This window comes from Saccopteryx bilineata, chromosome 1 (assembly GCF_036850765.1).
Source record: "Saccopteryx bilineata isolate mSacBil1 chromosome 1, mSacBil1_pri_phased_curated, whole genome shotgun sequence".
Lineage (NCBI taxonomy): Eukaryota > Metazoa > Chordata > Mammalia > Chiroptera > Emballonuridae > Saccopteryx > Saccopteryx bilineata.
This window is the reverse complement of record NC_089490.1, coordinates 302662931-302735019: the sequence shown is the minus strand read 5'-3', so window position 1 is coordinate 302735019 and position 72089 is coordinate 302662931.

The following is a 72089-nucleotide window of genomic DNA, read 5'->3' as shown; positions in this document are numbered from 1 at the left end:
TCTTTCATCCTTTAATTTTGAGTCTGTGCGTATCTTTCCTTCTGAGATGGGTCTCTTGTAGACAGCATATATGTGGGTCTTGCTTTCTTATCCATTCAATTATCCTATGTCTTTTGTTAAATAAGATTTTATTAACTGATTTTACAGAGAGAGGATAGTGGGGGAAGTGAGAAGTATCAACTCATAGTTGCTTCACTTTCAGTTTTCATTGTTTGGTGTTTGGAGCAGTCTTGATGTGGCTTCTTCACTAAATTTTTTATTATAAGACCTCTCTTCAACTAGTCTTCAGTTGGTTATTCAAGATAATTGTTATATAATTTAGTTTTAATTTCAGTTTGTTCCTGAGAGGTGGTTAGTTTACACCTACTTTGCCATCATATTGGATCTGTGGGTAGCTGATCTTATCCCATTAATATCTGATTCTGAAGCAGAGGGGACACATCACTTTATGAGACCACACACAGGGAAGCATCCATAAGGAGGCAGGGCAATTCAAAGCATTTTTATAGGTATAATCTTACTCCCAGTAAGCCTAGGATATGAGAAGAGCAGCTTATCTCACTGGACAGCTGAGTAAAGTGAGGTGTGAAGATATTCTATGACTCACCCAGAGTCACACAACATGTAAGTGATAAGGATGGACTTGAACATAGGTCCTTCTGGACCCAGAGCTGATGATCTTTTTATTTGGGACACTTTGAGCTAATGGGAGTCTAAGGCATCATCAACAATACCATTAAATGCCTACCCTTTCCGAAAGGAGGATTTCAAAACCAGAGAGGAGAAGTGACTTAGCTGAGGTTCTACAGTCAGTAGATTGGGACACCAGGTTCAGGACCAGAGGTTCCTGATTTCCAACCAGGTAGAAATGATGTGTCCACAAAGTTCTAGTGAAGACCCTGAATCCTGCTGTGGGATTCCCAGGAGAAGTGGCTGAGACTGCAATTGGTGGGTGCCAGATGGCACTTTTGTCTCCTGGGCTTTGTCTGTGGACATGGTACTTATTTGTTTACTACACCAGGCCTGAGTCAACCATAGGGTAATGGAAATCTCAGAGCAATGGTGATTGACTCTTAGATAATAATGTGTGAAGCAAGTTTGTTCTGTCTCCTCAGGAAACTACATTTTTCCTTCCCTTCTCCTCATCTTGCAGTCATATAACTTCTCTCCATGTTGCTCATCCAGTGTCCCTGACCTGTCTCCATATGCTCAGGACTCCGTAAGGCCTTCGCCTAGGTTTTATCTGGCCAAGGAGTAGCAGATACTGTGGATACCCCAACTCCTCTCTGCCCACCAGCAGACTGACCTCTTCTATGACCCATTTCCCTAGAACCTGCCCTCTGTAAGAAAATCCAGCTTATATGACAGGCTCAGTGAAGGTGGACTGCAAGGTTCAAATCCAGGTTCTACCACACATTTGCCCTGCTTACTTGGGCAAGTTAAGTAACTTCTCTCAGCTTTAGTTTTCTTATTTGAGAAATAAGAATAATAACATTTACTTCGCAGGGTTATTAGGAGTTGTAAGTGAATTTATGTAAGAAACTTACCACAATGCCTGAAGCATAAGACACATTCAACAGACATAAGTTATTTTTAGTTTTTAAACCTATTCATGCTCCTGTCTTGATGGAGGCTAATGACTCACTGCAAAGTTAAAGTAGACGTGTTTTTACAGAGATCTAATTGAAGAACAGCCTTATTAGAAGGGCACAGAGATTTTATTTTGAGGAGGGAGAGTCCCTTTGAATAGTGAGGTCTCCAGCTAACCCCTCAGAGTACATTGCAGGCCCCAGACATAGATCATGACTTGGGCATTTAGGTCTCTCTGCCTAGACTCTCATTTAAACTAGAACTCACATCCCTCAAGCAACCTATGGGGCAAGAGGTTTTAGAACTATGGCCAGGTGACGAAGGGAACACAGGTGGGAAGTAAAGTGTAAAAGGGTTGAAGGACTCTGTGGCCTGGCACCATCTTAGCAGGGTGGTGGGACACATCTGGGCTGGGCAGTCCAGTGAGTGAAATTCCAGTACCGCACCCCATCCCAGCCCCACCACATACACATACCTATTAATGGTGTGCTCTTGGAGAAGGTATTTAAATTTCTCTAGAGTTCTGTCTTCTCACTGGGATAAGACTGATATAGATAATGTAGATAATAAAAAACCACTTTATAAATAATATACTAATGTATTATTTTCTTTGTTTGCATAGTTTTCACTTGAAGTCAAATAACCTCAGATTTGGTAAATCTGAACTTTAATACCCATGAATCTTGTGGCCTTGTTCTTTCCAGAGTCGTGGTTGTATGGGGCAGAGATCCTTTAGGGACACTCGAGTGTGTATGGAGAAAAGGGGAGAGGTTGCTGAGGAAACAGGCATCTCACAGGTGCCCTAGAGCAAGGGTTGTGGAGCTGCAAGGCTGCGCTGGAAACGAAAGAGAAGTGGGGAGGCAAGTCCATGGTAGCCTTTGACAACTGCTCCTTTATCTCTCCAGCAGCCTGGTTTTTTTCTCTTTCAGCATTTTGGCCTTTCTCTGCCTCTGCGCTGCCCTCACTCCATTCAGTCAGCATATACTGCTTACTCATCACCTCTACTCACCTATAATTTCAAGTTCTTTGTGCCCATGGCCTCCCGAGCCCCGTCTCTGCAGAGACTTTCTGTTCCAGAAAGTCACAAACCCCAATGGCAGTTTTCCTCTCAATGTTTGTGCTCAAGCCCCAGAAAGAACCTGATCTTTTTTCACCGTTGGCCCATAGATCATAATGGGTCATTTTCTCTTAAGTCCGTAGCTCACCCCTTATTGTGTCATCTGAGGCTGGAAGAGCCACGCCCTGTGCTCCTTAGGCTGGGGGATTTGAGGGTGAGGTATGTTTCCTTAGAGCTAGCTGTAGCAGCGGTGAGATTCAAATAATTTAACAACTGGTTCTCTGCCCTAATGACTGTTTTAAGTATAAAAAAACATATACTAAAAGGTAGTTTATTACTTCATGCATTTAATAAATAAGAACAATAAAAGAGGTACATAAAATTACATTATGTTATAAGAAAGAGTTTCAAAGTATTAACAAAAAAATATTAAATACAAAGAGCAATAAAACTGTTATTTAAGACATTTCCATATTGCTTCTTGATTGGTGTCCTCACTTGCAATTTTTTCACCTATGGACAGAATGAACATTACTATGGGCACTTAGAATATGCTGTTGTGCTGAAGAACATTAAAAAAGAGTAAAGAATGTAAATTTGTGATTTCCACATTGGGTGGCTGTCCAGGCGCCCATCTTAGAGAGAACCCTGCTTACAAGTGCCATTTAAAAAAAATGTTTATTAATTTTAATTTATTGTGTTAACATGGATTCAAGTGTCCCACTGAATATAACACCCTCACCACCCAACCCCATGTCCTTATTTATACCCCCTTTGCCCAGCTCCCCTTATTTCCCTCCTCCCTTTCCCTCTGGGATTTGCCGTCCTGTTATCTGTATCTCTGTGTTATGTACATATAATTTCACTAATACCTTCACCTTCTCTGATCCCATCCCCTTATCCCTATTCCCTCTGAATGCTGTCCCTCTGGTCCCCATGATCCCATCTCTGCTTCTATTCTGTTCCTCAGTTCACTTTGTTTATTAGATGCCACATATATGTAAGATTATATGATATTTATCTTTCTCTGTTTGGCTTATTTCACTTAGCTTAATAATCTCCAGGTCCACCCATGCCTTCACATAAGGTAAGATTTTCTTCTTTTTCACAGCCACATACAATAATATTCCATTTTGTATATTTATCACAGCTTTCTAATCCACTTATCCACTGATGGACACCTGGGCTGTTTCCAGATCTTGGCTATTGTAAACAATGCTGCAATGAACATGGGGGTACATATCTTCTTTTGAATTAGTGATTTGATATTCTGTTGATATATTCCTACAAGTGGGATAGCTGTGTCAAAGGGCAGTTCCATTTTTAATTTTTTGAGGAAACACCATTCTATTTTCCACAGTGGCTGCACAAGTCTGCATTCCCACCAGCAGTGCAGGAAAGTTTCCTTTTCTCCACACCCTCACCAGCACTTATTATGTGTTGATTGTTAATGAGCACCATTCTGACAGGAGTGAGGTGGTATCTCATTGTGGTTTTAATTTGCATTTCTCTGATGATTAATGACGTTGAACATTTTTTCATATGCCTATTGACCATCAGTATGTCCTCTTTGGAGAAGTGTCTATTTAGTTCTATTGCCCATTTTTAATTGGATTATTTACCTTCTTGGTTTTGAGTTTTAGAAGTTCTTTATAAGTTTTGGTTATTAACCCCTTATCAGACATATTGGCGAATACGTTCTCACATTGTGTGGGTTGTCTTTTTATTTTGTTAATGGTGTCTTTTGCTGTGCAAAAGCTTTTTAGTTTGACGTAGTCTCATTTATTTATCTTTTCCTTTATTTCACTTGCCTGTGGAGATAAATCGGCAAAAATATTGCTACGAGAGATATCGGAGAGTTTACTGCCCATGTTTTCTTCCAAGATGTTTTCAGTTTCGTGAATTACATTTGTCTTTTATCCATTTTGAGTTTATTTTTGTGAATGGTGTAAGTTGGTGGTCTAGTTTCATTTTTTTGCAGGTACCTAATTTTCTCAACACCATTTATTAAAGAGACTGTCTTTACTCCATTGTATGCTCTTTCCTCCTTTGTCAAATATCAATTGACCATAAAGGCGTGGGTTTATTTCTGGGTTCTCTGTTCTGTCCCATTGATCTGTATGCCTGTTCTTTTGCCAGTACCAAGCTGTTTTGAGTACAAAGACCTTATAGTATAACTTGGTATCAGGAAGTGTGATACTTCCCACTTTATTCTTTATTTTCAAGATTGCTGAGGCTACTCGTGTTCTTTTTTGGTTCCATATAAATTTTTGGAATATTTGTTTTATTTCTTTGAAATATGCCATTGGTATTTTAATAGGAATTGCATTGAATTTATAGATTGTTTTGGTTAATATAGACATTTAATGATATTTATTCTTCCTATCCATGAACACGGTATATGATTCCAATTGTTTGTATATTTCTTGATTTCTTTCTTCAATATGTTATAATTTTCTGAGTACAAGTCTCTTAACTCTTGGTTAAATTTACTCCTAGGTACTTTTGTTGTTGTTGTTGCAATGTGAAGGGGGGATTGTTTCCTTAATTTCTCTTTCTAACTGTTCATTGTTGGTGTATAAAAATGCCACTGATTTCTGAATATTAATTTTATATCCTGCCACTTTGCTAAATTCGTTTATCAGGTCTAGTAGTTTTTGATTGATACTTTTGGGTTTCTATATACAGTATCACGTCATCAGCAAATAATGATAGTTTTACTTCTTCTCTTCCAATGTTGATGCTTTTTATTTCTTCTTCTTGTCTGATTGCTGTGGTTAGGACTTCCAGAACTATGTTGAATAAGAGTGGTGAAAGGGGGCACCCTGCCTTGTTCCTGATCTTAAGGGGATTGCTTTTAATTTTTGTACATGGAATATGATGTTGGCTGTGGGTTTGTCATAGATGGCCTTTATCAGGTTGAGGTATTTCCCTGTATTCCCACTTTGCTGAGAGTTTTGATCATGAATGGGTGCTGGATTTTATCAAATGCTTTTCTGCATCTATTGATATAATAATGCGAATTTTATCCTTCCTTCTGTTTATGTGATGATTCAGATTTATTGATTTGTGAATATTGTACCAGCCTTGACTCCCAGGGATAAATGTCACTTGATCATGATGTATGATTTTTTTAAAGTATTGCTGGATCCAGTTTGCTAGTATTTTTTTTGAGAACTTTAGCATCTATGTTCATCATGGATATTGGCCTATAGTTTTCTTTCTTTGTAATGTCTTTACCTAGTTTTGGAATGAGGATAATGCTTGCCTCATAAATGGAGCTTGGAAGCCTTCCCTCCCCTTGAATTTTTTTGAAATGGTTTGAGCAGGATAGGTGTTAGTTCTTTGAATGTTTGATAAAATTTGCCTGTGAAGCCATCTACTCCAGGACTTTTGTTTGCTGGGAGTTTTTTGATAACTGTTCCAATTTTATTTGTTGTAATCAGTCAGTTTAGGTTTTCTGATTCTTCCAGATTGAGTTTTAGAAGCTTGTATGTTTCTAGGAATTTATCCATTTTACTTAGGTTGTCCAATTTTTTGTTATATAGATCTTCATAATATTTTCTCATAGTCCTTTGTATTTCTGGGGTGTTAGTTGTTACTTCACTTTCATTTCTAATTTTAATTATTTCAGTTCTCTCTCTCTCTCTCTCTCTCTCTCTCTCTTTTTGATGAGTCTGGTTAAAGGTTCATCAATCTTGTTGAACTTTCCAAATAAGCAGCTCCTGGATTCATTGATCTTTTGTATTGTTTTTTTTTAACCCCTATGTCATTTATTTCCTCTCTGATCTTTATTATTTTCTTCCTTCTACTTCCTCTGGGCTATATTTGTTGTTATTTTTCTAGTTCCTTTAGATGCAGGATTAAGTTGTTTATTTAAGCTTTTTCTTCCTTCTTAAGGTATGCCTGTAATGCTATGAACTTTTCTCTCAGTACTGCTTTTGCTGTGTTCTCTAAATTTTGAGTTGTTGTATGTTCATTTTCATTTGTTTCAAGGAAATTTTTGATTTCTTCCTTGATCTCATTGTTAACCCATTCATTATTTAATAACATGCTAATTAGCTTCCAAGTGTTTGAATGTTTTTCAGTTTTCCTATGATAGTTGATTTTTAGTTTCATGCCATTGTGATCAGAGAAGATGTTTGATATGATTTCAATCTTCTTAAATTTATTGAGATTTGGTTTGTATTCTAACATGTGGTCTATCCTAGAGAATGTACCATGAGCATCTGAAAAGAATGTATATTCTGCTGCTTTGGGGTGAAAGGTCCTGAAGATATCAATTAAATCCAGTTGATCTAGTGTGTCATTTAAGGCCCCCGTTTCTTGTTAATATTTTGTCTGGAGGATCTATCCATTAATGTTAGTGGGTTATTAGAATCCCCTACTATTATAGTATTGCTGTTTATCTTGCCCTTTATGTCCATCAAAATGTGGTTTATGTATTTAGGTGCTTCTATATTAGGCCCCATAAATATTTACAATGGTTATATCCTCCTGTTGGATTGTCCCTTTATCATTATGTGGTGACCTTCTTAATCCCTTACAAAACCCTTTGTTTTAAAGTTTATTTTGTCAGATATAAGTATTGCTATCTCAACTTTTCTTTCATTTCCATTTGCATAAAATACTTTTTTCCATCCCTTCACTTTCAGTCTATGTGTATCTTTTTTTCTGAGTTGGGTCTCTTGTTGACAGCATATGTACAGGTTCTGTTTTCTTATCCATGCAGCTACCCTATGTCTTTTGATTGAAGTATTTAACTCATTTACATTTAAGGTTATTATTTACATATACTTATTTATTGCCATTTTATTCTTTAAATCTACAATCCTCTTTCTCTCTATTTTTTTTTTCCTTTGCTCTTTTTATAGCAAGCCCCTTAGCACTTCTTGCATTCCTGGTTTGGTTGTAATATATTCCTTTAGTCTTTTTTTTTTTCTTTTTTGGTCTGGAAAGCTTTTCATCTCTCCATCAATTTTAAAAGATGCTGGATATAGTACTCTTAGTTGTAGGTTCTTGTTTTGCCTTACTTTGGATATTCCTTGCTAATCCATTGTTAGGCTCAAGTGTTTCTGTTGAGAAGTCAGATGTTGTCCTTATGGGAGCTCCTCTGTAGGCAATTAACTGTTTTTCTCTTGCAGCTTTTAGTATTCTCTGTTTGGCTCTTAACTTTAGCATTTTAATTATAATGTGTCTTGATGTAGGCCTCCTTGGGTTCCTTTTTTATGGGATTCCCTGTGCATCCTGAACTTGTGTAACTTTTCTTTCATCAATTAAGAGAAGTTTTCTGCTATGATTTCTTTGAACAGGTTTTCTACCCCTTGTTCATTCTCTTCCCCTTCAGAAACCCCTACGATGTGCATGTTGTTTCTCTTCATGTTGTCACAGAGCTCTCTTAGAGCTTTCTCAGTCTTTTTGAGCCTCTTTTCCTTTTGCTGCTTGGCTTCTGTGCTTTCATTCATCTTGTCCTCTAAATCACTGATTCAGTATTCTGCTTCATCCATCCCACTGTTGATTACTTCTAGTGCAGTCTTCATTTCTGATATTGTATTTGTTATTTCTGACTGGTTCTTTTTTATGATTTCAATGTCTTTTTTGATGCTTGCGAGTTCTTTGTTTAAGTTCTCATTGTGACCATCTATTATTGCTCTAAGATCCTTGAGCATACTAAAAATCACTATTATTATTTTTTAATTTTTACTTTATTTATTCATTTCAGAGAGGAGAGAGAGAGAGAGAGAGAGAGAAAGAAAGAGAGAGAAAAGGTGGGAGGAGCAGGAAGCATCAACTTCCATATGTGCCTTGACCATGCAAGCCCAGGGTTTCAAACTGGCAACCTCAGCATTCCAGGTCGACACTTTATCCACTCGCCACCACAGGTCAGGCTAAAAATCATTATTTTAAACTCTGTCTCTGGTAGTTTGGTTACTTCCATTTCAGTTAGTTCTTTTTCTGGGGCTTTCTCTTATTGATTCATTTTGGTTACATTTCTTTGTCTGCCCATTTTGTCTGTGTATTAGGTAGTACTGTCTGACTTTGAAATTTGTTGTGGTGTTTTTATGAGGAAGATAGGTTTGGTAGTACTGACCTCAAGGCCACCTGACATTCTTGCTCTAGGAATGCTTCTTGAGGGTACTATTTTCCCTCCTGTTATATGTGAGCATTGAATTCAGTTGACCCTTTCATGGGAATGGTTATCCCTTCAGGCTGGCTGGCTCTAAGGGTCAACCTTGATCATGTGTATTACACACTGTGCAGTGCCTGTCCTGTTGGGTGTATTTATTCTTCACAGTGTCTTGTGCCTGCTGGACTCCTCCTTAGGGCATACTGCTTGTGTAGTTAGATGAGTCTAGTGTTGGTGCTGTCTGCCAACCACTACTGGTTGTGTTGGTTCTAGGTATTATTGGGTTGGTGTCTGCCATTATTTGTAACCTGCTGTGGGCTACCTGTCTGGAACTACTGCTCAGTTTGCTGTCTGTGTCTGTGTTTCCTGTGCCTGGGTAGTGTAGGAGGGGTCTACCTGTGTATAAGGATCAGTTTCCTCCTGCTTAGAGATGACAGCAACTCCGTAAAACCAAGCTCCATGAGATTTTCCTCTACCTTTTAGCTGTTCTATCTCCTCTTGTAGCTTCTACAGGGTCTTCTATAGAAAGACTATAGTGTGGGCTCAGACTGGTTTCTCCCAATCAACCCCTCTATAGGTTGCAAGCTTGGTGGGTTAGGGCAGCTGAGGTTGGGAATACAACATTAATAGGACCCTCTATTTCAGTGATCTCTTGGTCAGAGCTCAGTACAGGGAAAGTGGCCTCTACTCCAGAGCCTAATCCCTCAGCCACTGCTGTATAACTCAAATTTTATTTCTCATGAGCAGGTTAGCAACAGGTTTAAATTGAGTGGAGCCAACAGCCCCCTCTCCAGAAGTTCTTACAGCTGGTGTGATGCTGGTCTCAGGAAACTGAGAGTCCTCTCCTGGGCTGACTGTACCCCCCAACAGAAAGTGGCTAGGATCTTCGACCAGACCCAACAATAGGCTTATGAGGACCCACACTTTTAATGTCCATGCTCCAAGCCTCTCTCTACCTTTCCCCTGTGAAATCTAGCCCAACAGGTCAGGATATTCAGCTCCCAGGTCCGCTGACTGTGAAGCTCCACCCTATTTAATACACATGAGCTTCTGTGCCAGATGCTGATCACAGGGAGCAGAACTTGCCTCAGCTGGGCCAGGTGTGAGGAATCCTTCCTTAGAATACCATTCTAGAAGGGTTGTTAGGCCTTGAACTTATGCTTTCCACAACTGGCCCCTAGATGTGCCTGCCCTGGGCCTCCCTGGCAGGAACCCGGTATAGATCAGTGGGAGACACTGCCTGTGACTGGCCCTCAGCAACCTTTTTGGAACTACAAGAAATCCAGAGTTTATGGCTGCCTCTGCTGGGCCTAGGTGCACATGGAGATACCAGCTGCATACCTAGGTTGGCTTTTACCCACACTGGACCTGGGAGAAGGTCCACTTAAAAGGCCAAGTTTCCCTGAGTCTTGCCTCTTGCAGTCTCTGTCTGTTGGCTACTTGTTGGGCTCAACTGCTGAAAAAATGTCTGCTAGAGTCTAGCACCTGCAGCAATTCAGGGATTAGGAAGGGTGGTGGGTGTGGCTCCACCCACCGGCCCCATGTGTCAGTCTTTCCAGACTTTTTTCACAGACCTCAGTAAGGTATGGCCCCAGGAGACTGGTGAGTGTGACCTCTGAGACCCAGAGGTGTGATCTGACTGCAGTTCTGACTGTTTCTACTGAGTCTCCTGTGAGGTGGAAGCACCCATCTTAGACTCAGGAGTGTGTGAGGGGGAGCTACAGCCCCAACACCAGAAAACTGAGTCAGTGATGTGCTCCCTGATTCCTGGCCTCTCAGAACGACCCATCACCATGACTAGGGTAGGCGAGACTCCTGAAGGTGGAGCAGTTGCTTTTCCCCAGGCTGATGCTGCACAAAGGGGATGCTCTGCCCAATAAAGATGGTGACAATAGTACTGGAGAATGATTCAGCACAGGGGTTCTGGTTGCTTTCCCCCACAGTGTCTCTACCTGGGCCTCCAACTTTACACTCTCCTCACGCAACTACAGTCCTCTCAGCTCTCCTTTCCCCTGAGCCCCAGGTTAGTGGCTGTGAACAAGATTTTCTGTGCATGCCCTTTAAAACAGAGCCTGTGTCTCTGAGAGTTTTATCTCTTTCTTGCAGACAGAAACTCTGCTCTTTTCACCACCAAATGCTGTCTAGGCAACTCTTCTGGGCTCTCGGGCTCTAGGATGGGGCTCCAGGCTGGGGCTCCAGGCCTGCAGCTGAGCATCCATACCTCTTAGGGCAAACCACCCCACTGTGAGAGTCCCTCTGGGCCACCACTCACTCCTGGGAGCGGGGCAGCCCTTTCCACGTCTCTGCCCTTCCTACCCGTCTTGGTGTGGCTTCTTCTGTGATCCTTGGTTATAGACTTCCTTTTCATTTAGTCCAAAGTTAGTTTTTCAAGATGATTGTTCCTAAATTAAGTTGTAATTCAATTTGGTTCTGGAAGGTGGCAGTTGGAATGTCTGCTTACTCTGTCACCATCTTGGAATCTTACAAGTACCATTTTAACAACCAGTTTGCTGAACTCAACAAAAAATTTCATACTGGTTCTGCTGAATCTTTCATTGCAAATTGGCTGAAACCCCCGCTGGGCTATAGATGGGTTTAGAAGTGATTGGTGCCCTGGCCGGTGGGCTCAGTGGTAGAGCATCGGCCTGGCGTGCAGAAGTCCCGGGTTCGATTCCCAGCCAGGGCACACAGGAGAGGCGCCCATCTGCTTCTCCACCCCTCCCCCTCTCCTTCCTCTCTGTCTCTTTTTTCCTCTCCTGCAGTCAAAGCTCCATTAGAGCAAAGATGGCCCGGGCGCTGGGGATGGCTCCTTGGCCTCTGCCCCAGGCACTAGAGTGACTCTGGTCACAACAGAGCGACGCCCCGGAGGGGCAGAGCATTGCCCCCTGGTGGGCAGAGCGTCGCCCCTGGTGGGCGTGCCGGGTGGATCCCAGTTGGGTGCATGTGGGAGTCTGTCTGACTGTCTCTCTCCGTTTCCAGCTTCAGAAAAAATACAAAAAAAAGAAAAAAGAAAAAAAAAGAAGTGATTGGCAACCCTAGGACATCCAGGCGAGTGGTGGCATCTTAATAGCAAACTCTCTAGGTTCTTTATCTGGAGAGCAAATTAACATGTAGATTAAATGAGTCAGTTGGTGAAAGTGATCTGACCCCCACCGCCATTGACTTAATCCAGGCCTTATCACGTCTCACCTGAACCAATGCAAATGTTGCCCACTGGACTCTGAGCCTTCAATCTTGCCCCTCCCCCTATTGAACCAAACCAAGTTTTCACAGAATTGCCATAGTGAGCTTTCTAAAACATAAACTTGAAGAGCTACAAGATCAAGTGCTGGTGAGGATATGATAAAACAGTCATCTTACATTTTACTGATGGGTCTGTAATATTGTGACAATTTTAGTTACTAGTAAGCTAGCATTATCTAGTAACATTACAAATACCATCCGCTTTGATTTCGCATTTTCACTTTTGACACATTAGCCTGTGAAAATAAAGCACCTGTGTGGCACACTTACCTGTGTGGGTAATGCGATTTAGTGTAGTATTATTTTAGGTGTCAACCTAATTAAATAAATAAATTTATTTAAATAATATCCTGAATATTCATCAGTAAGTGGTTGAATAAATTTTACTACACTCATGCACTGAAAACTGCACACATTTAACAAATGAGTTAGTTTCACATCTATTGACTATGAGGTACATCATCATATGAGATAATCTGCTAGCTTAGTAAAGGGTATGATGTATTTTTCTGAGAAAGAAAACAATGAGTGCAAACAGTGGCATATTTATGTGTGTGTAGGTTTCCATTTGCTGGATGAGCATGGAAACGTGTGGGCATTATTGGATGTGGAGGTGTGATTCTTAGCCTTAGTAAGCACCAGGGTCTCTGGCAGGGCTTGTAGTAGATAGCATCCCCCCCCCCGATATTTTTATTGAGCTACAATTGACATGTAACGTGACAGTAGTTTCAGGTATACAACATAATGATTCAATATTTGTATATATCACAAAATGATAAGTCTAGGTAACCATAAGTCTAGGTAGCAGCCATCACCACATACAGTCACTTTTTTTTTTCTTGTGACGAGGACTTTTATGCTCTACTCTCTTGGCAACTGTCAAATGCATGGTACACTGTTAACTGTAACCAGATGGCAGTTCTAACATGCTCCCAGCTGATGCTAATGCTTCTGTTTCAGAAGCACACACAGAGGACTGTGGAGGGGAATAGATACGGGATGGAAGAAATTATGAAAGTGTTCTTTCTATAGTTTGACACTCTCTCACCAGGTTTAGTACACTTGTGGAAGAGTTACTAATTTTGAAGAAGAATAAAGTAAAAGAGAGGGAAAGATCTAAAAAAAGAAAAGGAAATCTGTGAGCCCACATCACTCCCTTTTCCAACCTCGTCAGGGGCTCATGTCGCACTCTGGATAAAGTCTAAACTCATCAGCGTGGGGGTCAAGGCCTGTTGGGCCGCTGCCTTTGACTGCTTCACCCTCATTTTGTACAGCAGCGCTTGGTCAATCTGCCTTGCAGCTGCCTGCCACTCCCAGATGTGCTCCTGGTCTCACACAGCCTGGCCTTGCTCACGTAGCTGCCTGTGTGAGTTCCTCAGAGTCGCTTGTTTCCCAGCAGCACCATGTGTGGTTCTGTACAGATATAGTAGGTGCTCAATGAATCTTGGTGGATGGAGGAACAGTGGCACCCAAAGGGAGCTGCTGACTTTAAACCTCTTATCCAGCTTCAGTCTTGTTCTACCAAGCATTTTCTGCAAGGGGTGTGGGTTGCTGCTAATGTTCCCAGGTGCCTGTGTGTCAAGGAATGCAAAGAGACCCAAGTGCCAGGCAGGACGGGCAGGTGTGGTTTGAGGAGTCTGCTCCAGATCCACCTGCTTCTCCTCAAAGCTCTTCAGCCCCTCCTCAATATTTCTGAACCCACTCAGTCTAAGTGGGTAATGGCATAGGGAGGATGGAGGACGCAGGGAGGTCCCAGCATGTGATTTCGCAGAGGGCTGCCTCATTATGCTAATTTCTCCTTGGAGCAAGAGATTTTTATGAATGAATGGGTGCCTATGGATATGGATGTGTGGGCATGTGCATGCTCATCTATAATTAATGATAAAGCCTCATCTGTGTGGACTTCACAGTTTATAAAGCATTTCATATCCATTATCCCATTAAGTCCTCATGAAACCCCGTAATTTATACAGAGTGAGTATTGTCATTTCCATTTTCTGATTTAAAAAAATAAGGCATGGAGAGTTTAAGTGACTTGCTCAGGATTACACTCTGGGGGCACCCACCTAGATAAGAAACAATGGCATTACCTGGTTGTGTTTCCAGGTGTGAGGATGTCAGCAATCTTCAGGGACCCATTTCAGGTGGTCTTCCTTCCTTAGGACCCAGTCACCCCTCCTGAGGATGGCATGCCTCACATCCTCATGCCCAATTAGCCAGCTCTTCACTCATCAGACAGCTATTAAATTCTGTGATAAGAAATATATATTGCTCTTTGATTCTTGTTCTAGAACGGAGCTTTTAAGTCCTCTGGAATTACCTGGGTGATAAGAGTGTATTTTTGTATGCTAATGAGATGACTGGGGGCAAGGAGTCCCTACATAGCTTCAGCATGGGGACTGGTCACTGGAAAGATCAAGACATGATTAGAAGCTTGGCATTTTCAACAAAACAACAACAGCAATACTAATTATTCTAGGTGACCACAGCGTGGGAGAGGTCACAGAAAAGGGGCCTCTTTCACTGAGTCTCACTGGATCTGACTGAGCCTCAGGGACCCCAGTAGCTCATTCAGATGTTTGGAGATGTTCATAAAACTGACCAGTCCAGCCTACTTTTCTTTGGAGATTAGTCCCTGATGTGTATACGTCCACCCTTCATAGCACCTTGAGCATGGAGGACAGGACAACCCTCTGAGAAGAACAGCCTCCTACGGGAACTGGGGTAACTGGGGAGGAGGATGGAAGATGAGCTCAGAGGACAGGTGCAGAGTGATGTAGTCAGGTGGGAAGTGCAGGACTCAGCCCAGCTGCTGTTGTTGAAGAGGATGAGTGGGAGAGGTTTAGCTGGGAGTGGCAGTCCTCTTCAAAGCTGGAGAATAGGGCCTACCATGAATGTCCCCCCCCATATCTACTCATCAATCTTTCATACTCTGACACTTTTTTGTTAGTACCTACTATGGTCTGAATATGTCCTCACAAAATTTTTATATTGAATTCTAACCCCCATGGTGATGATGGTGTTAGGAGGTGGAGTCTTTGGGAAGGAATCAGATCATGAGGGTGGAGCCCTCATGAATGTAATTGATGCCATTATAAAAGGGGCCCAAGAAAGCTCCCCTGTCCTTTCCACCATGTGAGAATACAGCAAAAAAGATACCATTTATGAACCAGGAAGAGGACTGTAACCAGTCACTAAATCTTTTGTTGCCTTGATATTGGACTTGCTAGACTCCAAAACTGTGAGAAATACATTTCTTCTTTTTTTTTTTTTTCTTTTCATTTTTCCGAAGCTGGAAACGGGGAGGCAGTCAGACAGACTCCCTCATGCGCCCGACCGGGATCCACCCAGCATGCCCACCAGGGGGCAATGTTCTGCCCTTCTGGGGCGTCGCTCTGTTGCATCCAGAGCCATTCTAGCGCCTGAGGCAGAGGCCACAGAACCATCCCCAGCGCCCAGGCCATCTTTGCTCCAATGGAGCCTCGGCTGGCTGTGGGAAGGGAAGAGAGAGACAGAGAGGAAGGTGAGGGGGAGGGGTGGAGAAGCAGATGGGCGCTTCTTCTGTGTGCCCTGGCTGGGAATCGAACCCGGGACTCCTGCACACCAGGCCGACGCTCTACCGCTGAGCCAGGGCGAGAAATACATTTCTGTTGTTTATCAGCCATTCAGTATATGTTATTTTGTTATAGCAGCCCCAATAAACTAAGACACTGTTATTTCCCTTTGTCTTACAATCTCTAGTTCTTTAGACGTGGCACTGGAAAAAGCAAGGGATTTAAATCCAGGTCATCTGATTGGACCATGCCTTCACTATTTACTAGCTGTGTAATCTTAGACAAGTCCTTTAACTTCTCTGGATTCCGTTTGCCTCTTTCAGTGAAATGTGGATGGTAGTAACAGTACCAAACTCACAAGTTCATTGTGAGGACTAAGTGAAATAATGCAACTGGAAGCTAGCTCCTTTCCCTATTGCTCATGGCTTTCCTTTCCCCTCTTCTCACCCGATATTAGAATGGCTGTCCACCCACAGAATGCCAAAGTACTGCACCTGTGAGAATATACACTGCTCACAAAAATTAGGAGATATTTCAAAATGAATACAAAGTGATAAAAAAGGAGCATTTGATTTTTTTAAATTTATTTTTTAATTTTTATTGGGTTTTTTTTTTTTTTCAGTGACAGAGAGAGTCAGAGAGAAGAACAGATAGGGACAGATAGGCAGGAACAAAGAGAGATGCGAAGCATCAATCATCAGTTTTTCGTTGCGACACCTTAGTTGTTCATTGATTGCTTTCTCATATGTGCCTTGACCGGGGGCCTTCAGCAGACCGAGTAACCCCTTGCTCAAGCCAGCGACCTTGGGTCCAAGCTGTTGAGCTCTGCTCAAACCAGATGAGCCCACGCTCAAACTGGCGACCTTGGGGTCTCGAACCTGGGTCCTCTGCATCCCAGTTCGATGCTCTATCCACTGCGCTACCGCCTGTTCAGGCTGGTTTTTTTTATTAAACAAGAACATTAGGAAAGCAAATGACAAATCAAAGAAAGTTGATTATGCAAATGAGATGCAAAACCAACTTTTATTTCATTGGTGAAAATGCACTATGCAAAAGGCTGAAAGTACTGGAGTATCTGCACATTCCCTAGTCACCTAATTTTTGTGAGCAGTGTATATTTTTCTTTCCTTTTAAAAATATGTACTAAATCTAGGTCAGAGCAGCACTCTCCCAGGGAAAAGTCTGGTTGCGGTGGCAGGGGTGAGACCACCTTCGGGATGTGCTAGAATTGGTGGTGGAAGTCAGGGAACAGAAGCAACAGACAACTTGCCTATTGCCAATGGCCAGCTAAGAGATTATTCTAGATCCTTTAAAATCATCTTTGACTCCTTTTTCTCCCAGATTCAATTTGTTATTCTTCCTACAAATACTTTTTGAGTGCCTACTATGTACTAGACATTAGTCTACACCCTTCACTTCTACTTTATTTTTTAAATTAAATTTATCGGGGTGACAGTGGTTAACAGAATTAATCAAGTTTCAGCTGTCCAATTCTCCAATGCATCTCTGTACATTATATTGTGTGTTTACCACCCCCAAGCTAAGTCTCTGTGCAGCATCATTTATTTCGTGTCACTCACTTCTCCTTTAAACACATCCCACCTATGATTTTGCCTGAAGGTAGACCACTGTTTGTTGAATGTCTACCACACAAAACATTGGTAGACACTGGTAGACACCCATATGTATTGGGTGGTTGATAATGCTCTCAGTTATTCCTCATCACAACCATGAGGGAGGTGTTATCTAGTATCCTCATTTTACAAACAGGGGTCCTGGGGTCACTGAGGCTAAAGACTTGCCCAACATCCCATGGTGAGGGGGAGGCAGGATTCATACCCAGGTTATCTGATTCCAGAAGTCTGGTTCTGCTGCTCTATCTCAGCTTTGTTTCTTGCCATGGTATCCCCACGCTTCCCAGCCCCAAGCCTTCCTCCAGGCCACCATGAAGATGACTAAAGTTCCAGCAGCCTAGTGACCTTTCCGAGCCCTTCTCATGCCTTCCTCGAATACCTGTACACCTGGTCCTCCAGTGCTCTCCTTCTGGGCCCCCAACTGGAGCCACCGCCTTGAGCTGGCACATGTCCCCGCCGCTCTGCTTCACCCTTGCCATTCTCATGTCCTTCTCTGAACAGCCTGACCAACACTCACCACCCCCTTGAAGCATCTCTTGATCCTCCACGGAGAATCAATGGTTCTACCCTGTGTTCCCACACCACTCGCCTCAGATCACCATAGAGCTCCTACTTATGGTGTATTATAATTTTTTTTGTATTCCTGGCTGAGTCTTATTATTCTTGTATTCCTAGCATCTGTACGGCTGGTGCACGGCACATAAACATATTCTAGATGCTTTTGTTGAGCTGAGTTAAAGTCAGATTGGTCGAGCTATCTATGCACACTCACTTGAGGCTGCTGCCTGCACTCTATCCGTGCCCACCAATGCCCCTCAAAACTTCTCCTGGGTCTCATTCTTTCAGGAGCTTTTGACAGAGAGTCAAACGCCATGCCCAAAGCCCAGGCACCACTATTGCTTCACTGTGCCATGGGACTGGGTCTCTGGCCTCCTGGAGTCCTTGCTGCCTGGCCACACCTCCCTTCCAGCACCTCACTACCAGTACAAGAAAGTATACTGATCCCCAGGAATCCCTGTGTAGTGAGACAAGATGGGAATTGTTCAAGTGGATTAATGCTGGCACATGTGGAGAGAAGAATTAGCACCGTCCCATGGGTGAGAAGTAAGTCCCAAGGAACAGGACAAAGCCCCACAAAGCGAGCAAGGCTTTGTGTCTCCTCCAGGAAGACTGCAGGCCTTCTCCAGACTCTGGGGTGGGAAGAAGAACCCTTGCTCATGTGGTCCTGCAGAGAGGAAGGGGGGCTTCTCCTGACCTTATAAACACCATTATGATGAACCTTCACAAACCCCAAGGTGGTCACATTACCCTCATTATCTTGAAGAGGAAACATCCACACTCAGCAGAGAGCAAACCGGGGAAGGTGAGACTTGAATCTCTCTCTGAGGAAAGGCCTAGGGCAGAACAGTCTCTTGCATGTCTGACGTGACTTCCAATAGTGCTGGCCACTAAGATCCCGGAGTCCAGCCTAAACCCAATGCAGGAAACCTTGATAGATTCACTCAGCCTCAGAGATTTGCTCTACAGTCATGAAGTACTTCCTAGCTGGTTGTCTGTTGAGTGCTGCCTGATTTTGCCCCCAAACACATACCTCTTCCCATTCAGCCCTCACCTCTGCTCTGCTGTTGGAGGAGAAAACAGCACCAGGTGTCAGACCTGGGGAGTCAGACTGGCCTCCATTCAGCATCCTCGGAACTTGAGTTATGGCCAAGAAAGAATTCTGATCCAAGACTCAGACTATAAGAGAAAGCTTATTTAGAGAGTCACAGAGGTTGAAGAGTTACCAAAGAAGAAATGGGCTCAGGAAACAAGTTACAGAGGCAAAAGAAGGGCCATTGGAGCTCAAGAGAAAGAGAGGCAAGGAGAACATGCATGGTGGGGTGAGAGTGAAGGGGAGGCTCTGGTGTGCTACATAGAGAGAGCCCTTCAGCTTGAGGGTATTTATCTGAGGTCTCTGTGTGTATGGGGTCCTAATAGAATATTCATCAGCTTTCCTGGTGTGACCTTTCAGGGTCCTGTTCTCTACTGATTGGTCAGCACCAGGGCAGGGGGTCCTTAGTGCAGCTGGTCCTGAGATCAGCCATGGGTCACTTGTCTGGTTTTGCTGTTTTTCTAGGCCTGGCGCTGAGACACAACTGAGGCCCAGATGTTATCTCTGAGGGTTGATGCTTAAGAGCTATTTTCTGGCCCCCTTATTTGTTCCTCATCTAAGGGGCTCTGATCCACATGACTGGCAGCATACCAGGGAAGAAAAGGTCACGGGAGAATCTGAACCACATGACCAGCCATGTGAAATTAGAGGGTCTAATATGCATGACCAGCAACATGCTAGGCACCTTCTATGCCTGACCTCATCATTCTGGCTCTGCTCCTGTCTGTCTAACTGCCTCCCACCCTCCTACCTACAGTCTCCAGCTCCTTTCCAGTGATTGCTGAGAAACCTCTCCTAACCAAACTGTAGTCTGGCTCCTCTGAGCCCTCTTCTCTACTGGGCCATGGTCTTGGGCTTCCTAGTCTGTCCTTGCAGAGTCCAACTTTAGCAAGGATCTTGCTAAGCCAGTTTAGAGAGAATCCCTCCGTGTGTGTATTAGAGAGAGAGAGAGAGAGAGAGAGAGAGAGGGAGAGACAGACAGATAGACAGGAGAGGAAAGAGATGAGAAGCATCAACTCATAGCTGCATCACTTTAGTTCATTAATTGTTTCTCATACTTGCCTTGATCAGGGGTCTCCAGCTGAGCCAGTGACTCCTTGCTCAAGCCAGCAAGCTTGGGCTCAAGTCAGTGACCATGGGACCCAACCGTCAAGCCAGTGACCCTGTACTCAAGCCTATGAGCCCGTGCTCAAGTCAGCAACCTCAGGGTTTTGAACCTGGGACCTCAGCATCCCAGGTTGGCGCTCTACCCACTGTGCCACTACCAGTGAGGCGTCCACTCTTATTATGTGATCATCATGCCTGCCCTCAGCAACAATCCTCATCCCCTTGATGTCTTCTATTGGTAAAATTTCATCCACTGGCCCCCTTGCTCTACTTCTAGGCCATAAATCTCCACTTGTTTTTGCTGGATTCAAGGTTGAGCCCCATCTCTGTTCCATAATGTAAGAGTCCCGAATAAAGTCCTTCTCCCTGTTTCAATAAGTGTCAGGACAGTTTTTCCTTTAGCACTGCGTCCACTTCCTGAGCTTGGACAGAGACTGAGACAAGCAAGAGCAAGTGAGTCATCTGATACCCTTACATCAGGGGTCCCCAAACTACAGCCTGTGGGCCACATGTGGCCCCCTGAGGCCATTAATCCGGCCCCACCGCACTTCTGGAAGGGGCACCTCTTTCATTGGTGGTCAGTGAGAGGAGCATAGTTCCCATTGAGATACTGGTTTGTTTGTTGATTTAAATTTTACTTGTTCTTTATTTTAAATATTGTATTTGTTCCCGTTTTGGTGTTTTTACTTTAAAATAAGATATGTGCAGTGTGCATAGGGATTTGTTCATAGTTTTTTTTTTATAGTCCGGCCCTCCAATGGTCTGAGGGATGGTGAACTGGCCCCCTGTGTAAAAAGTTTGGGGACCCCTGGTTTACACCCTCGCACTCCCATCAGCCTTCAGTCTGACTGGCACCATGAGTGGCAGCTGCTGCAGGAACCAGAGTGGGGCCTCTGTACTCCAGATTCAGCAGGCAGGACAAGGGTTGGCTGACCCTGAAGGATGGGCTGCCTCATGTTTCTCTGGTAACTGGAGCTGCCAGTCTGGATTTTTACCAGGTACTCTGGTGCACAGGACTGTCATGTAGTTTACTTTTTATTTTATTTATTTATTTATTTATAGGGACAGAGAGCGAGCAGAGAGAGGGACAGATAAGGACAGACAGACAGGAACAGAGAGAGATGAGAAGCATCAATCATCAGTTTTTCTTTGCGACACCTTAATTGTTCATTGATTGCTTTCTCATATGTGCCTTGACTGTGAGCCTTCAACAGACCGAGGAACCCCTTGCTCAAGCCAGGAACCTTGGGTCCAAGCTGGTGAGCTTTTGCTCAAACCAGATGAGCCCGCACTCAAACTGGTGACCTGGGGTCTCGAATCTGGGTCCTCCGCATCTCTGTCCGACAGTCTATCCCAGGGATCAGGAAACTTTTTGGCTGAGAGAGCCATGAACACCACATATTTTAAAATGTAATTCTGTGAGAGCCATACAACGACCGTGTACATTACACATTATCCAATAAAAATTTGGTGTTGTCCCAGAGGACAGCTGTGATTGGCTCCAGCCGCCCGCAACCATGAACATGAACAGTAGGAAATAAATGGATTGTAATACATGAGAATGTTTTATATTTTTAACGTTATTATTTTTTTATTAAAATTTTGTCTGCGAGCCAGATGCAGCCATCAAAAGAGCCACATCTGGCTTGCTAACCATAGGTTCCCAACCCCTGCTCTATCCACTGCACCACTGCCCAGTCAGGCTCGGTTTACTTTTTAAAGTGAATGAAATCTGATGTGGGGCTCCCATCCCCCAGGTCATCGGAGACTTTTCCCTCTGCTTCCCCTTGGGCCAGGGTGTGCCCCCACTGATGTACTTCCTTCCTGCACAGACCTGGCTCTGCTGCTTTCCTACCAGCTTTGGAAAGAAGGAACTCTTGCTGAGGCTCCTTGGATGCACCAATAAGACATTCGCTCCAGGACCCTCTCCTTGACTAACCTCGGAAGTCCTCTATACATCAGAATGCACTTGGCATTCTCCCTTCCCTCTCTGGATGGCAGACATAGCCCATCCAAGAGACACCTAGGACAGGACAGAAGCTGTCTTCCTGTGACCCCTGCTTCAGGAAATGGTACACTTCCTTCTTGGAGAGGGAGAGACAGCTACTTTCAGAATAAAACAATAAATAATCCTGCCTGTGCTTGGCTTCACCAGGAGGAAGTGGAGGTTGGGAAGAGCAGGTAGGGATTGGCCGGGAGCAAGCCTAGGAGGGGACCTGGGAATTTTCATAAAAGGCGAGCGCTGCGTATGACCCCTCGTACCCCAGTGCCCAGAACCACTAACTCCCACACTTCCTGGAAAGGGAACAGGGTGGCTTACCACTCCTCAGAACTTGGCCTAGTCTAACGACAAGTGTTTGTTGATAGAATTTGAAATGGAGGAAGGAAGGGTCCAGGGAGAAGAGTGAGAATAATAAAACTCCTTCTGAAAGGACCGGCTAGAGCTGAGAGAAGGCTTCTGTTCCTGTGCTGGTCCTGGAGTCCAGGCGTGCACCTTCCTGCAGTGAGCTGTGGAGCGGGCCCAGACCTCTGGACGATGGGGGTGGTGGTGGTGGTGGGTGTGTGGGTGTGTGTGCGTGTACGTGTGTGCGTGTGCGTGTGCGCGCGGGCCCGCTCTTGGGCTGTGATAGGAGCCAAGGGCCAGAGGGAGCAGCTGCGTGCCCGCCCACCTGGAACGCACTCTGCTCCTGAGGAGGCATCACAATGCCGCTCCCCCAGGGCCCGAGGCTGGGATCACAGCTCCATTAACGCACTCCTGGAGTGCATTGTGATTGGCATCGCTACAATAAACAATAAATGAGTGAATAATAATTGGCCATCTATTTGAAAGTGTTGCTGGTGTTGCCATGGCAACCACACCTTTTATTAAGCTTTATTAAGCGGCAGCTGCGGGGAAGGAGGTGGTGGGAGCCCGGCCTCCCTGGGCACCCCGTACCACAGCGGGTCTGACTGGCCCACCGACCTTTCCCAAGAGCTCTGGAGGTGGAGGCCTGGTGGGGGCAGGCTGCTTTCGTTATTTTCTTTCCTTTTCTTTTCTTTTTCTTTTTCTTTTTTCTTTTCTCTTTTCTCTTCTCTTCTCTTCTCTTCTCTTCTCTTCTCTTCTCTTCTCTTCTCTTCTCTTCTCTTCTCTTCTCTTCTCTCTCTTCTCTTTCCTTTCCTTCTCTTTCCTTTCCTTTCCTTTCCTTTCCTTTCCTTTCCTTTCCTTTCCTTTTCTTTTCTTTTCTTGTCTTCTCTTTCTCTGTCTTGTCTTCTTTTCTCTTTTCTTTTTTTTAACCATTCACTTTCTCTGGGGCACTTGAGAGGTGTTGTTAAAATCCTAACTAGAAAAGGTTTCTCTCTGGTTTTCCCCCTTCCTCAAGCTCGTGAGGAACGGGAATGAGGAACAATGTTCTTTTATTTCTCAATGAGTATTCCCCTGATCAATGGTAAAAATTAACATTAGAAAAATTCTGAAAAATAAAATTCACTTTAGGATAAAAAAATATACACATTTTAATTTAGAATGATGACTAAAATCTGTCAAATAGGATTCTATGATCTTGTCTTTATCGGTCCCCTCCCTCCCCATCATCTACCAATGAATTCTAAATCCTCTATGCAAGAAGAAAAGGATTTTAATGTGAAACTACCTAGAATACCAGATCATTGTAATTCCTGTCCACCAGGAACAAGCAGTATACAGTACCATTCTCTCTGGCAGGAGAATGACACACATTACACCCCTCCACACACACACACATGCACACACACATGCACACGCAGAACAGAGATTAGGAACTACTTTATCTGCTTGTGGGTCTGCTCTTGCTGAATGCTGATCTCAGGGTCAGTGGATATGTTCACAGGCATTGAAGAATTGTCAGTGAAGGACCACAGAGAGAAGCAGAACAGCCCATTGCTTCTGTGGGTTTTAAAACAAGTACCTTATTGTTGTACTTGCTTAGAACTGCCTGTCTTCAGCTGCATGAAGAGTCAAACTTGAAAATGTTCACCATCAAATCAGGGAAACATTAACTTAAAATATTTTTTCCTACAAAGGAATAATTTATTTGATGTGTAGTTTATTTCAAAATACTTCAGTACAGTGTAGTGTGTGAGTGGAGTTGCCAAATATAGCAAATTAAAATACAGAACACATTTAAATGTGAATTGTAGATAAATACCAAATAATTTATTAGTACAGGTATATCCCAAATATTATGTATATTTTACCTGGCAACCCTACTGTGAAATACTCTTTTAATCCAAATTCTAGGGGGCAATTAGTTAACATGTGAAGAATCCTAATTGGGAATACTGCGGCCTCTCATCAGCATCTGTGGTAATTGGCTCAGGACCCTTAAGGATACTTCACTCCTCGATGTTCAAGTCTCTTATATAAAATAGTGTAGTATTTGCATATAACCTATGCAACCCTCCAGTATACTTTACTTTAAAAAATGTTTTTAACTGATTTTAGAGAGAGGGAGAGGGGGGAGAGAGAGAGAGGAAAAAAAAAATCTATGTTTCTGTATGTGCCCTGATCAGGGATCAAACCAGCAACCTTTGTGTATCAGAACAACACTCTAACCAACCGAACTATACAGCCAGGATTCTCCAATATACTTTAAATCAAATACAATGTAAATGATAAGTATATAGCTGCTATACTGTATTGTTTAGGGAATAATAAAGACAAGAAAAAAAGAAGTCTATATATATTCAGTCTAGACACACCCATTGTAGGCCTCCCCACATAGGACACATCTGCAGCAACGCAGAAGTTTTCCCAAATATTTTTGATACATGGTTAGTTGAATCGTGGAAGTGGTTAGTTGAATCGTGGATGTGAAACCCACAGAGAAGGAGGGTTGTTGTGAGTAAAAATCTGAAAGGCTCTAAGCAGAAGCCTCCCACATTCCCTGGGCAAGACTTTCAGCTATTATTATCTCCTGTCAACACAGGAGGCTTTGCTAATTAGCATAACAGAACGGATGTAGGAGATGGATTTCTTTGGTGAGACAAATAGAGTTTAAGATGAACATTGGGCCTGACCAGGAGGTGGCTCAGTGGATAGAGCATCACACTGGGATGCAGAGGACCCAGGTTCGAGATCCCGAGGTTGCCAGCTTGAGCGCGGGCTCATCTGGTTTGAGCAAAAGCTTACCATCTTGGACCCAAGGTCGCACCCTTGAGCAAGGGGTTACTCGGTCTGCTGTAGCCTCACGGTCAAGGCACATATGAGAAAGCAATGAATGAACAACTAAGGTGTTGTAACAAAAAACTGATGTTTGATGCTTAAAAAAAAAGAACATTGGCCAGAGGTATCATGCAGGAGGGAGCTCTCCCCACCCTGTATGGGAGAGATGTATACATTTCTCAGTCCCTTGGCAACATATGCTTTTTAGATGGCACCCTAAGATTATAATAGTTCTATTTATAGCCACTAATAAGATAATGTCAAAGCCTGACCCCTAACTCACTGCTAAAACATTGCCACATCTTCATGCCCTGTGTTGTCGCATGATCTCAAAAGTCAGAAGATAGGGCTTCCTTAAATTTACTGGTATGAATCCATCTTGCTAATATGCATTTGTATGCATGGGGTAATCCAGCCTGTGTCTTGTTTTTCTTGTCATTGACCACCTAGGAGTGAGAGTATGCCCTCAAATCTATGCAGAAAGATCCAAATTGATTTAGGTTGGCTTACAACAGAAGAGAAGCTCACAGTAACCAAGGCAAAGCTGTAATCCTCAGAAGTGTGTGAACAAAAAAAGATGGAGGATTGAGAAGAAGCAAAATATGCCAAAGAACTATATTCTTTGAATAATTATATTCAAGAAATCATTTCTTTTAAACAAAATGACATTTTAATCACTTTTTAAAGTGTACAGTGCAGTGGCATCAAGCACATTCACAATGTTGTGCAACCATCACCAATATTATTTTCAGAACTTTTTTAAATCACCCCAGACTGGAATCCTACACCATTAAACAAAATCTGCACATTGCCTCTTCCCTAGCACCTGGCAAACACCAATTACCTTCATTCTTGAGAATTTGCCTTCTATGTATTTACTTCATACGAACGGAATCATACAATACTGTATTTGACCTTTGCTGTCTGGCTTATTTCAGGTGTTTTCAGGTTTCACATGTGTTACAACATGTATTAGAATTTTATTTGCTCTCAACGCTGAACAATATTGCTTTGTATGTATACCCACATCTCGTCAATCCATTCATCTGCTGATGGACATTGGTCAGTGACATTCTGACAGGGAGTGAGCATGGGGTTTGGGGCCGGAAGACTAGCCTATGCCATGCCGTTCCTGTGTGACCTTGAGCAAGTCACTTGCTTCCATTTTTTAAAAATTGTTTTTAAATCCACACACCTTTCTTTTTCTACTTAGGCTATTGTAAAAATCAAATAAGGTAATCTATATAAAGAAGCCTTATAAAGAATCGTATCACGTGTTATTTTGTTTTTGTCTCTATTACGAGCACTAGAAAACACCATCAAATAAAACCTTTTTTCCTCTCATTTCAATCTAAAGCTGGTGATTTCTTCTGTTCTCTCTCTCTGCCTATTTCTCAAATGCCATTGACTATAGACACCTCAAGGCTTAGTATCTTGTGGTTCTATTTACTACAAAAACTTTGAAATATTTAAAGGTAAATGCAATTAGTAAAAGTGGGATTACTGCCTACATAAATTATACTTTATATTTTATTATGCCAAAGAGGATCTTTTCGATGAGCAGAACAAGCTCCATGTTATCCATTTTTTAATTCTCCTAAAGTTACAAAGTGATGTGTGGTCCGTAAAAGACACAAGATCATCATTGCACTCATTCTCACAGCCCTCAGCCAGGGTGAACCCATTGGGTTTGAGGGCTTCAATGTTCCCCACATTTCGCACGTTTAATCACTGCCATTTTCTTCTAGGTTAACAATTGTGACTTAGCTAGCTGGGAGAGAGGAGTTGCGAGGGGCCAGACCCCAGAGTTCAACGGGGAAGGAAAAGGAAGACGTTTGCAAAGAAGCTGCACTTTAGTGCCGAGTCATTGCCCCGCAACACAGGTGGAATGCCTCTGCTGAGCCTTGGGGCCCAGCCCGGCCTGTGTCAGGTTGGTCCTGGGTTTGGAGTCTCGTAAGCATCTGCCTCCCTCAGAGTGCTCAAGGGTTCAGCTCTGCGGGACGAAGCAGGTGGGGCGGGGTGGACTCTGCAGCAGCCTCTATTTCCCAGCCATACCCAGGCCTCGGGCACTGCTGACACCCTTGAACCTGTGCCAAAAGGAGACAGAAAGGCAAAAGGGGAAGGAAAAGATGAAGTGCGTGTTCATAAAGCAGCCTCACCCTGACCCATCCACACTGTCTAATTTCCCGCTGGGCTTCCAGCTCACGGCAGACGTGAGGCCTCACGTTGGCCAAGTGCTCTCACCCACCGCTTCCCAGACACTTGGAAGGCCAGTAATTACCCAGCAATTACCCTGCTTATTGCCTCGTTATGGATGACCACCTTTTGGCAGGCATTTCCCTGGGAAGGTCTCTTCCCAGCACAGGTTTCTCAGCGCTAGGAAGGGAGCAGGCAGGCCTGCTGGGCCCTGTTGCTGCCACCATGCTGAACTGTGCTCCCTGTGCGTCCCTCACCCCACCATGCGCCCCTCACCCCACCATGCGCCCCTCACCCCACCACCACGTGCCACCCTTGGCTCTGCACCAAGCCCTCCTCCTCTGCAGGCCTTGATGACTAGCTGGGCCTGTGGGTCACACTAGAGCTGTTCCCTCCCATTTAACACCGGTCTATCCACATCTCCTGCCTCTGTCACAATGAAGCAGGCCCCACCCGGAGTCTCCTTACCATCTGACTCTTCCCTGGGACCGTCCCTGATCCCCTACTTTGCGCACACATGCTGTGGCTGCAAGTGCTGGGTTCAAAGGGCCCATCCAGGGTTCTTTAGACCCAGACACCTTGACATTGCCTCATCTAACAGCTTCACCTCCTCTTCCTAGGACCTGGAGAAGCAACTTGGAACACATGTCACACCCCAGTGAGCAGCCTGCATGAGCTTGCAGGGTGAGGTGTGGGCAGTTAGGATGGAGGCTGCTGTCTTCTAAGCAAGTTACATGTAATATTGAGCTGGTCGGAAAAGAATGGAGCCGAAGAAAAGAACTTGTGCTTCATTTATTGGCTCCCCCACCCCAGAATACAAACAAATAAATCCTTTTTATGAGCTGGTATGGGAATTTTGCTGGCATTCATGGCCAAGAGCTCTGAAAGAAGTTTGGAGATCACCTTGTCCATTCCCTAATTTTATAGAAAAGAATAAATAAAGCCTGGGGCCAAGTGGCAACAGTGTACACCAGACAATCCCCAGGACCCCATTTTGTACTTCCCAGTTAATTGTGTATTTGTCTTGGCCTTCCTTACTATGGTCATTCTGAGTTCATCTATTTGTTTAATTATGGTGTGGAAGGACCCTAGAGCTCTCCTTTGACCACTAGCCTGGGCCTCACCCAATGATTGAAATAGGGCTTTTCTTGGATGCTTCCAGGACCTTCCCACTCTCAGCTTTCCCCTCGCTGCTGAGCCTGGGGCTCCAAAGGCCTCCCATTCTCACACAGTCCCTCTGGGCTGGTCGGACATCAGGAGCATCCTGCCGGTCCACCTCTTCGAGCACATGGTGCTTGTCACACTTCCAGGAAGACCACCCTTGCCTACTAAACATACTCCTTATTCCCAGACAGAGCTACTTTGAGCCAGGCCTGCTCCTGGGGGTGTGACAAAGCCAGAAGGGGCCCAGGTACAGAAGGGGATTCCTGCATGCCCACATTCTGCTCTCAAATGCAGAGAGCAGGGCAGCGCCTAATCTGCTTGTCTGCAGCTTCGTTGCTATAGAAGCACTCGTTGCTAAGTTACCGTAGCCCCTTGCACACAGTCTTTATTGCTGAGGAAAGGGAGAAGCATACATGGCACCAGACTCCCATGCAAGTGGCACTTCAGGCCTGTGGCCAACAGCCTTTGTTTAGGAGGAGGACTTTCTACCACCCATCTATCTACCCATCTGTCCATCCATCCCACAGATATTTACTAAACACTTCCTCTGTGCTAGGCCCCATGCCAGGCTCCAGTCTTGCCTGGCAACCCACCCTACTCTTCATCCCTGAGCTCCTGCTACCCAGCCCCCTGAGACAATGACGACACGGGGCACCATTTGGTGGTTGATCCTCACAATTATCTCATGACCCGGTGCTTCTATTAGTTGCTTCATTTTGCTAAAGAAACTGAGGCACAGGGAAGGTGCCAACAATTTACTTATCAATAGTTTGTCATGGCAGAGCTGGGAATAAACCCAGTACATGTTTTTTGTTTTTTTAGAGAGAGGGACAGACAGACAGGAAGGGAGAGATATGAGAAGCATCAACTCATAGTTATGGCACCTTAGTTGTTCATTGATTGCTTCTCATATGTGCCTTGACGGGGGGACTCCAGCTGAGCCAATGACCCCTTGTTCAAGCCAGCGACTTTGGGGTCATTTCTATGATCCCATGCTCAAGCTGGAGACCCCATGTTCAAGCTGGTGAGCCCATGCTCAAGCTGGATGAACCAGTGCTCAAACCAGCGACCTCTGGGTTTTGAACCTGGCTCCTCAGTGTTCCAGGCTGACACTCTATCCACTGCTAGCATATGTAGTTCTCGGCTATGTCCTTTATACCATACTGCTGAGATTAGTCTTTATCCAGAGCAGTAGGAATGAATAGAAGATTTTAATCAGGAGGTTAACATGATCAGAAGACTTAGAAGACCTGGCTATCATATAGGAAGTAGCTTGGAGCAGCACAAGAGTAAATGAAGATGGGTCTGTAAGGAGGTTTTTTTCAGGGGTCTGGTGAGTGATGCTGGAGTGAACCATAGTGAGGTAGTGGGGTCAGGATGAGTTGGACCAACACACAAGTGCTGTCAGTGTTTATAAACACGGTATAAACTCGTAGTTTCTGGTGTCTGCTTTCAACTATATGTCTTTGCTGCCCTTTGACAACTTGGGCAGAGACTCTTTACTTTTTATGGTCACCTTTGCTATTAGAAAAACACAGTTCACTCAAGTTTAAAATTCAAATCCCAAATCAGACTCAAACTTCATCTGATCCACTCTTCCCAGCCCTAACCAGGCTTTGGATTTGGAGCAGAAATGATGTATGGTCTTATCTTTCATACTCTTCCCACTTCAGTGACTCTTTCAAAGTGGAGCTGGTAAGCTTGGTCTGGGTCAGGCTCCATTTCCTCCTCCTCCCCCCTTCTGAGTTTGTTCCATCCGTGTTACAGCTGGGAGGGAAGACAGAGCCACTGTTAGACCAGAAGATGCCTTGCTGATAATAGTCCCCAGCCACAGAAGGCGCTCACAAATATGTAGACTAAATGGATGAATAAGGGAGCTTAAAATGAACAAATGAATTTATGACCCTGTAGGTAATGTGATAATGTCTGCTCTGAAATAAGAATTCACAAGGGACAGGTATTGTGTGTGTGTGTGTGTGTGTGTGTAGATAGATAGATAGATAGATAGATAGATAGATAGATAGATAGATAGAAGATAGATAGACACATACTTTCTCTATGCTTTGCTCCATTTGGTGTCTGGGACCACAGTAGACTTTAAAGTGATTTTTGATAATGACGACTTTGGAGCTCTGTGCCCTATTGTCCAAACCACCTTTCCAATTTTAACTCCCTTGCACAATTTTTTTTCTGCCTCAGTAACAGTTACTGCTTCCTAGTTATGTTTGATATCCTTTTTGATGTTTGCTTGTGTGTGGAGGCCGAAGTGAGGCATCTCCCAGGCATCTGTAGATAAGGGGACAGGAATTGTCTGCCCAGAAGTAAGCTTGGAGATCTGTACAGAGCAGAGATATGCAAAGTCACCTTCAGGAGACAGAATGGCTCCCTGGGCAGCAGGACTGGACAGTAACCTGATTGAATGTATTAACACACCTACAGGAAGCATGTGTTAAGCAGAAGTGACACTGCTCAGTCATACTGCATAAAGAAGAGAGAGTCACCAAAGCAATGAGCACACCAAGGAGATGGAATTTGGGCCAACAGACTTGCAGTCTTACGGCTGGCCCTGTTATTGTGGTGGAAGCAGGCATTGTGACCTTTGTACTTCAGGTGTTTCCATCTCACCAGCCAGGCCATCTTTGCTGGGGAGACGGACACCTCAGCTCATTTTGGGGTGAAACCGTTATATACTCAATTGTTCAGATAATGCTTCGCATGTGCACTGCAGAGTCAGAGCTCAATGAACACACACCATTATTGTTGTTGTTGTTATTATTATTATTATTATTTTGGGTTGGCTTTCTACATAAGGAGAGGATGCATCAGTCGATTCAACAGAACTATTCTGTCTTGGGATAATATAGTTCTTGGTTAAAAAAAAAAGAATAAAATAGCATTCCAAGTTTATATATGCTAAATGTAAATATTAGATAACCTTTAAAATATGACTCTTTTCTTGGTGAGCTAAGAAAATCAAGTGCTCCAGCCTGCAAGATTGACAGCCAAACCCCAGAGGGGTGAATTCTTGAAGCACATGAAAGCCGGCTGGAGCAGCTTTTGGGAGACCACTGGCTGGGAGGGGAGCTGGCCTGCGTCAGACTCCATGGCCCAGCTTCTTCCTCCATCTGAAGCCAGCTATGTTTAGAAAGCTCGGCTTGGCCACACTCCATGCTGAGGCTGACAGTGTGTGCTCCCTCATCGAAGTCCTTAGCACATGCTCTGCACCCCATGGAGCATGCTTATATGGGAAGAAGGAAACTATGGGAGTCTAACTTATGGGCTTATGAGTGATGGGCTCTGCACTTAACCTAGCTGTGTCATTTTGGACAAGCAACTTGCCTCTCTGTACTTTAGTTTCCTTCTATGTGAGATGGGTATAGAAACCATGTTGGCTTCAGAGGAGTATTGCAAAGCTACGTGAACTAAGGCATGTAGAGCCCTTAGCCGCTCTGCCTGTTACATAGTACATGCTCAATAAATGTTAGTCCTTGTGAGTTGTTGCTTATCTTTCTAAGAACATGTCTCCTCTCTGCAACTCATTTGTGAATTCCTGAAGGTGGAGACTGTGTCTACGATCTTTAGTCCCTCCATTTACAAAACAGGTAATACGTGAGATAACAAGCAGATAGAGGCCATTGGTACTTGGACATAATATGTGTTCAGTAAACTCTTTTTGTTGTCATTGTTACTTAGAATAAATTACACTTGGACTTATTCATAGGCCCTCTGGTTAGTGTAGGCCTTGAGCGGAGTTGGTTCAGAGGTATCTGTGGTTGTGCGGCGGCGACAGAGGTCCTCTCACATGGAAACAGAACGAGGTGGTTAGAGCTGATAGGCACACGTGCTGACTACTTGATTCCCACAGAATCTGAACACTGCTATGGGGGAAATGATGCATGCTGTCCACTGACGTGGGCCAAGTTCTTGTCCACTGCTCTGCTTTTGACTGTGCCTCTCCCTCTATCTGAGATGCCCCCCTCCTCATCCTCAAGCCCAATCAAAGGGTATTTCCTTTGCCATTCCTGACATGACCCCTCCAGGGCACATCCCCTTACCTCTAACGGTTCCTTCTTTCTGGTGCTTAGTGCTTGTGTCATATGGCATGAATCAGAACTCATCACTCATTTATTTATTGATCTATTCATATCCATACACACACACATGCATATTCAAGACAGGGGTGGGCAAAAGTTGGTTTACAGTTGGTCATGTTGAAAAAGACATCAAGATTAGGATTATGACAATAGCTTTATTAACTCAAAAAGTCGCAACGGCACAGTGCGCTTTGTAAACCTTCTTTTGCCCACCGCTGTATATGGTATTCTTACATCTATACATCTGTCCTAGTGAGTGAGCAGAGCCTGTGTCTCATCATTTGGTCTTAGGCAGGTGGCGGCTGCTGACTGGATGCTTTACAGGAGGCTAAACTGGCTACTGTGCTTGGTGCTCCGTGTGCCCTGAGCTCCTTTTCCAACGTTGGGGTCGGGGGTTGTTCCAGTCCCACTGTGCTCCTCTCCGGATCCCTGCTGTGATCTTGGGACAAACATGTGACTTTGGAGCAAAGAAAGAACATACATAAAACCTCAGGCTCTTCACACAGAGCCAACCCAGAGTGGACACAGAGCTGCTCATACTATTCTAAGAGGTGGCAGGGTGGCGAGGACCCACCCAGCTGAGGACAGAAGGAAAGGTGGTCTGGGCCCCAGACCACTACATATTACCTCTGGGAGAGGAAGCGTCCTGTCCTTTGTTTCCTGGAACCCCTGGAGAAGTCATGGGGAGCTGTTTTTGTTTTTCTCTTCAATTCTGGCTGGGCGGGAGTCCAGCGTGCCCTTGACCTCCTGGACCCTCTGGGTTGCAGATGTTGTGAGTGATCAGAGAGGAGATGGAGGTTTTAGGACTACAGGGAAACCACATATTCAAGAATCTTAAGGAGAGGATCATTACAGGTAAATAAACAGAGGAACTGTTCTAAAGTAGAGCCTGTGTTTTTCTCTCAAGGGCCCCAGGAAATCAGCAGGCAGCCCAGGTGGCTAGAACAGCCAGGCACCCCCTCCTGACCTTAGATTACTGCTAATGATAAGAGCGGGAGACCAGCTTCCCTTATGTGGAGGAGGGTAGCTCGACCCCCTGAGGTTAGAGATGCCTTCTTCTTTTGGGATTTTCCACTACAGGTTTATTTTTAACAAGAGAAGGACTTTAAGTCCCAGTCACTCGTTACAGCTGTTTGCTTAAAACAAGTTGCTTCTCAGAAGAGAATCAAGGGAGGAAGCTTAAAAACTGTCCCCTCTGGCCAGAGGAGGTAATGTCACCTCGGCAGAAGCTGCCAAGAGTCCCGAGCCCAGCAGGTAAGCCAAGGAGGACCCCTCTGAACAGTGAGGAATGGCGTGCTCCTATGAGCCCCTTGCTAAAATGAGACTGCCTCTTGCTAAAATAAGACTGGCTAGGGCTGCGCTTCCCAGGGGGTTCCATGGTCAGCAGTGCCAGGAATGTTGTTCCCGGAGAAAACACCATGTAGGAAGCATTACCTACTGGGTACTTCTGCCTCAGGCTCTGGGCACTTGTGTTTTCTCTGGTTGGTATGCTCTCCTTCCAGATCCCTGTAAGGCTATCTCCTTCCTTCATCTTCAACTCTGTTACTCAAAATTACCTTCCCAGTGAGGTCTTCACAAGACACACTCATATCCCATTTCTCTGCTCCAGTGAATTACGTGGCTTGTGCTGTTCTATCAGTTATGGTGGCTGAGTTTCATCTTAAGGGTCACCATGGCAGGGAAAAATAAATACGGCAAATTGTCTGCTAATGCTTCCACAGAAAGTAACACACACAGTTGCCCCTAATGCTTCCACAGAAAGTAACACACACAGTTGGCCTCATATTTTACCAGGCAGAACAAGTCCATGACCACATCTAACTTGAAAAGGGTGAGGAATGTGCAGTGCTAAGCGGTGCCTACCAGGAGAACCGGGTTCTGTCAACCATTCTAACCATGCCTGTACCTGTTTAATAGCCTTCCGAGGCTTTCTGCAGCTCATAGGACAAAATACAGATTTCCGTACAGGACTCAAAAATCTCTGCGTGATCTGGTTCTGGCTTATCTCTTTTAGACTCACATCTTAGCTTAGAGGTCATTTCTTTCTTCCGGAAGCACTCCCTGATCCCTCTTTATTCCACGTGCTTCCATGAACCTGAAACTTCTTAGCACGTTACCACTTCTTAACTGGATCTCTTGCTACAAATTTTTCCAGTGATCAATTAGTCTTACGGTCAATTCAGTTATCGATGACCAGTATTTAAAAAACTGAAACAGAGCATGACAGAACAAGCAAGTGCTGGTGAGAGCATGGAGAAAAGGGAGCCCACCTGCACTGCTGGGGGAATGCGGACTGGTGCAGCCACTGTGGGAAGCAATATGAAGTTTCCTCAAAAAATTAAAGCTAGCCCTGGCCGGTTGGCTCAGTGGTAGAGCGTCGGCCTGGCGTGCAGAAGTCCCAGGTTCAATTCTCTGCCAGGGCACACAGGAGAAGCGCCCATCTGCTTCTCCACCCCTCCCCCTCTCCTTCCTCTCTGTATCTCTCTTCTCCTCTCGCAGCCGAGGCTCCATTGGAGCAAAGATGGCCCGGGCGCTGGGGATGGCTCTGTGGCCTCTGTCTCAGGCGCTAGAATTGGTCTGGATGCAACAGAGCGACACCTCAGACGGGCAGAGCATCGCCCTCTGGTGGGCATGCCGGGTGGATCCTGGTCAGGCGCATGCGGGAGTCTGTCTGACTGCCTCCCCATTTCCAGCTTCGGAAAAATGCAAAAAAAAAAAAAATAAATAAATAAATGAAAAAAAATAAAACTAGAACTGCCTTATGATATCCACTTCTAGCAATATATCCAAAGAAATCCAAAACACTAATTCAAAAAGAATACATGCACTTCCATGTTCACTGCAGCGTTATTTATATTAGTCAAGATCTGAAAGCAACCCTAGTGCCCATCAGTGGAGGAGTGGATAAAAAAAGCTGTGGGACATTCACACAATGGGATACCACTGAGCAGTAAAAAAGACGCAAATCATACCTTTTGCAACAGCATGAATGGACCTTGAGAGTGTTATGCTATTGAAATAAGCCAGTCAGAGAACAACAAATGCCCTGTGATATAACTTATATGTGGAATCTAAAGAACAGAATAAACTAACAAAACAGAAACAGACTCATAGATACAGAGAACAGCTGTCAGATGGAGGGGGTTTGAGTGGCTGGATGAAAAAGGTAAAGGATTAAGCAAAACAAAAAATTAAAAAGAAGAATACAATAATATACATAATAGTATATCATTTGTGGTAAGGGTCAGTAATGCTCGGTGAAATTTTTGTTTCAGTATGTGTGGGTGTGGATTGGTTTTATGTATTGGGTTGACTTGTAAAATGCATTTCTTAATTGGGCTTGTAGTCAAAAATGTTTGAAGTGATTAGGCTTGTAGTCAAAAATGTTTGAAGTGACCGTTGTACCAGGACTGAATTGCATGGGGCCTGAGGCCATGTCTGTCTCATTTATCCTGACACATCAGTGCCTACCACAGTGTCTTTTACAAAATAAGCCTTTAAAATAAAATAAAAAAAATTGATTTATGGATTAATTCTCGGTGACCTGAGCTACCAGCTCCTTTAACTAGACGCCGTGTGGATGGTTCAGGCTGACTGTTTCTCAGTCTCGTTTCCCTTGGTGAGCAGATGGCAGCTTAGGTGTCCGATGCCAAGAGTACCCTCACTTTCTGAGCTGGGCTGAAGAGACATGGGCAGCCGTCTACTGACCCCAGCAGCCCTCTGAGCCCAGTGGGGAAGCCTGGGGGACCATTTCTTTTCATCAAAGACCTCTTGACGTCCTTTTAAATTCTTGGACCATCCTTCTGCATGGGGGCAGTGGATACTATACATTCAACAAAATTACTATCAGGAGTTAGAAAAATGTGAGTTCAAATCCCATCTTCTTAATTTATTGGTTGTACAACTGTAGGTAAGGTGCCTCTCTGAGCCTAAGTTTCTCCTCTGTAACACAGAAGTAACATTATCTTTTTTTTAGAGTTGATGTAAGCGTTAAAGAGAATGTAAAGGAAGGACAAAGCTGCTTCTCTTTTCTTTCCCTGAATGTTACAGTGTTTTTTATTTGCTATTTAGTGTGTGCTCATGTAGGCTTGAGATACTGGGGGGCAAGTCCAGGCCTTCACAGGCACCTGGAGTGCAGCCCTGTGGGGAACGCTAGCGGGACCCCTGCAGCCTTGGTGGGAGGCAGGTGCTGCTGAGAACTGTCCCAGGGAAGCAGGGGGAGGGAGTCGGAACCAACCTCCAGCTGAAGCTCCAAGCCCCAGTGCATGCTCCAAGGTCTCAATAGACCTTACTTGCAAAACCCAAGTTCAAAGATAAAATTATTAAGAATTTCGAGATGATAACTACAGAGCATTAGGCCCCAGGCACAGGGCTCCCTTCTGAGCAAGCACAAGTCCCCATGTGACTGCAGGGGTCACATGTCTGTCCATGAAAGTGGACCTCCTCTCAGCTCTGAGTGCTGCTTCCAGAATCCCCTGTGGCTTAGCTTTTGTCTTCATCTGGCCTCCTACAAACCTTCTGTGTTTATCCAGGACACTGCTGGGCCCTGGGCAGAAGCCAGAGGGGCTGAAGCTGCAGCTGTCATGCCTCTGCCTGGCACTGCCTTGCGGGTCACCAGGGGAGCTGCCTGCTGGTGGTCTTTCTCTCCTCCTGCAGCCTCGCTGTGGGTGCTGCTGGGAGAAGCAGGGCAGCGTTCTCCCCTCCCGCGTGCCTGCGACTCCGGCTCCCAGTTCTCCTCAAGAGGTCTCCCAGGGTGAAAAACGACTATTTGTGTACATTACTGATCGATCATCTTACCCTTTCACAGGAAAACGACTGTGACCTTCCCATCCTGGCAACAACAGAGCCCTCCCTCTGGAGTGGCTGGAAGTGACCTGGAGGTTTAGAATGCCAGCCAGGGCAGGGAATGTTTGCACAGGGAGCCTCCCAGCTTGGCTGGCAGCTGGGCTTGCTTCCCGTTTCTGCCCGGAGAGGAAGAGCTCCTGGGGCACGTTGAGGAACAGAATTAGTGCCTGGGGGTGGGGTGGGGGCTCACACAGGCTCAGTCCCCTGCCGGGAGAAAGCTCGCCTAGAATACCACCCCTCCCAGGAAACAGGCTTAAAGCTTGGGGTCTGGGATTCTGAAACCTGGGTCCACCCTGGCTCATTTCTAAAATGACATTGAGACTGTTTTCTTATCTGCAGAATGTGTATAAAAGTAATTTCTGCTTCCTCTTGTTGACGTGAGTGAGGTGCAAGAAGTTAGTGTGTAAAGAAAGTGCTTCAGAAGCTATACAAATATTTGCTGGTTTCGGGGGAGGTCATGCAGAAGGAGCGCAGTTCCTGATTACAGTGCTGCTGTTGAGTAGTGGGCACTATACTATTTTTAAGTACAGAAAGTACTGCTAGTTTTCTCAGTGCAAAGCACTGTTATTTTTATTATAGTGAAATAATAGGATTTAACGATTATAATTTGTATAATTCTATACTATTACATACTAGGATAATGTTTATATGCTACAAATCAAATTTAAAGTAGATTATTATTATATTCTAATAAATACCAAATACTATTATTTCAAAAGTTTAAAAAATGTGAACTCTGAATGATTTATATCCTGAGACATCCTGGAAGGATTTGCTGCATTAAAACTTCTAATCAAAGTATTATTGGGGAAATATTTTGACTTGATCTTACCCCCATTTAAAACATTCCAAAGTATCTAATTTTCTTTTTCAGTAACCATTTCCTTGTTTTAAAGATAAAGTTGAGATTCCTGGCTCATGCTTATTAATGTTTTCTGTTTTCTCCAAAGCCTTTTGGGTCTCCAGCTGTTGCCAGAAGTTTTCCTAGAAGCAGGGTATGTCAGGAGAAAATAGGAGACATGAGACACAGGAGGAGGAGGCAGTGTGAAGGGATTGGGTAGAAGGGGGAAGAGGATCCCCTCAGTTCTTCTTGAACCTGACCATACCCCTCTCCTCTATACCTAACCCACCAGGTTCAAGTGAATCCTCTTTGGGACTGGGACAAAAGACCTCTGCCCTGGATGGTACTCTCTTTCACTTGAACAGCATCTGAGGATAAACTTGAGAAGGATCACCAATTCAATCTCTCATTTTACAAAATTCCAGTATCTGACATTAGGAGAATTAAAGGTGCTATTTTATGGTGCTATTGCCATCACTGTGGATAAAATATGGAAAGTTCGCATCTGACAGCTCTGCAATTTTTGTGACTTAAGCAAACGACATCAACTACCTGAGCCTCAGTTTTCTCATTTCTAAAATGGGAGTTCAGTCACACTGACTTGATGCCAGAGTGGATGTGGCCATCTCAGAAATGTTCTGCAGGGCACCTGGCACATAGTAGGAGCCCAGTGAAGATGAACTTTCTTTCTTAAATATGTCACACTTTGCTATTTTCCACCTAAGCCCCAAGCATCAGCTAATTGGATGAATCACCCTTCTCCCACCCCCATAACACCCCCAAACAATGTTTAATCACTTGGTCTAACATCTCAATTACACAATGTTTGTGGCAAGGGCTGTGGCAGTGAACTGAGTTCCCTGATTGACTGAGTGTTACTGAGAAGACTCCTTTGTCTTCACCTGCACAGTCACACATCTTTGTAAAATAGAGTATGATCTACTTTCCTGTTTTTGCAAGTACGGCTAGAAACTAAACAGGCTGTCTGTCTCTTCGATGACGCAGCGACCATCTGCAAACACTGCGTAGTCCCGAACAGAAGGGTGGGCGATGCTGAGCTGAGCACGCCCTACCCTGGATGACAGGTTCTGGGGTGGGGGGACTGCACCCACTCATTAGCGGCCAGCTTTCTCTGTCAAGAAAACTGAGGATGGAAAGGTACCGTGTGTGGGGGCGGTGACTGGGGAGAGGCGTGTGCAAGCTTAACTCCTACACTAATTAAGGATTTCTGGTTCCCGGTGGTCAGTTTAGTCATTTCAAAATTTCTTTTAATTTTTAAATTGAATTTATTAGGATGACATTAATTAACAGAATTATACAGGTTTTAGGTGCCCGACTCTACAACATACCTCTGTACACCGCATTGTGCGCTCGCTCTCCCCCACGTCAAATCTTCATCCATCACCTCTTCCCTATACTCTCTCTTTTCCACGCCCCCACGCCCCCGCCCCCGCAATCACCACATCACCACACTGTTGTCTGTGTCCATGAGACTGCTTTTTGTCCTTAATTTAAGAGGCTGCGGTGTCTGTCACTGGCAGTGCTCTCTGGGTTCCTCTAGTCAGGCCAGCGTGGAAGCGCTGTGCCCACCGGCAGCCCTGTTGGCTGGAATGGAGGGAGCAGGAAATCTGTGGCTTTCAGAAGGTCTTTTTGATGCACACATTCCAACAACCAGAAACCCACTTGGTCTGATTAGCTAATGGTTGTAGTTACTCTGTTGTTTCTCATGCATTGTTGACCCATTTCATCCCCCAAGACAATCCTCGTTGACAGGTGAAGAATAGGAGTTTTAGAGAAGTTACACGATTTGTCCGAGAGGACTCAGCTGGAGTTGGGCCATTTTTTAGGTGTGCAAACCCCGAGGCACTTTGGTCTTTCTAGGTTGTATCTGTTTTTTTAGATCGCAAATATACAGGATTTATGGTTGTTCCTAGGGAAAATAGTACAATAATTAATATATGATAATACAAGAAAAAACTCTGTGTTTCATATACTCACAACTGTAAACCTACTTTTCCCACATCCTGTATGATGTTTAAATATGTTTGGATCATTTGCAGCTCGGTTAGAGTATCTTTTTAAAATGAGTTTTAACATCTAAGTGATATCAACCAGCATGTGTGTGTGCACACGCATGCACGCTCTCTGGTCGCACGGGGCTGTGGGCAGTTCCCGGAGAGGGCTAGCCAGAGAGAAGAGCTGCAGGAGGGAGGAACCCTGCACTAGCACACACCAGCTTATCCCATGTGATCTCCCCAACCTAATAACTCAGATCATGTCATCCGTTTTACAGATGACAAAACGGAATCTCAGACACTAATTTTCCTAAGGCAGTGGTTCTCAAAGTCTGCGCCAGGGCACTCTGGTGTGCCCTAGAACATTTCCAGATGTGCCCTATGGTATTCGAGAGAAATATGTGCCTGTTGGGGACCAAAAAACCAACAGTGTTTTTGGAGTTTAGATTTTTGGGGGACAGAGGTGTGGAGAATTGGCTGTAAATTGACTGTCTGCCCAACTCCCCACCTCACTTGCCTGATTAGGTTGCAAAAGGCTGTTGAGCTGTGGTGCTGGATTGTTTACACTACCCCCCATGTTCCCCGGAAAGACTGGAGGCAAGTTTCTTCTATCCTTTGTTTGGTGTAAAGTTAAGATGATATGTATGGTGGGAGTTTGCTGCACTTAACACAATTAAGAGTAAAAAGAGAAGAATTCTTCAATGTATTGATGAAGAAATGAGAGTTTGCCTTTCAAATATATGCCCAGACATTGAAGAAATTGCTAGGACACATCAGGCTCATGTTTCTCATAAACACAAGAATGAAAAAACTTAACACATTCACACTGGGACCTGCCGAATTTACTAAATCTTACTAAGAATGTATCTATCTATATATATATAAAGATAATTTTTTGTCGTTTTTTTATCTTTAACTCCTCTTTTTTACGAATTCTAAAAAGCATAACTCAAAAAATGTAACATAAAAATGTTTTTTAACATCAGATTGTAAATATTTATTTAGTTTACCATAAAAGTACGCTTGTACTTTATATATTTTTTCTTTAATATTTGACTTAATTATTATAACATATTTCTCAGAAATTTGTATATAGTGTGCCTACAATTATTTGTAGTATTTTAAATGTGTCTCAACTTCAAAAAGTTTGAGAACCACTGTCCTAAGTTCTTGAAGCTGGGAAACAGGTTAAGAGGCGAGGCTAAGCTTGTCTCTCAAGCCTTTACTTTCCCCTCCACTTTGCTGCTTCCTAAGACACTGGGTCCTCTAGGACACGGAAGAGGTACTGTTTAGAATCCCAAAGTGATATGGAGTGGTGGGTGGGGTGACAGATTCAAGTTTTGGTTTTAGTTTTCCAGGCCTTGGTGGCCATAGAAGTACCACAGTTCCCAGAGACATTACAGAAACATGCCGGGTATGGACAGGAAGCTGACCACATTTCTGGTGTGACAGAGGCAATGAACACAGCAGCAGCAGCAAGACAGAACAATGCATCCAGATTTCAGCCGGAGAGGCAGCACCTTCCAGAGCTCAGAGGCCAGGTTTGGTTTCTATAGCATTTCCTGGGCTGAGAGGCAGGGCTGGAGGGTCCCTATTATGCTGTGGTCCCAGCAGTGACACAAAGAGACCTGGGAGTGGGCTCCGAGCCCCCGCCATTCCCAGTGTGCTCTGCACAGACGGCGGCAGGCTGTGGCTCTGGGTCAATCAGGGCAGATGGCCTCCCAGCACACCCCACCTCAGAGCCTTCAATAGCCAACTCTGTGAGATGCCCACAGCACCAGTTCCACACAACTCCGTGAAGTGCCTTTAAGGTACTGGGCTCTGTTTTGTCCTTACATACATTATTTCACTTTCACAACACCATCAGGGGTACTAAGAGGTCCATTTCATAGATGGAAAAACTGAGGCTGAGGGAAGATAATGTACTGAAGGGCACATAGTTCACGAGTGGCAGGTGCAGAATTTGAATCCAGGTCTTTGCACATCCTCAGGCCACCCTCTTACAAAAAAGCACTCGTGGTCCCCAGTTTCTGATATTGGTTGATTTCATCAGAATTATGTGGGAGCTTTAAAATTTCTGTTGTGGGGACCACTTTGGAGAGTCTATTTAAGTGGTTCTAGAGTGGGGCTCCTAATCTGTGGCTTTAACAAGCTCCTTGACCCTACCCTGCATGGCAGAACAGAACAGATACCCCATAAACACCTTTGTCTCTCCTGCAGTCTCCAGGTACCTGTGATACCTTCAGGCTGGTAGCCCACCCTCTCACCAGACTCCTGTGAAAATCCTCAAGGCAAAGGTCAATTTCTTCCTTGCCTCTGCACTCACCCCACCAATTCCATCCTTTGGAACAGCACCTGTGGTAGTCCTATGTGTCAGCTTGGCTACACTGTGGTGCCCAGTTATTTAATCAGATGTCAACCTATGTGTGCTGCTGTGAAGGTACTTCGTAGATGTGGTTGACATCTGCACTCAGTTGGCTTTAGACAAGAGATTACCCTGAATAGTGTGGGTGGCCTCATCCAATCAGTTAAAGGCATGACCAGCAAAAGCTAAGGCTTCTCCCTGCCCATCCCAAAAGAAGGCATTCTGCCTCAGGACTATAGCATTAACAGATGCCTGAATTTCCAGTCTACTGACCTGCCTGACAAATTTTGGGTTTATCGTTGACTGCATGAAGTAACTTAAAAGAAATCTTTTATCTATCTATCTATCTATCTATCTATCTATCTGAATCATAACAATATGGGAGGTGAGGGGGGAAAGAGAAAAGAATAAAGAATAGCAGGGAGAAAGTGAAGAGGAGAGAGGAAGAGAAGAGATAGGGAAGGAGGGAGGGAAGGAAGAAAGGAAAGAGGGAGACAGGAAAACATTTAATCTAGAGGTCAGAAAGGATTCTGTATCAGTCAGATTTCATTTATGACCCAACAATGTCTGCTGCATGTCAGACATTGTGCTGACACAATCAATGAGTAAAATGTTTTCCCTGCCCTCAAAGAGCTCACAGTTCACCAGTTATATATAGAATCATCAAGGGACTTACAATTTATAAATAGCTTTGGTTTAAATCCTGACATAAGCATTTGAGTTTAAAAGTACAACTGTTCAGCCCTTGCCAGATAGCTCAGTTGGTTAGAGCATCATCTAGAACAGGGGTCCCCAAACTTTTTACACAGGGGGCCAGTTCACTGTCCCTCAGACCGTTGGAGGGCCGGACTATAAGAAAAAACTACGAACAAATTCCTATGCACACTGCACATATCTTATTTTATTTTATTTTTTTTAATTTTTTTTAATTTATTTATTCATTTTTTTTATTCTTTATTTATTTATTCATTTTAGAGAGGAGAGAGAGAGAGACAGAGAGGAGAGAGAGATAGGGGGGAGGAGCTGGAAGCATCAACTCCCATATGTGCCTTGACCAGGCAAGCCCAGGGTTTCGAACCGGCGACCTCAGCATTTCCAGGTCGACGCTTTATCCACTGCGCCACCACAGGTCAGGCCCACATATCTTATTTTAAAATAAAAAAACCAAAACGGGAACAAATACAATATTTAAAATGAAGAACAAGTAAATTTAAATCAACAAACTGACCAGTATTTCAATGGGAACTATGGGACTGCTTTTGGCTAATGAGATGGTCAATGCGCTCCTCTCACTGACCACCAATGAAAGAGGTGCCCCTTCCGGAAGTGTGGCAGGGGCCGGATAAATGGTCCCAGGGGGCCGCATGTGGCCTGCGCGGGCCGGGCCGGGCCGTAGTTTGGGGACCCCTGATCTAGAAGCACAGAGGTTGCCGGCTGGATCCCCAGTCAGGGCTCATAGAGGAACAGATTGATGTTCTTCCATCTCTCTCTCTCTACCTCTCTCTCTCAAATTAATAAATAAAAATTAAAAAACCATAAAAGTGTAACTGTTATTTTCCTATGAGCCATGAGAAGGTGCAGAGAGGACCCTTTCTCCTAACCCCACCTACCATATCCCCGTTCTGCTCCCCATTCTCCTGGCTGAGCTCCCCCCGCCCCATCTCCTGGTTGGAATTCACTACTCCCTCCTCTCTATTCCCATTGGTACTTGTTTATGTTTTTCTTTTGACACATTATATCATATCTAACATTTCCATTTTTTATTTACATAAATGTTTCCTCTCTGCATTGCAAGTTTCTCAGGGACAAGACACAATGCTTTATTCAACAAACATTTATTCAGCACTTACAATGATATGGGCACATTTTTTTCTTGGTCGTGATCCAGTAGAGTGCAGACTCTGGACTCAGGTTGCTGGATGAGATGTTTCCTTAATGTGTGACCTTGGGCAAGCTATTTCACCTTGCAGTACCTTACCCTTCATCTGTAAGATGGAGAGCATAACAATGTCTACCCCTTGGAGTTTCTGTGAGGGATAAATGATTTCCTTTACATCAAGTGCTTAAAATGGTGGCACTCAAAACTCTAGCTATTGATAATAACAATTATTCTCAGCATCTCAGCAAAGAGTAAATATTTGCTAAGGAAATGTCTGAATGAATAAATATAGGTTTCATGTAACCTTGAAATCATCCCATGTAACAGCTGCTATAAAGCTGGACTACTCAGGTTGGCAGTGAAGCAAAAATAGACTTTCAGCAGACACTGGTTCTAATCCCAGCTCTGCTGATAAATGACATGTGCATTTGGGCATGTCATTTAACCTCTTTATGCCTCTAGTTCCAAATTTGCAAACCAAGTGTATTGCAGTAGATGGTCTAAAAACTTGACCTCAGTCCTCAAGTCTGCCTGCCTTTGGTGTCAGCAGGACTCGAGAGACCTTGCTTGCAGCTGTGGTGTGGTCCAGAAGCCTGAAGAACAGATCTGAAGGGGGGTGGGGTGTTCAGAGCTCTGGGCTTGCTGGCTTTGGTTATTAGCCGTAAGGATTCTAATACCAGATTCAGAAAGTCAGCATTTGCTGACTAGTCTATCGTGATCCGCTCAAAATAGCCTTCCGCCTTCGTGCAGGGTGTCAGGCCTTCTCCTAATACCCAGTAACTTTGTACTCAAAACATCAGCCGGCTATTGTGTAACTCCAATGACAGCAGGTTCTTGCTACAAATCCTGAAAGCTGTCTCTTGGATACCCTTAACGTATTCATAACATTGGTATTTATGTATTTATCTCTGAAAACCATAACCTTGGAAAAAGCATTTAGGGGGAAAGAAGGCTGTAGTGATTAAAGAAAGCTCTGTTCATTTGAACAACATTAAATACAACTGGCATAATGACAACTGTGAGATCTGATAGAATATAGAGAAGGCTGCAAATAAAGGGCTTGTATTTTTCCCTGATGTAACATAATGGTCACATTTTTCTTTCACAATGGTTTTGCCGAGATAAAGAACAAATTATACTGATTTGATTGCTACTTAGAAATACTTAAAATTGAAAAAGACAGCAGGTGGGCCTGGTTAGAAAGGATGGCTATTTTAGTATAACAGATGCATGCATAAAACATCACCCAGCCAATTTTTTAATCATAAGACCCCCCAAACTTTTTCTCCACCAATTTTCTTGGGATGTGAGCAAGTGGGAGAAATGAGAAGGGGCATCTGGAGGGCACTGCGGGCCCAAAGATCCAGCCAGCCCCAGAGGAGCCTCTGGGCAGAGGACCTTTGGGATAAAGGTAAAACCAGGGCCCGGCTGATGATTGACAGAGAGGCAAGGCTGGATCCACAGGCAGGAGTTAGGGGCCGAGCACACGGGGTTCTCCATCACAGGGAAATGTGCTCTGCCCTTTGAAAATTATTAATAGATTTTCTGATCGCCAACCCAGGGGCGTGTTTTGCTTCTCAGCCTTTCACTCACTGCAGGTCCCCGTGTCCTCGGACCTCTCCAGACCTCAGTGTTCAGTGTCACAACATCTAGGACAGCAGAAGGCCAGGGATTCCCCTAAACCATCTTTTTTGGTTTCTATATATATATTTTTTTGCTTCTGAGAAACATGAGTTAAATACTGTAAAGCAAAGACGTGTTGATGTGCCCCCCCCCCCCAACGACACGGGGGGCCGGTGGCCTTGCCACCTGCTCCTCGTCTGTACCCCGTCATCTCTGCAGAAGCCATATGCTCTCTACTGTTTGTGCAGAGTGAAAAAACAACTACTGGTATATTCCAGTTAAGTCCTGGAGTAGGGACTACAGAAAACAGCGCAGGTTTTCAAGTGGCTGGTGCGCAGCTGTTTGGAGCTCAGCTCCGTGTCCTGTGAACCCACAGCCCCGACCAGTCTGTGTCTCCTGCCGCCAGGGCGTGGCGCTCATCTGGAGGCAGGAGCACTGGGTCGGGGGTGAAAAGCTCAGGTCTCCCAGCAACGCTCTGTTCTTGGTTTCCCAATGTTGGAAATCTATCCATTTTGTTTCTTTCTCTGAACTTTGGCCTCAATTATCTCCTATAAAGTTTCTTCCTTACACTTAAAAACATTTTTTTAAAAACTGTAGAGAAGTATTAGATTGACAGAAACATTGGAAGTTGGTACAGAGAGTCAATAGCTTACATACTTACAACTTCCAAACATTGGAAGTTGGTACAGAGAGTCAATAGCATGATCCATTTGTCATCATTAACAAACCAATATTGATATCTTCTTATTGATTCAAGTTTACCTTTTATTCAGATTTCCTTATTTTTCACCAATGCCTCATTTTCTGCTCCAGAACCCCATCTGGGATACAATGCTAATTAAGTGGTCATGTCAATTTCCATTACTCTTGGGGGTCACAGTTCCTAGACTTCTCTTACTTTCGATGACCTTGAGAGTAATGAGGCTACTTGCCAGGTATGTGGTAGGATGCCCTCAGTTAAGATTTGTCTGGTGTTTTGCTCATGGTTCTGTGTTCCTGGGAGGAAAATCACAGAGGAAGTGTCTTTTCCTTCCCATCATATAGAGACTACATGCTATTATCATGCTTCACCACTGTGGATGTTGACCTTGATCATCTGACCGAGGTCATGTTTGTCAGTTTCTTTGCTGTAAAGTTATTCCCCTCCCCAATAGTGTACTCTTTGGAAGAAAGTCACCATGTGCAACACACACTCAAGGAGTGAAGAATTCTTCTCACCTCCCTCATTGAGGGCAGAGTATCATCTACATAACTTATTTGGAATTTTTTATTTTACCCAGAATATTTGTCTCTTTTTCTCTATTTATTTATCCAATTATTTATTTACATCAGTAAGGGTTCTGGAATATTTATTTTATATTTTGGGTTATAATAAAATGTTACATACTTATTCTCTTTTCAGTTTTCCGAGGTTGGCCAGTGAGACTGTTTCAGACAGGCTTAAGTGTCCCTCCGAGCTGCTCGACCCTTTGGTCTTCGAGCACTCCCTACTCTCCAGTGCTATCAGACCCTCTGGGCTCCTCGTAGATATTTTCTGACCCAGCTCTCGAATCAGCCATTGAGGTAAGGACCCTTAATTACCTTTTATTGACAAATCGTATTAGAAGTCAAAATATAGGTGCCAGGTGTTTTTTAGACCTTTTGAAAGGTCAATGCTTCGGGCTCCTTTTCGTCTTACACAAATCTCTCCTAGTCGTTTCCAAGGTGACTTCTCCAGGCTTTCCCGGTGGTCGGTCATTCACTGGAAGTTGCTTACCACCCCAGATTTCCCAACATCCCCATACAAACGGAACATATATAAGACAACCCTGATCTATAGTGTGAGAGCAATAACTTAAAGGAAATCTCTTTAATCTCTTATACATATATATAGTTGGAGCATAAAAAGAAGGGAGGTGAAGGGGAAAGAGAATAAAAAGAAGGATGGCAGGAATAAAGTGGGAAGGAGGGAAGAAGAGAGGAGAGAGAGAGGGAAGGAGGGAGGGAAGACATGAGGTCCATCGCTGGAGCCCGTGTTTGAGCAGGGTGGTAGTGTCCATGTGATTGGTACCACAGGCTGTGCTGTCCCTTCAATTCTGCATTTAAATTCTCCCCAGGACAGACTGCAGTTCTACATGCCGAAAGGTGACTGTGGGCTCCATGCGGACAAGAATGAAATGTCTGGATAAGGACTGTCCCATGCAATACAGGTCTCTAAGGAAAAGAGTCTCTTTATCTAGAAGGGCAAATGACTCACTTGTGAAGTCTGAGTGAGGGGTAATAATTCTTTAATAAAAGAAGGGCCAGTTAAGTCTCTAAGTTGGATGCATCTTGTCATTTGGGTACCTCTATGGCTGGTCAAACTTCCCCTTGCCTGGCTGTGCCTTATCTGTCATACCTTCTGTTTAGTTTTCTCCAATGCTGATCCTGCGTAGGCACATGGTGGGGGTGCAAAGGCTGCTAGTGCTCCAATAATATCAGGGGTGGAAGGATCCTTGAGGACTGCTGGGGTCAATCTCACATTCAGAGCCTGAGTCTCCTTTACAATATTCCCCTCTAGTGACTGCCCGGCCTCAGTCCAAATTCCTCCTGGATTAGGGCAATGATTACCTACCCAGGACATCTTTTACAACTTTGAATACCATTGGGAAAATTGTAAATGCCCCCAAATATGTTTCTAGGTAGCTTTCTCTGTAGGTGTTACTCCTATGTCTCTTGGAAGAGCCACTCAACATAAGTTAACTTTCTCACTTAGCAGTTTCAAACAAAACACTGAAAGTGTTTCTCTCTTTCTCTCTCTCTCTTTTTAAAAAATCAAATTCTGTATCAGGGATGTTGCCCCATATCTTTGAAAACGTAATCTTTAAAAGCTTCACAATATTATAGTTATGTGTTATAATTTAACCATTCTCTCATTGTTGATATTGAGATGGTTTCCAATTTCTGCTTGTTATATATAACATGCAGTGAACATCACATAAATTTTGTATTTTAATTATTTTAATTTTCTTAAGGTAGATTATTAGAATTAATTTGCTGGTTCAAAAGGTAACTGTTCGATTGTAGTCTTGATAGAGATTGGAGACATTGTTATATAGAAAGATCGGGGTATTACTGCAGAGTGTGAATCTAGAATGCTGAGGTGAAATTTCTGGACAACTTCTGGAAGACGTGGACACTTGACAGTACCTGAATAGCAGTCCAGGGGCAGACTGCTTTCTCTTTGAAGAAGCAGCTTCAAAGGCAATCCTCAGACCAGAGGTGTGTGCTGTCCTATGTCGACATGAAAGTGAATGGCTGATGTTTAGAGCAAAAAAATTAAAGTCAGATTTTGGAGGAAGGGCAAATAGATCTGCAAATGAGACCGCTGTCAAATTAACAGTGGCACGTGCAGGTGGAGGGAAGCCAGAAGCGGCCAGTGTGAAGGCGCCCACAATTGGGAGCCACAGTCAAGCTGTCCATAGTGATACAGGGAGCAGCTGTCCAACGGTCCCGTGAAGATTTTGAAAAGGTCAGAGATTTTGCACATTCAGATGGGAGGATGCTTGAAGAGTTAAAATTAGCTAAAGGGACAGATTCGTTCTGGAATGAAATCTGAACAGTAGCAAAGTACTTCCACAACTTTTGCTGTGCGTTCTGGGTGACGGAAACAAACAATGAAGACTTGGCATTTATCCTGATATATTTTTAAATGAAGATAGATGAAACAATATGTTTTGAAATAAAACAGTAACTCAGGATGGTGTGTTATTAAGAAGAGCACTAGAGGGAACCAGGATTAACTCTGGTCTCTTCCACAACTAGCCAGGCAAACTTGGATAAGTTAATTAACCTCTTGAGCTTTGGTTTCCCGCTCGAGAAAATGGGGATTAAGCTTCTCACGGCATAGGCCGGCTGTGAGGGTTGTATAAGATTAGATGCAAATAGCAGTATGGTATCTGTCATGTAGTAGGTGCCTAGTTAATGCTCACTGTTGCCATTTCTGCCGTGAGCTGGAAGCAAAATGCCCAAGCATGTCGTGAAGAATTTCAGTATCTCTTAGACCATAGACAGTATGAGCCAAGACCAGAAGGAAAGACAATGGTGCTTTCTTGACATCAGTAACATTATTCATATAGAATTCATTCCAGAGGATCAAACACTTGAGTAGGCTTATAACAGGAATTCTGAAGCTTTGAGAGAGTTTGTGCTCCACAACAGGGTTAAACTGTGATCCTTGTCTGGCGAGTCTCTGCCAGAGGATGGGGAGAACTAATTTTTTTATTGCCATCTGTGTGGCTGATTTAAGACCAAATCTTTTGCATATGCTATATTTTTGTTATACCCAGAAGTGGATTTAACAGTGGGCACACGGGGCATGCCCTGGGCCCCAACTGTTGAAGGGCCCTGCAAAACCCCAACTTTACACTTTTTTCTAATGACAACAAGTTTGGTTTCATATGTGCAACTTTAACATTAATAGTATTTATACATAATATTTTTTATTTATTTAAAAATATGGTTAACATGTATTTTAATTTTCCCTTCTCTCTTTTTTTAAGGGGCCAAATGTTTTCTTCTGTGCCCAGGGCCTCAACCAACCTTAATCTGCCTGCGGTTACACCCTTAGAAAAATACTGTAAAATGAGTATGTGCATCTTAATTTTACAGATGTAGAAAGTGATAGAACCACCGTCTGAGCTCAGAGCCTGTGCTCGCCTCTCAAATATGCCAACTCTGAGAGCGGAGTTGTATTCTTTTGGGCAATCACCTACTCTTTCAAGTCTCAAGGTTTCTGTTGTTAGAAAATATTACCAGTTACCAAAAACAAACAAACAAAAAAATGTGGTGACTGAAAAAATATGGTTTCACTCACCTGAGTCACCCACTTTGTTCGCTATGATTGGCTCCAGATGGCATCAGACTCTGTGAGTCTCAAACTCATGCTTCAAGGGAGAACAGATGTCACGGCAGGCATATGTGTGACCTTACCTTCCTGGGCCACATCACATGGAGAGTAAAAAACGGTCCCAGCCTCACACCTCCTCAAGCCCTGTCCTTCTGTCCCTTACTGTGCCCTGCCTTTCCTGAGTTGTGATGTCCTCCTGGGGACCATGAATGCTTCTTTCACAGGTAAAGGTCCAGACTTCCTGCCCCCTCCCCCAGCTTTTTAGCATCTGCAGTTGGCATCCTGGTGTGGCATCTGATCAGGTGACCTTCCATCTTATGGTGGGGGTCTGGTACCTCTCCCCAAGAGAATGTCACTTCTGTTTCTTCTTCAGTTCCCTGGATAGTCATCAACTCCAGAGTATCACCTCTTCCTCAGCTCTCCCACCACTGCCATGATTAGTGGTTCAAGGGCAGCTCTATGACCCTTCTTCTAAAACTTTTAGAATCTGTGCATGGTCCCTTTAGGAACAAGAAGAAGAAAGAAAAGAAACACATGTGGTCCCAAGGGCATCAGCTGGACCCTCTGCTTCCACAGTATTGCTCTGAGCTTCATCTTCCTGAGGATGCTGGCCTTTTCCCTGAGTTCATCCTTGGTCTTTGCTCTGTTGATTTGTCCCTTTCGGATCACAAACACATGCAGGCCTCTGCCCTGGTCCACCTGTCATGCAGTCCTGATCAGGACAACGGTTGCCCCTAGACATCCCGGCCCCGGGTGTGGCTCCACACTGCCCTCTGCTTCGCTCTGAGCCAGGGTTTGTTAATAGATCTTTCATGTGTTTCCTTCTTTCATTTTCTATGGCCCCCACTTTCCTGAACTTGACACTAAGTCCCTCTGGAGCTGTGCTGGGAGATAATACAACTGTCACTACTGAGGGCAACCACCTAATGTCCCTCTTCTTCAGTGATGTACTGTGTCCATGGACTGAACTCCACCTCCCCACTGGGAGAAGTAAATGGAGGTCACCACCCAAGAGATTAAGGTTTGGTCTCTGTCTGCCTTCTTGACAGCTCCAGAGTCCCACATTTCTGGTGAGATCTATTAAAGCCTTAAGGGAAAGAAAAACCCTAGCAATCCAAGCCAGTGTGCTTGGAGCCCTGGAGAACAGCAGGAAGCCCCTTCCTGGGGATGTTTGTTATTTATTAAGATGAGCTTCAGTCAACTCCCGGGAAGATGTGTTAGAGGAAGCAGGAGCTGCAGCAGCCCTGCTGGAATAGGAGTGGGAGCGTGGAAGGCGGCGTTAGCTGACCCAGGTTTAGAAGGAGCCAGCCCCTCACTTCCTGACGGACCTTGTGCCAGTCCCCAAACTCCCAGAGACTTCACTGCTCCACCTGCAAAATGAGGATAAAAAGAAGACCTTTCTGATGGTTTGAAGATCAAATAAAATAACAAATGTGAAAGTGTATTGTGAAATGTTAGGTGCTCTTTAATGTTAACTATTAATAGTCATGCGTATTATTATTAGCCTATGATTCCATGGGATGTTTTAGCGAAAAAGTATAAAAACCCTCACTCCAAGTTGGGTTGACAACAGGGAAATTTATTATTTCCTATAACAGAAGATTCAAAGATAGACCAGGCTTCAGAGTTGAGGGGCTCAGAGTCTCTGGGGTGTTTCTGGGGGCTCAGGCTCTTTTTGTCTCTCTGTTCTGTCATCTGGGTCCAGCTTTATCTGTGGCCTGGCTTGAAATGCAGATTCAGGCGTCACCTGCAGACACAGCAGAATTCTGAGGAAGATTAAAAGACAGTTTCTCCCTGTGGCTCTCTCTTGGGAGAGAGAGAGAGAGAGAGAGAAGGAGAGAGAGAGATATTTTCCTAAACCCACCAGCAGCCTTCCTCTTCCATGTTATTTTATAGGAATTGGTCCACACACCATTACTAGAGCAATCAAAGGCAAGGGACATTAGGATCAACCAGGCCTATAGATTTGTAGGAGGGATGGTACTGGACTACATGGGGGCTCTAGCAGGAACAGAGACCGGCTGATGGATGCTGGGTAAGCACCACAGCATCTGTGACAGACTGTGTGGTTATCATTATTATCATTAGACGGTAAGCTCTGAAGGTAGGGACAATTTTTGTGTGGCCTGTTGTGTCTCTTGTGCCTTTCACACAGTACCTGGCACATTGCAGATGTTCCATACATATTTGTCAAATGGAGAAATGACAGGCAATGCAAGATTTGATGGGGACCCCATTGTGTGCATGACTGCTAGGATAACCCTCACGAGGTGAGAGGCACCTTTTGCTGAGATCAGGATGTGTTTCTCCCTTGTTCTCATGCTCCCAGCACCAACTACAAAGTCTCCCATGTCATAAGTGCTCCATAAAAATGTGTTAAGTGAATAAGTAGCATAGATTTTACAGAAAGAAATTTATTAATTAATAGTAATAGCAGATACTTATACTGTGGGACTTCCAGAAATTCCAGGTGTTGGGATGAGATGAGTAAGCACTTTTTATGTGTTAATTCTTTTTTTTTTTTTTTTTTTTTTTTTTGCATTTTTCTGAAGCTGGAAACAGGGAGAGACAGTCAGACAGACTCCCGCATGCGCCCGACCGGGATACACCCGGCACGCCCACCATGGGGCGACGCTCTGCCCACCAGGGGGCGATGCTCTGCCCATCCTGGGCGTCGCCATGTTGCGACCAGAGCCACTCTAGCGCTTGAGGCAGAGGCCACAGAGCCATCCCCAGCGCCCGGGCCATCTTTGCTCCAGTGGAGCCTTGGCTGTGGGAGGGGAAGAGAGAGACAGAGAGGAAGGTGCGGTGGAGGGGTGGAGAAGCAAATGGGCGCTTCTCCTGTGTGCCCTGGCCGGGAATCGAACCTGGGTCCTCCGCACGCTAGGCTGACGCTCTACCGCTGAGCCAACTGGCCAGGGCCTATGTGTTAATTCTTATAGCTCTCACAACAACCCTGTGAGTTAGGTACTATAATCATCCCTACTTTACAGCTGGGAAAACTGAGGCACAGGGTCCTTAACTGACGTGCTCTGGGCCACATCAGTGGTTAGTGGGTGAGGCTAGGATTTTAACTAGCGGCTGGCTCAGTGCAGCTGCTCTTCACACGGTGCCAGCATTGCTAATTCTTCAGCCTGTCTGGGAGAGGCCTTGCTGCCTCTCCCTCCAGCCTGCCCCTGTTCTGGGAAGAGCTGACCACCTCTGGAGGGTCTCTCACTTGGGCAGAGGAGACTGTGGCAGCTGGATGGAGAGTGCAGGGCAGGTCCCAGGCCTCCTTGAAACAAGCCTTCCATGTCTACGGCCATACCACCCTGAACGCGCCCGATCTCGTCTGATCTCGGAAGCTAAGCAGGGTCGGGCCTGGTTAGTACTTGGATGGGAAACAAGCCTTCCCCTGATCACAGACCTGGGTCCCCCCATGCCCACCTTCCTCCCTCAGGAGCCCTACCCTGACCACTGTAGCCTGGTTTTGCTGGAGAAGCTGCCATTCATCATAGTTCATCAGGGAGCGCCCCATTCAGGTTGTCCTTGTTTGTCAGGAAGGGGGACTATTCATGGGGCCTTGGCTCTGCGCAGCTAGAGGAGGGTCAGGTTGCATCAGCATGGCAGGGCTGCTGTCTCTGGCCAGGCGGGGCCACTGGTTTGCTCATTTGCAAGGCCTGATGCACTGTGAAGATAAGTCCCGGGGAGAGCCTGCCTCTGCTGTCAGCTCTGCTCCCTCCTCTCTTCGCTCCCCCGTGGATGGCCGAGGGTGCTGGTCCCTCATTAACTCTGGTTCCATGTCCCTGACTCGGTCACAATGTCAGAAAGGGTATTGATAAAATAAATAATATTAACAACAACAACAATGACAAAGACTATTTATTGATTGTGCCAGACATTGTTCTAAGCACTTTGCATGACTTGAATCATTTACTTCTCAAAACGAGAACCTCCTTTTGTCTCCACTATGCAGATGAGGAAACTGAGGCATGAAGAAGTCTGGTTTCAAGCCCGAGCACCCCGGCCACACCCACAGCCATTGCTGGTGCTCCCTCAGCCCCTGCTCTGGGCCAGAACCTCTTCTCGGGGCTGTACGTGCTCTGTCTTCTTTATTCTTCCCAGCGGCCCTCTGAGATAGGAACTGGTGTCTTCCAAGGAAACCAAGACACAGAGAGGTTCATCAGACACCTGCCCAAGGTGACGCAGAAGCACAATGAGCTGGCATCCAAATCTAGGCAGGGTCCTTTGCCACCATGCTCTGAGCATTGTGTCCCATTTTGCAAGAGCTCAGGATGGCTCGCCAGCAGAAGCAGCCCCACACAGCTTGTTGCTTGTCTAACTCCCTTCCACCTGATAGTGCTGTCCTCCAGGAAGCTCTTCCTCCAGGCCAGCCGGAACCTCTCATCTAACAAGAAGAGAAAAGCTTGGCGCTGGTTCTCTCAGCCTGTGTTTCATAGAAACTAAGACCCTGGTGGCTGCAGGGTCCTCCTGAGGTCACTGCTCTTCTGGGCCCCAGATAAGACAGCTCCTGCAAGTCCTGCTGTGTCAATGATGCCCTTTCTTTCTGGTTGTTTCCAGGGAGAAAGGAAATATCCTCCAGGGAAGACACCAAGGGCTGGTCTGGACATGGGGCCAGAAAGACCTTCTCCAACAGTGGCCTGCATGCCTGGAAAGGCAGGTGACAAAGGAATCCTGGCAGGACTGTCTGAAGAGCACCAGCCTACGGAGCCCACAGCCCCTGCCGGTCCTCCCCTCCCCCCTCCCGGACCCCAATGCACGACTTCCCCAATGCAGAACACGGTCTGAGCAATTTGTCCGGCCTGTGAGTAATATGTGGTAACTAAATGCTAATTAATTTGCTACTGCATTTGAGTTAATTTATGGGGTGTTTTCTTCACCAAGTAAATTTTAATTAGGAAGACTAAAACAAATGACAAAGTAATTTCCAAAAAAATTAATTTTCAGCAAACACACGCCATTGTTTTTCTTCGTCTTGATAATAAAATTTAGAGTGATGTCCCCCTCACACATCACTCCCTCATCTTCCCCTAGTCTAAATACGAAGTTTGAGCTTGAGCCAGGCTGTTGGAGGCGGGCAAATTGGCAGGCAGGTGGGGTCAGAGGGAACTGGGGGTAGGGCCTGCTGCTCCCTCTCTTCCATCCTGCGCCACCTGTCAGGACTGGGAAGGGGAAGGGGCTCCCTGCTTGCTTCTGGTGGAAGGACTAAACGGGAAGGCAAGAGGTGAAGGTGTGACAGTGTTACATTGTAATTACTGAAATCACCTCACAGAATAAAACCAGAGAAAGGGGGAAATGAGAAAGCATCTACAGGAAGTCCTTGGGTAATGACAGTCTTGACATACAACTTTTCAAGTTTACAGCGGTCGCTCCCAAAAAACTTAAAAAAATTGAAGTGTGAATGTTTTGGCTTACCCCATTAGTGTTGCACTTATGAACTACGTGGGCAAACTATATAGTTCTAGACCAGCCTGGAACAACTCTTTAAGAGGGTAGAGAGACCTGCAACAGATCCTGTCCCCTCTACATCAGCTGCTTCTCGAGAGGAAACACCTGTAGTGCAGGTAGAATCATCTCCAGGGCCTCCTGCATGTTCCTTAGGCAATCCTGATTCACCTGACCCAGTATCTCCAGCACCTGCTGCAGGTTCTCCTGCCTCTCCAGCTCCCTCCTCCCAATAGGTCACTCTCTCCCACCTTGCAATGCCCCTTCCAGTGTGCAAGCCAACCACAACAATAAAGGTAAGAAATTTTTTATACTCATTTTTTGTCATTTTTCTGTTACTATAGTACAGTGTACAGTACAGTATATTTTTGTCCTTTTGCCTTTTCTGTAGCTTAGTTGTGTTTTTGTGTTCTAGATTATGATTTTACAACTGTGTTAGGATACGTAAGTGACTTAGGCTAGGGTGTGTTTCAGTTTACACCAAAAATCAGGGTATGTCATTGTTATAGGAATGGAACTGTGTCATAACCCGAGGGCCCAAGCGCTGCACTGGGAAAATTTCCATCGCTTCTGTCAGCTTCTTTGTCCAACAGTCCTCAGAAGAAGGCTATTCCTATCAAGCTTCAGTATCATCCGGAAGGAACCTGGGGGCCGAAAGCCACACAACCAGTAAGTTGGATTTGCCACCTGCTTTGCGGCCTCCAAGCTCTCCGCTTCATCATGCTGTCTCCTCAATTACACATGTAACAAAACGATTTTTGAAATCAATTTGCAAGGCTATGCTGGGTCTGCGGCCCAGAGCTTGGTGTTGTTGGCACTGGTCTATGTCTGGCTTGGTTAAGAGTTGGGATTTAGGGGTGGTGATGGTGGGCTTTTGAGGCAGGTCGCATAAGGTCTGGGGGAAAGCATTCCGGAGGCCCACTACACCCGGAGGCATCGGGAGATGGGAGTAGCTGTATGAAGTGCAGGGCTGAGGTGGGCACACACTGAGCAGGATCTCGGAGGGATGCGCTCCTCCCTGCTGTGCCCCCCGAATCAGTGCTGCATTGATCACAGCTGAGCTGAGCTCCCTCACTCAGGAGAGTGGAAGCACCAAGTCCCACCTGGGGTGGGGTGCCCCCGGGAAGCCGGGCCTCTGTGTGGTTACCCAAGGAAGAAGCTAACTTCAGGGTCTCATGTTTTCCAGGATTCTGCTCATCCTGCTGCAGGCACTGGAGGCTCATATGAAAGTATGGATTTGTCTGGGTTTCTCTGTTTAATCCCAAATCTGTCAGGTCTTGTTAAATTTGATGGAGCCTGAAAAGTCTGTGTTCAACAAATACTCAGTGACCAGAGTCTTTGATGAGAATCAAAGGGAAGCTTAATCCTGAGGTAATGGTTTATGCCTCATCCCAGGAGGCCGGGGATGAAGGCGAGGGGAGGTGGAACCCAGGAGCGCCAGAACATGGGAATGGGGACAGGAGTCAGGCCACCGCTCCTTCAGTCTGGGGTCCCCGATGAGCCCAGCACCCCATGCCTCTGCAGTAAAGGCTGTCAGCATGGCTAGTCGCTTTGGGAACACGTGCTGCCAGAACTGGAGCCAGGCATGGAGAGGACGCCCTGTGGCCCCAGGCTGTGCAAGTGGCTTTGAGGGGAAAAGGGGGACTGAGGGGAGGCCAGGAACGAGGGGTGAACCAGCCCTTCAGCTTCTCAGGTGGGCACAACCTGGTTCTCTCTGCTTGGGTCAGGGTCCTGAAAGGCAGAACTGCCCAAGGAGAGGTTTGCCTGGAGTGGCTGAGGGACCCTCTGCCCCCTGCCCGGAGGCTGGGTTCCCCTCTGCAGCCCGGAGGCTGGGCTCCCCTCTGCAGCCCAGAGGCTGGGCTCTGTGGGTGGCTGATTAGGGAAAAATGAAGACCCTTGTTCATACCCTATGGGGACATATGAGGTCAAAGTGGTGGCACCTCCAGTCTGTCAGCCAGGATGCTGGAAACCCTGAGCTTGGCACAGGGTGGGGGGCGGAGGGACCAGAGGCAGATTTAATGGTGAGTGCACTGGGCATGCGCCCTGGGCCCCAATTTCTGAAAGGCCCTGCAAACCCCAACTTTACATTTTTTTCTAATGACACTACGTTTGGTTTCATATGTGCAATTTTGACATTAATATTTTTTATTTATTTAAAAATATGGTTAACATGTATTTTTATTTTCCCTGTCTCTCTCTTTTTTTAAGGGGCCCAATATTTTCTTCTGCGCCTGGGGCCTCAACCGACCTTAACCTGCCCCTGGGGGGGGGACTCTGGAGGTGTGGGCTGGGGACAGTGAGGCAGAGAGCCCAGGGAAGTGGCCACATCTGCCACCCTCTATGAGCAGGGCGGGTGAAGCTGCCTTTTTCTCTCTGAAGAGTGCTTCTGGGAGCCTTATCCTGGCACCTGATTGAACTTCCATGGAGAAAAAAAAATAAATAAACATTTTACAAAGAGCTGCTTAAGCAATCAGAGGGTGGGTTCCTGCAGAGCTGTGACCACAGCGCTGGGGTTAATCGACACTCAACTTCCCAGCACCTCTGGGTCTCACTCACACTGAGGGGCTGATGCTGCCGCCTCCGCCTCCCTCCACAGAGGCTCCAGATCCCCCTGGAAGGCTGGGATCCCCGGACATTTACCCTCAGCTGTTTATTCTTTTCTCTTGCTCATCCTCGCTTTGCTTTATTACTACATCGTATATAACCTGTGCCGGAGGGAGGGGCCCTCAGAAGGGAGGCGGGGAGGGTGAGTGCGCTAGGGACAGGGCGTGTTCTCCTGTGAGGTGTGGGCTTACAGAGACCTGTTGGGATGCTGCCTAGTTCTTCCTTCAGTCACAGAGCAAATTATTATGGAACTATGAAAAAGCTGGGTGTGTGTGTGGGGGTGGGTGGGATTGGGGGGCTCCTGTCTACTCAGAACTGGCAAGTTCCCAGGGGGGTGTTAATAAGGACACAGAAAATGAGGGTGATGAAAAGAATTGCTATGTGCCAGGCACTGTTTTTGATGCTTTAGTGCATTTTCTTATTTAATTTTCGTAACAATGTATGAGGAAGATGCTGTTAGTCCATTTTACAAATAAAAACAGTCAGACATGGAAAGGTAAGTAACTAGCCCGGAGTTATACAGAGCAGGAGGTCAAACACACCCCTGAGTCCAGACTGTCTCCCCACCAGCTGCCTCTGAGTGACTCACACTAGGAGGCCTTCTCTGAGCTCCTCGCCGAGGCTGAGGGCTCTGGGAGGCCTGTGGGGCAGGAGGCCCCTTAGCAGAGTCCTCAAAGACTCTGAGATGGGTTTGTCCAGCTCAGGAGCAAAGCGGGGATGTTCACTCCCAGCACATCCATATTTTCTTTAGAAAGTGGGAATTCTGGAGCAGGGGAGGGCTTGCGAGGGACTTCACTTTCTGTATCTGTCCAGCAGAATCCACTGAGAGGGACAGACCCCAAGGAGGTGAGTGAAGAGTGTTGACCTGCTGCCGGGAAGGATGAGAGCTGAGCTGTTGATAGATGGCTTCCGGTGGTGACGTCTGAGGAGACAGAATTTAAATCCCAGCATTTCCTGGTCCCCAGGTGAGCCTGTACCAGGGCTTCTTTCCTCTCCTAAACCCACTACCCACGGAAATTAATGTGTAGTGACCGCAGCCAGGTGCTCCTCTTTCTATGGACATGGCAGGGGCTGCTTGGGCAGCTGCCCATCTCTGCCACAGGTGTCACAGGAGGAAGGACACTGACACCTGGCAGCTGTACAGATGTTGAACTAATATGTTCATTTAAAAGTGATTCAGGTGTTTGCCTCCTGAGCCTGTCTCCCCCACTGGGCTCTCATGAGGTGTAGGGCTCAGCTTCTGGGGGGAACTATCTCTCTGGCAGCCAAACAAGCTCCTCAGACCAGAAGAGTTTTCTTCGGAAATTAAAGTAATTCATCGTGCATGTGTACTCAAATGCATACCCACTCCCTTATTAAGATGGTCTCTCTTTTAATTGGCTTTCTCCATAGCTAACTACCTATCAGATAAAGGGCTACTCACTGCATGGAGGACATTTATTCATCAGGGCACACGCAAGGCTTAGGGCCACACTACTCTGGGCAAATCATCATCCAGGACAGGCTGTGGGGCCAGGTGGCACCCTGAGGTGGCCTCTGGGAGGGGGCATCTTGGGTAGACCAGGAAGTAATGCAGGGACTGGGGCAGAAAGCCAGTGATGCTCATCCATTCACTCATCCCTCTGTCCTGCAAACACCCTTTTTTTCAGAACGCCCTTTCTGAGCCAGTCCCTGTGCCAGGAGCTGGATGCATCATGAGTCAGAGCAGCGGCTGTCTGATGTTCCCACCTGAGCTGGCAGATGGGGTATGGGGAGTCTAAAGGCCTCAGCTCTCCCACTTCCAGGGAAAAGCTAGTCTCCCTTATCAGCACTGACTGCTCCCTTACGCTCTATTCGGGGCACTGGGAAATGGCCTGCTCTGGTAGAGACTGTGGGTGTAGACTCTTATAGCCCAAAGAGGCTTGGAGTCCAACCTCTTGATTTTGCATAAGAGGGGAAAGGAGCCCAGAGAGGAGAAGTATACTGTCTGAGGGAGCACAGCAAAGCTGAGGCTTGCACTCAGCTCTCTAGTTCCGAAATGCATTGCTGCTGTCCAGGCTGCCTTGTCAGTTACGGGGCTGAGAGAGCAGCTGGCCCAGGACGGTGCCTTCTCTCCTGGGCAATGCTCTTTGGGCCTTTGGCTTTGCCTTAAGAAATATTTTCTTTAGAAAGTCGGAATTCTGGAGCAGGGGAGGGCTTGCGAGGGACTTCACTTTCTGTATCTGTCCAGCAGAGTCCATTGAGAGGGACAGGCCCCAAGGAGGTGAGTGAAGAGTGTTGACCTGCTGCCGGGAAGGATGAGAGCTGAGCTGTTGATAGATGGCTTCCGGTGGTGACGTCTGGGGAGGCAGCTATCAGGTGCTGTGCTCTTGGAGTCACATGGGGTGGATTCTTTCTGTCTGAGTTGGAGAAGAATAGATATGTGTGCATGTGTGAGTGGTGTGTGTACATGTGCATTAGAGGATAAGACACTGCCCTGAGCACAGTGGCAATGATCTGTAGCTTCTCTGCAAAGAGTGATATTATGAGTTCTGCTAAGGATTTCTTGCCACCCTCTCCCCTGGCATTTGGTGCCAGCTGCTACCCGTAGAGCAGAGGTCGGGAACCTTTTTGGCTGAGAGAGCTATGAATGCCACATATTTTAAAATGTAATTCCACGAGAGCCATACAATATGTTTAACACCAAATACAAGTAGATGTGTGCATTCTATGTAAGACCAACACTTTTAAAGTACAATAAGTCTCTGAATTCTTTTTAATAAAGTTGTTATGCTGTTGCTAGCCAATGATGAATAAAGTACTTATTACCATTAATGCAACTTCTGGTGCTGCATAGTTTTGCTGATGGCTTTGTAGTCTGGTTGATATGTGGTGAGGTTAAGCTTCATGCAGGCATTGAGACTTCTATCCATTAAACGTGATCGTAGGTTGGTCTTAACGTTATCTAGATGGGAGAAAGACTGCTCACATGCATACAGACACAAACATTGTCAGTACAGCAATATTCATACACTGCAATGTGTAGTATGTGACGGGAAGTGCGTTCCAAGTTTTGATAATCAGCTGGTCCGTGGATTCAAGTTTTTTCATTTCTCCCCACTTGTGTTTGCTCACCAACTCTGCTTGCTGTCGTACAAATCTTTCCAATTCTTCATTCAGTGACTTGAACTTATTCACCCACATGTCTGAGGCCTTCAGGTCAGCAGCTTGTAGCTCAAAATCTCTGACGGAGACACTGGGGATGTAACTCAGGTCGGCGCTGTCCACTGCACACTCGTGTGGATGGATGATGAACTTCAAAAGACGAGTGCACTCACGAAATTTTCCAAAGTGCGCTTTGAATGACTGCAGGAGATTAGATATGAAGCCCACTAGCTGCTGGAGATCAAGATGTTGAGCAGGGTCACTTGCTGGGCATGCATCTTCAAACTCTCCCAGTTTTTCAAAGTGTAGTAAACAACTTGTTTCAATGTCAGCGATGAAGAGTTCCAGCTTGTTTTCAAATGCAAACACTGCTTGTTGAAGGAATAAGACTGTATTTCCAATGCCTTGCATTTTCACATCGAGCTGGTTCAGATGTTCAGTCATGTCCACAAGATAGTAGAACTTCAGGAGCCACTCAGTTTAGCTAACTCAGGATGCTTGATGTTTTCCATTTCAAGAAAAGTCCAGATTTTGCTCAGACAAGCCGCGAAATGGCTAAGCACCTTCCTTCTTGACAACCAATGCACATTGCTATGCAGAAGCAGACCAGGATAATTATTCCCAACTTCATCCAGCAGTGTTTTAAACTGGCAATCATTTAAAGCTCAGGCAACAATAAAGTTGACCACCCAAATGACCAGCGACATCACCTCACCAAGCTGCTTGCCACACATCTGAGCACAAAGCACCTCCTGATGTAGGATGCAGTGAAAACTTAGGATGGGTCTCTTTCACAAAGAAGCACTATGAATCCTCTGTTTTTCCCCACCATGCACAGAGCATCATCAATACACACCGAAATAAGTTTATTCATTGGTAGATTTTTTTCTTTAGCGAACTCAGTGAAAGATTTGAATAAATCCTCCCCTCTTGTTGTCTCTTTCATAAGCAAAACAGCAAGACTTTCCTCACGTAGTGTGTCACAATCATGCTGAACTGAGATAAATGGCTTACGGCTGTTGACTCATCCAAAGTGAGAGAAAAGAATGGTGCTGCATTTATGTCCTTCACTTATGTTGCCTCAATTTGATTTGCCATCATGATGGTATGATTGTGAACAGTTCTTACTGACAGAGGCATGTCTTTTATTCATTTGATTATCTTGTCTTTATCTGAAAAGTTGTCTAAAAGTTCATTGGCAACATCAAGCATAAATGTTTTGGTATACTCCCCATCTGTGAATGGCTTTCCATTTCTCACAATTGCTAAAGCACCAGCAAAGCTAGCCGAATTCCAGTCACCTTGTTGGGTCCAAACATGGAGTTGCAGCTGACTAGCCTGCACTCTGCACAGTAGCTCTTGACATGCTTTCTTCCTGCTGTCCCCCGCTGGATATTTCAATGCAAATGTAGTATGGTGTTTGTCAAAGTGCTGCTTTATATTTGACTGTTTTATCGATGCAATTTTATCATTGCATATTAGACACACTGCAGAACCTGCTCTCTCCACAAAGGCGAATTCCTCTGTCCATTCCTGCTGAAAAGTACGATATTCCTCATCTTTTTTTCTTTTAGCCATTTTCTTTGTCAAAAGGGTTTCTGCAATTAGCTAGCTGACTACTTGATTAAAAGGAGGGAAGTTTACTTCCTGACCTCACAACGACCCGTGTACGTTACACATTATCTAATAAAAGTTTGGTGTTGTCCCGGAGGACAGCTGTGATTGGCTCTAGCCACCCACAACCATTTACATGAACGGTAGGAAATGAATGGATTGTAATACATGAGAATGTTTTATATTTTTAACGTTATTTTTTTTAATTAAAGATTTGTCTGTGAGCCAGATGCAGCCATCAAAAGAGCCACATCTGGCTCGCGAGCCATAGGTTCCTGACCCTTGCCGTAGAGCTTTGTCCCTAGGCTATCATCCCTTCATATCCTAGGGTGAGTGAAAAGAACTATTAGAGGTACCTTCTGTTGTACATCTTGGGGTTTAATGGAAAGTGCATAGATGAGTTCAAATCCAGCTTTGCCTCTTACAAGTCACGTGACCTTAGGCCAGTTACCCTAATGTCTCTGAGCCCTAGACTTTTCATCTGTGTGATGGGACTGTCATGGACAATGACATGGCACAGAGCAGAACAAGGTGCTCACTAAGTGATAGTTCCCCTATTCCCCAACAAATTTCACATTAGATTGTAACCCTCTCAATAAAGGGTCTATATGACCGTTTAAAAAGAAATAGATATAATAGATAAAAATTTTTTTTTGTCAACTCTAAATCACCATTCATAAGTAGTAGTAGCACTATGACAAAAAAGGGACGATTTCGTCGATGATGGGCTTTTGTTAAGCCCGAACCCTTATCCGGGCAGCGTAGGGGTGGACACAGCTTTAGTGTTAGATTCTGAATGAGGAGCTGTTTCCACTTTGGGCTGAAGAATCTGAGCAACCAGAATCCTTGGCTTTGACCCCCCCATGGCTGGACTTTTGGGACAAGGGGCATCCATGACTCAAGGTTGATATACAGGGTGTGTTGGTTTCATTAGCCATGAAACCCTTATGAAGTTACCTAAACTCCCTGGGCCTCAGATGTCTCATCTGTCAAACAGGGACAAGAAAATGCCTGTGTTAAAGGTGAGAACTAAATGGCTTAATGCTTGTGAGATATTGGAACACACCTTGTACGCAGTAGGCACTCGAGAAATGTTAGTCATCATCATCATCATCATCATCATCATCATTATTGTTCAGCTATGATATCAGAACTAAGTTCAAAGTCCCAGCTCTGCCAATAATTAGATGCAGTATTTGGGGTGGTTGCTTACTCGCCCTGAGCTCAGTTTCTCATCTACTGCGTGGGGATGGCAGTACACACTGTCCTGTGTGTCTGTTTGCAGGATTGAATGAGATCATGTGCATGACGTATGTGGCACAACAATTGGAACATGGCAACCGCTTAACACATTTTGTTACATTAAGTTACATCATATGGCCCCTGCACTGCCCACCGAGGTCTTCTCCATGGCTCAAACCCCTGCTGCTGCCTGCTCCCCGTCCACTCCCAGACTCAGAGGTGTGAGCCCTCGAGAACGGGGCCGTGAGAGAGCCAGCACCTGTGGCTCTTCTACTCTCACTTGCACGCCTGCAGGAAGCGGCAACACTGCCTTAGAAGCATGGCGCTCTTTCTATTTTTAAAAATGATTTCTTGTCTTTAATCTTAGCTGATTGGTCCTCACAGCAATTTTATACATCAGGGTGAATATTGTTAATCTGATTTTATAGATAAGAAAACAGGCTCACAGAAGTTAAGGGATTAATCCAGTCATTCAGCAAGTTAATGCACACTCAGGTCCAGAATTCCTGGTTCCACAAGAATAATGAACAATTTAGTGACTGCGTCCTCGTTAAGAAAGACTTGGTACCTCATCTGACTGTGACAACAACGTCAGAGGGCTGGGTGTCACTACCACCCTTCCGCAGATCCAGAGCCCTTAAGTGCACAACAAATGACACAAATAAGGTTTAAAGCCACATTTTCTGACTTTACTTCAATGTTCTTTCTATTTGCCTTTTTTCAGTCCTTCAAAAGCCAGCTTATCTAAAAAAAAGCAGAGCCACAAATAATGCCTCAGCTAACCAGGGCAGTAGCTACCCATAGACAGGCAGTCTGCACAGTAACTTTTTGACAACAGCAAGGAGCAAGGTACCCAACAGAAGGTGTGGAAGTGTCCCAGCCAGCCTCCCTGTGAAGGGTGTAATTACAGAGTCGACAGGCTGCATGTGCAAGGCTGTTAATGGGTCCACATTTGGACAAAGTGGGTCACTCAAGGGAGAACCAGGCTTCAGCTGCCCAGTCTGACCCCCAGGGTTAGAAGCCTCTGCAGAAAACAGGAAAGACCCACCTGGACCCTGTCAGTGACACAGAGAAATTTGCTGCGGTGCTCACCACACATTATGCAAAAAGTGTGACAGATTTTTAGAGGCAGGCTGGGCGGGAACCATGGAAACAGCTTAGGGAAGAGGAGAAGCTGATTGCTGTTGTTGCGTTAGCGTTAGCGGGAGAACAGGTGCTGGAGAAAGGTGCCCGCCCTCCTCCACTGTTCACTGCTCCTGGCCCCAACCCCTGGCCAGCTGTGAGCACCATTGCTCTGAAGGACACAGCCAAACTGAGGAAGGGAGGTGAGAGGCAGCATGGGGGGGTTGGCAGACTGTGCTGATCTTTGAGCCTGCTTCTCTGGCCCTCGCACAGGCCCGTCATAATAGTAAGTTCCGATGTGCTGAACACACACATGTGCCAGGCATGGTGTGGGTGCTTCCCCATATCCTCTCCACCCTCTCCAGCCCTATAAGATAGCATCTGTACCCTCATGTGTATATGAGGAACCTAGGTGCTGAGAGACCAAGCATCCTGCCCTAAGTCACACAGTTACTCAGAAAGACTTGGGATCTAGAACAATCTGTCTCCGTCTATTACAACAAGCTGACCTGCAAGGTAATGACATCCCTCTATAGATGTTAACAACCCAGGTTTTCCAATGAATCCTGTAGGAGAGATAAAGAATCAGTGAACTCCCCTTTAACATGCATGAGGTCACCAGGATTTTCCACAGTGGCCATCTTCCTTCAGAGACGGATCTGGTCAAATGGGAGAGGCCGCTGGATAGAGAGGCTGACTGTTCGGCCCGCACAGCAGTGCCTGAGCAGGGCAATGACTGCCAGTGCACGCCCAGTTCCCAGTTCCCAGTTCCCCAGTTCCCAGGGCTGTTTGTGACAGTGACGTGGAGGACTGGAACCCATCCTGGGAGGACAACACCCACCTCTGAGATGTCATGACAGGTGTTTTCAGTGCCCAGCAGCCTCTGGCCCTTAGAGCTCTGAGTTTTCAGGTGACGGAAATCAGGACTGGCACTGAGGTGCTGGAAGCATCCTGTGCTGCAGCGTCCTGCTCAGGAGGCCAGACTGAGGCAGCAAGGAAAAGCTGTGAGCACCGGAACACTGGATACAGTGGGGCGTCCACGGCTCCATGCAGAGAGCAGCTGGGGAAGTCTTGGGGGGCAGGGTGTACCCTAGGGTGGAGACAGGTGCAGAGCCCTTCCAGCAGGTGTTTTCTGGAGGGCCAGGGAGGCTGTGCCTTGAGTTCAAGACAGTGGATGGAGTACCAAAGCAGTCTAGGAGGGTACTCATAATCCTTCTCCTGTGGGAGCAAAGTTAAATCCATAAGGAGCCTCCTTTTATGTTAATTCAAGTTGAAAAAAATTTCCCACAATAGCTATGGTGGATGAGGTGCCCATGTCAGGGTGCTGGGGAGCCTGATTCCTAGATTTCTACGTGCAATGTCGACGTCTCTCTGCTCTGGAGGAGTCATGTTCTTCTCCAGTGTGAGGTGCTGCCTTCCTGTTCATGATCTCTTTCCTCTGCAAACCTGGCCCAATGTTGTCATCCCGTCCTGTGACATCTTGGATCATCAGTCCCTGCTGGCCACAGCTTCCACCCCTCAGCCTTTAGACAGGTCTTCCCTCGACACTGCACTCCCCTTTTCCTCTTCACCATTTCTCTTTCCTTTCTCCATACATGTCTTGAAAAAATGATCAACACTGATTGTCCTGGCTTTTATGTCATTAGCTCTCTAGCTCATGAAAATGAGTTGATGTTCCCACAGTTCATATACAATTCAGTTTTCCAATATTTATTGAGCATCGACTACGTGCCACACACACAGCAGGTACTGGGGATATGGCCAAATAGTCTCACCTTTAGGACCTTACTCCCATCTAGTAGGGCCAGCAGACATTAATATAGATGACATTCATAATCACCAGGTAACACGTTAGTAAGTGTAAGGAAGGCAGGAGGTGTGCAAGAGCAAAGAACAGGTAGTTCTGACTCAGTTATTAGGCCGAGGGCAGTGTCCTGTGGCCACCTCAGTGCCAAATGTAATAAAAATTTTATAGTTGTGAGGTGACCACTGGGTTGCCCTTGAGAGAGACCCCGAGGAGTGCTCTGAGTGGCAGCAGAAGGGCTGTCTCAGGATGGTGCACTTGAGGCTAAGGGGTCAGAGAATTTTAAGAGATGGGAATCTTTGAGTTCTTTCTGACTACAATGACTTACTTCCCTCCTGAGATTGGCCATCATCTAGTCTTTTTCAGAGAAACTAAAGCTGGACCTTTTTTTGGTGAAAGTTTCCCAAGTTACTCCACTCCATCCTACCAGATCTACCCTGTGTCGTTTATACTCCGTGCTAAACAACACTATGCACACACTCAGAATAAGAGACTAGGTGTACTCATCATGTCTGCATGTCCTCCCGTTCCAGGAATGAGGGCAGTAAGACCTGGGCAGGATGTGATCTGATCCATCTTTTTGTGCCCCTGCTCTCCCCTACCCCATGGGCACCCCTAGCTTTGCACTGAAGGGAGGGAGGCAAGGATAGGTGGATAGATGGGCGGACAGATGGACGTATGGATGGATGAACGGATGCCTCTGAAATCAGGTACCTTCACTACAAAGAGGCAGTGAAGTGTTGAAGGAACAGTGGCACAGGAACTCAGAAGACCTGGGTTTGGATATGGCTGAGTCACTAAGCAGTATCTATTGTTTGCCGGATTCCTTATATCACTGGGCTCAGTTTTGTGATGGGTGACAGGAGAAAATTTGATGACTTGATGTTTAAGGCTTCCCTGCACTCTAAATTTCTATTTATTCTCCATCTCATCAAGGAAGTTGAAACCTTCTCTTGGGTAGAAACAACATGTGCAGTCAGATCAGCAAGTCTTTGCTGGCTGCCCAGTATGAGGCCGCAATGTTTGTGGGCACAGCTCTGCAGAGGTAGGAAGAGGATGTGTTCCCTGCCTTCCGTGAAATTGCTGTTGGTGGAAGAGATACAGTTGGGAAGCTGTCCGGGTCAGCAGTGGTGAGAAGGGGCCACTGCTTCTAGCGACCTCTTCTGCTCTCAGAAGCTAAGATAAATGTTGCCTTAACCCAATACCCACAACTATCCCACTTTTTTAGGAGAAGACTTGGAGCTTCCAGCCCAGAGCCTCTGTACAGTTGTTCGGGAGATGTTTCTAACCTCTGAGAACCTGCCCCGTTGCTGAGACTGTAATCTAAACTGACAGCAGACTTTCTGTTGTTTACAGAAAGGGTCTTTATCACTTCCACCACCCCTCTCTGCTTTCCTTGCCATTCCCTCCCTCCCTTTGCTCCATTGTCCCCTTCCTAAGGTGACAGCAAGTTTTAAGTGGTGCTGTTTCATAAACTATTGAGCTGTGGCAGCTAGAAATGGAAAATGATTAAGCCCACAGGAGCCCAGCACCGCCTGCCCCAACATTCACAACAGCAGTCTTGGCAACACACAAGCACCTTCTCATTCTCTCCTTCCTTCCTGGAGAGCAGTGAGGCCCGCTCCTCACCCTGGAGCTGCTGGGTTATGGGCTTCAGTTGGCTCAGAGCAGAGGAACAAATAGATGGGGGGAGTGTCACGGAGAGTGGCTGCAAGGGTGAACTTCTGGGGGTTAGAATAAACCAGGAATAGACCTGTCTGGTCAGCTGCTTTGGCCTAGTGAAAGCTCTTCTATGGGCAAGGTGTTTCTTGAGGCTGACAATTCATAGGGATCCATGGCTGCAACATATGTTTGTTCAACATTTCCCCCCCAAAATATTTCATCAAGCCTACAAGATTGGAAGGAATTTGGATAGTGTGCCCAGAGAGAGCCCTGGGGTCGTTGCCTCTGCCCAAGCGGAGCACTGTGCGCCCTCAGCCTGCCCTGCTCACGTCCCCCACCGCCAGGAGCACACTGCTCTCTGCTTCGTTCATCCCAAAAGCACAGCACTCCCATAGAGCCTCCCAAACTAGTCAGAGGACTGCCTTGCTCCTTCCAGCTGGTCTCTGCTCTGGAGCAGGCACTAAAGAGTCAGGTGGAGGTGGGGCTGAGCCCTTGCCAGCCACCAGGCAGGACTCTGCTGCCGGCTGTCTGAGCAGCTCCTGTGCAAGGCAGGGCCCAGGAACGGGACCTCTGTCCCCTGTTGGCTGCCCCTGACATGGCAGAGTGTGGCAGAGATTGATGAGTCAGTGTGTGGTCCTGGGTAAGCTGCTGAGGATGGCACAGGGGGTGGAACTGGATAAACCCACAGACATAGGAGAGTCCAGGAGCTGAACACCCCATACACATCTCATTTTCTTACCTGTTTCTGATTTGAAACATTCTCTGTCTGATTGTCTTATGTAGTGAAACAGTGTCCTTATCAACGTCATGTGGAACCTGGGGTCCCACAGCCACACCACCCTGATGCTAGTGTACCCACCCTGGCCTCGGACACCCCGTTCTGTGTCTGGATATTAAGGGGCCTTTCTTGTAAGTTCATTAAAAGAGCACCTTGATTCAGTTTACCTCCTCCGTGTCTCACCACCGCCTCCCTGCACAGAGTAAACTGAGGCCCACAGAGGGAGTCTGGCACAAGACCACAGAGTCCCTCTATTCTTTCTCATTTTCACTTCTCAGCAGTCTCTGCTCTGATGTGGAGTCAGGAACTTTAACCCACAGCAAAGGGTCCCTTGTGCCTGTAAATCTGGGAGGCACGGCTGCCCTCCTCCAGAACATATGATGGTCCTGTTCCTTCTGTGACCTTGAGCAGGAGGTTGTAGTACCTACAAGGCCCAAATTTTCTCTTGAATCCCAGACCTTTATTTCTGAAGTGCCTGCTGGATATCTCTTCATTCTTGAACACTCCCTTTCCTTTATGGCTCACATTCAATCAACACCAAGTGCTATAGATTCTACTGTCTAAACGCCTCTTAAATCAGCCACCACCTGATCTTCTCTACAGCTGCAGCCATAGCTCAGAGCCTCGCGGATACTTCCTGGGATTATTGCCTCTTCTTCTTCTATCTGTTCTCCCCACCTTCAGCCCCTCCGCTCAGTCTGCCACCCTGCCTACTGAGATCTCTTTCTCAGACGCACCTGATCATGTCACGGCCCTGCTGAAACCTTCCGTGGCCCCCCATCATCTTCAGTATGGCCAAGGACCTCCACAATTTGCCTTCAGTCTATCTTCCTGGACTCATCTTCTGCCATTGTCCCTTACCTAGCCTGTACTTTAGCCACACTGAACTACTCGCCACCCCCTGACAGGCCCTTTCCTCCACATCGTTGTGCCTTTGTATCGCCTGTGCTCCACCTGCCTCCCTCCACCTGTCTTCCCGACCTGGCTGCCACCGCCCCACCCTCAAGGCCAGGCTGAGCTCTGCCTTCCCTGTGAAGCCCCTCCCGGGTGCCCCTCCCGGGTGCCCCGGGGAGTCAGTGTCTTTCTCCACTCTCGCCCTTAAGGCACAGTGTTCACATCTCGATCTTCTACCATATTGATTTATAATTACATGTACACATGCAGTTCCCCTCACCAAATAACGAGCTCCTTGGTGCAGGAACTAAGATGCCAGCAGGATGATTGGCATGCACTGTGGGGGCTCAACAAATGATATTGAATAAATGCATGAAGTTTGCAGGATGAGAGTGAAGGGCGTTGGGGCAGGGGCCTGTGAGGAGCCCAGAGGAGACTACAGAGCATGACTTCTGCATTTTCACAAGGCTCTCGATGGCCACAGGCTTTGATGTTCAGAGACTCTCCTTGTGTAAAATATTTACTCCTGTTTTCCTTTCCTGTGACGCAGTCATGAGTACGATGAAATCCTTTGTCTCTGTGTTTCCCTCTGATTTCTATAGCATCACTGTAACTGACAGGTGCTGAACCTCCCTGCAAAGCGCCCCTTCTCCCCGGGGCCTTCTCTCCCAGACTTCTGACACTCCTGACTTCTGTTCCATCATGGAGAGAGGTCTGCGCGTGTCCAGCATGTTGGGCTAGAGAGTATGACCAGAGAGCACAGAACCCAC